Here is a 65,335-nt window from a genome sequence, read left to right as displayed (position 1 = left end):
CTTGCCACTTACAGCCATATAGGGATCGCGCGGAAACGGCCCTGGCCTTCTGAGTAGTGGCGATTACACGCGGCAGGAGCCCCAGTGCATTTTGGTTCGTCCTCTCACGGGCCAGGCCCAGAGAGCCACCCTGTCCGGGTGGGGGTGGTAAATCTCCCCGTTGGCTTGGGACAGTATGTCCGTGCGAGGGGGGAGGCGCCATGGCTCGGCGTATAACAGAGGGATTATCTCTGCCAGCCATGGGGCTTTGGGCCACCTGGGTGCTATTAGAGTGAGAGACAGGCCGTGCTCTCTCACCCTGGCCAGAGTGAAAATTATCAGGCACAGGGGAGGAAAAGCATACAACAGCACTTTGGGCCATGGGTGGGCCAGTGCGTCTGCCCCGAGGGGCGCGTCCATGTCCTTTACCGAGAAGAACATAGGACAATGGTGATTTTCGCGCGAGGCGAAAAGATCTACGGCTGCCTGTCCCATCTCATCCATAACCTCTCCACTATCTGCGGGTGAAGATGCCAATCCCCGTGGATTGGGTTTCCCCTCGATAGCAGATCCGCGCCTCTGTTCCGAATGCCCGGGACATGAGTCACGCGTAATGACAGAAAAACCTGTCTGCTCCACACCAAAAGCCTGTAAGCTAGAGCGTGGAGTTTTGACGAGCGCATGCCACCCTGACGGTTGATATAAGCCACTACCGTGGTATTATCGCACCGTACTAGAACAGGATGTCCCTGCAAGCAAGGCAGAAAATGATTCAGAGCTTTCCAAATAGTAAAAGCTCTAAATAGTTAATGTGCGCTGAACGTAGTCTGCTCAGCCACAGACCGTTCACCGTTCTGCCTTCCTGGGTGGTTCCCCAGCCTGTTAAGGACGCATCTGTCGTCAAAACTTTTCGCATCGTACCGTCCCGAGGGGGGGTTCCCCGTGCGTAAAAGTTCTCGCTCACCCAATGGCGCAAGGCCGCCGAGCAGGCGCGCGTCATCGTTACCGAGCGGCAGAGATCGCAAATCGGGCTGAAATGTAGTGTACAAAACCCATTTCGTGAACGTTCTCATTCTCAGGAGACCAATGGCACAACTTGGATAGATGAAGCCATGAGATCCTGCAGCCTGAGGCATGTGCGATATTGTACTCTCGCCCCTTCACTGAACTGAGGCAGACAGTCCATCAGCGAGCGAACGCGCTCTTGAGAGAGACGCGCTCGCATGGAGACTGAGTTCAATTCCAAGCCCAGGAAAATGACATTCTGACTGGGAGTCAGATTGTTTTCGCTCGCATTCACCTTGAACCCGAGGGATGTGATGTGCGCGAGCACCCGGCCGGTGTCCAGCGACACCTTCTCCTTTGATTTGGCTATGATGAGCCAGTAAGTCAGAATTCTCAGCCCTGATAGTCTCAGGGGCGCCACGCCCACCTCCACACACAGACAGAAAGTTCGGGGACTCAAATTGCATCCGAACGGAAGAACTGTGAATTCGTAACAAACGCCTTGGTAGGCGAAACGAAGATATTTCCTGTGTGGAGGGTAGATGCTTATGTGAAAGAAAGCATCTTTCAGATCGACTGATGTGAACCAGTCGTTCTGCTTTATGGCACAGGCGAGAGAGGCTTGTGTCACATTCTGAAATTGAATTTCCTCAAATGTTTGTTCAACACTCGAAGGTCCAATATAGGGCGGGGGGGCGCCACGCCTTTTGGAACATGAAAATACCAGGAATAAAAACCATGGTTTATCAGATTGGGTGGCACCATCTGAATCGCTCCCTTGTCAGGAGGGAGGAAATTTCCTATTTCAGAATGTGTGAGGCGTTTTCTTCTGTGTGAGAAGAGAGAACGCCGTTGAAATGCGGAGGTTTTATTGCAAACTGCAGCTTGTAACCCTGGGTTACAGTACGCAAAAACCCACTCGGGCGCTGAAACGGCTTGCCAAGCCGCTTTGTGACTCGCGAGCGCCCCCGCTCGGGCCGGAGCGGAGCTGTATGGGCCCAGCTGGTTCATTTGTGATCCAAAGGCGCCATCTAGTGGGAACACTAGAGGCGACATGCAGGGGTTTGGAGGGATTTCCTCTCTCTGCAGTGAGAAGTTTTCTTTGCGGAGAGAGGTCTTCTCTCCAAAACGAATTCATTTGATTCGTAGCTTTGTGTGTTTTGTGTTGGGCAAACACTGGGGCCAAAGCCTTTATTGACAGAGTGAGGGAAACATAGTGTGGTGTCCACTGTACTGAACTTTCCCTCACAAGGTGTCCCCAAAAGTGGGAAAAACACATATCTCCTGAACACGTGAACTGGGCAGTCTCAAGTGCAGGCAGAAAAATAATATCCGCGGAGAGAGATACTCTCTCTGTAACGGATTTATTTAATGCGTATTTTTTTTTTTTTTTTAAGTGTTATTTAGTTATGTGTGTGTTTTGTGTTGGGGAACACAGGGGCCTTACACACACAACGTCCACTAAAAACACATCGGCTGGACAGCCGCAACTGAGCTGTGTGAGCCCAGTTGGTTGATTTATGAGGCAATGGCGACCTCTTGTGGACGGACTCAGGGCGACATGCATGGGATCAGAGAGATTTGCTCTCTATGTTGCCGCTGGCAGATATATAAATCTGCACGAATTCATTTGATTCGTTTATTAAATGTGTTGTTTAGTAATGTGTGTGTTTGTGTTGGGAAACACTGGGGCCGAAGCCTTTAATAACTGGGTGAGGGGAACCAAGTGCGTGCGGTGTGGTAACACTGCTATGTACTTTTCCTCACGACAGCCCCCTCCCCCGTAACTTGTTGTTGTGGGGGGGAGGGGGACACACACACACAACGTCCACTAACATACGGGCTGGGCAGCCACGCGAGGGGATTAACCGACCGTAGGTGGGAGACCCTGTTAGTTAACGTTACTCCCAATGGTCGAACAACAGGCAGGCCGCTTGCGTTCGGGACCGCCTTCCTAGGAAGGCATAAATTGAAAACCTCAACACGTAATCGTAACAAATCAAGGCCCGTGAGACCGTGTTAACAGTCTAGCGGGACGCTCCGGCCGTTCAGACTGGGCGGTGGTCCCAGCGTTTACCCGTCGTACATATTCCTATCCTGGTCGGTGGCGCTCTGTGGAGCTGGCCACACAATGTTGAAACGAACGGCCGCTCGCTCACAAACTTCCAGGAGGATGGACGGAGGCAAAGCCGCGTGAACGCTAGCCTAGGGAACGCTAAAAGGACCGCGTCATCCCCGTCGCCGGAACCGACCGGTTCGTCAACGAGAGTGAGGTTTTCCCGCGAAGATGTCCTCTTCAGGGAATGCGGATTGGGCTGATGTCAGCTCAAATATTTTAGAGAGGTGGCGCTCCGGGAGTCCCCCGGTAGCGCGTCATCATCACCGTGTCTCTCCTCCGAGTCAGAAAGGCCGAGCACGGCGCGCTGTGTCGTGCAACTAAAAGCCGGCTTAGTAAAAGCTACATGGGCAGCAATTACAATGACCGCAATTCCCCGGGTTCTCCAAAGCTTGAGCGTGTTAAGCCCAAGCAGACCGCGCAGAACGAGAGGGTCCTTATAGCGGCGATGAGAGCACCACACGCGGCCGGGCAGGCTCGTCGTGCTAGGCTGTTCCCCGGGGGAAGCGGCTGTTTAGACGGTCACATAGCCATGGGCGGGCCAGCGGTGAAGAACTCGGAAAAATCCGTGGCGGGCAGCCATGTAAAGGAGGAGCAGGTGAAGGACAGCGAGAGCTCGGGCGGCTCCGGATGCAAAAAACACAGCGGATAGGCTGAAGAAACGACTGTCACTCACGTCTGGCGGAGGCTGATCTGGCGATATGTCCTCCTGAAGACTCGAAAGTGAGCAGCGTAACGTTAATCCAACCGAACTGTGTCAATGCAGAGATCGCGAGAAGCGAATGTCAACTGAGGAATAGCAGCGCGCCCAGCTGTGATATGCCCGTAGGTAAGGGGGTGTGGCCTCACCTGGCATTGGCTGCGCGCTTCTGTCTGTTAGCCAGACTTGGTGCAATTGGATGCTTCTGCAGAGGTCAGGTACGGATGCCCTTCCCATAGGTGGATCTCGAAACGAGATGATGAAAGAGAACATGTTCAGTGCTAAATAAGTCTGTGTATCGTAGCAACAAGCACAAGACTGTCCTGTTATGAATCCAGTGGGAAAATAGATCTCGTGTATTGTTTATATATTTCGTGTGTGTATGTCTCTATGTGATAGAATTATTATTTGATGCAAATAATTCTAGCCGGCTCAGCCAAACTTTATCAGATGGCGGCCGTCGTCATTTCTTCGATTCTCCTGGAGAAGCAGGCAAATTCAACGCGACCTTGCCAGAGGATGTTCGGGAAGCGGAGCAGCCAACGTCTGAGTAACTAATTTGTTCTTTTTGACACTTTGCATTAAAGTTTAATCGTCCACTTTAGTACTGAACTTTCATTAAAAATGTTGTTGGACGCTTAGTCTGAAAATGCCCTATAAAACGTAAGGTTGGGCTTTTTTGGTTTTCATATTTCGTAAATGGTTGGCTTTGATTTGAATACTGGAATCATTAAGTAAGCTGATTTTCTTTTGGTTAATAGACCATAATACTTGGCCTGTGAGAGCGTGCGTTTATTATTTTTGTTTTGGACACTATTCTTTTGTCTTTTTTTCCTCTTAATTCAGCAACCTAATAGCGTTCCTATTAGAGGACCGCAAGAGTATGTAACTACAGTTCTAGTCGAAGAAAAAGGGAGGTTCGCCGTCCATCTGTGTGTTCTATCTAGTGCATGTGCTGGGGATTGTGTTGTTGTTGTTTTTTTTTTTTTTTTTTACTACTATACATTTATACTTGCATTTCAGTTTTCTGGTACATCTTTGTACTTTACAAAAAGGTTACAGGGTGTTTATTGGAACAGATCATTAATGTTTGGACTACCAAGAATAATTAGAATATTCAACTTTGTTGCAAATGTCAAGGGATTCTAGTCTTACATTGACATCTTGGAATGTGCGGGGGCTTTGTAACCTTACTAAATTGAAACAAGTGATGAACAGAGTTAACTACCTCCATCCTAAAATAGTATTCCTGCAAGAAACACATTTATTGTCCGGCGAAGTCATTAAACTGCGTAGAAGATGGCCGGGGCAGGTTATAGCAGCATCAAATAGCTCGCACTCAAGAGGGGTAGCTGTGCTGATACATAAATCAGTCCCATTTTATATATTAAAAACTATTCGTGATCCATTAGGTAGATATGTTATAATCAGTGGTAGGATGCTCAACGAATATTTTAATCTTGTAAGTGTTTATGGCCCTAATACAGATTAACCAAATTTCTTTCATAATCTTTTCTTAAAGCTCCAGTCCGTAACTTTTTTAAGTTAAAAATAATCCAAAATAATTATATAAAAAAAAACTTATTCTGCCAGTGGTCAAAACTATCTGCTTGCCATAGCTAGTTTCAAAACGGTTAGCTTGTAATAATGATTTTAATTCCAGTGGTACTGGTGGGTTTCCGCAGGAAATTCGAGCATGTCTTTGCGTCATGACGTCACACCCGTACACATAAAGAAGGAGTTTCGGCTAGCCGGCTATACTGCGCGTGACGAGATGTTTAGATGTATATAGGCTTTTCTCGCAGCACTTTACATAATTAAACTTATGGCATCCAGAAAGATCCAAACAACACTCATTAGTGTCAACTGGAGATTCAGCAGTTATAAAACCCAAACGACTTCGTACTTCGGATTTAAGGTGGCTAGAGAAAGAGAAAGAAACCGTCTCATGCGAACACAAGGATTTAAACATCAGCGGGGCTTTTGAAAAGTGCGTGAACTCCGTGTTTTGAAGGGGTTCAAAACGGAAGAAGAGACGCTTTTTTCTGCTGAACAAGTAAGTTAAGACATTTCAATAGTTCAATCGTGTAACAGTACGTTTTCTTAATTCACACAGTTATGGAGTTTCCTTTGTTGTGCCTTTCTCGTTTTGCTATTATGGAGAATATGAATTCTGAACTACACAGGTAACCATAAAACACATTAAATTTAACATTAGTCACGCAATGCTGATGTTGTTAACATGAACAATATGAGAACAAAGTAGGCTATAATTTGCACGGTTGCTGTAAATCGCGCTGATTAAATCTAACGAAGCTTATCATGTCGAATGCTTTTTCCCCCTTAGTTGGTCAGAACAAAAATGGATTTTACTTACTTGTTCAGAAGACATTTTCTTATGAAAATTCTTATGTTGGTCAAACTTTCTGTGATATCCTTTGGTGCATACCTATACATGAGGAGGCATGTAGATAAATTAATGTGAATCTTTATTAACAGATGCAGAGCGGAACGTGCCTCTTAACACCGGCTCAGCAGATAACAGAACACCCCCACTTCTCTCTATGCCCGTGCATCCCCAGAAGTGAACCCTATACAAACCCATGCTGCCCTCTACTGGACAACCTTGACTATAGCATCCCATTTACTACACTTTCAAAAAGTGAATCTGTGATTCTGTATGACAGTATCCACACAGCGCGGTGACTGACAGCAGCACTCGCCTCAAAGCACTGTGTTCATCCGCGCTGTTTCATGCCGATTTACAACCCACGTAAAGATGATAATTCCGAGGAATCACTGCAGTTACAGATTTCGAACAGAGAGATGGCGACAAAGAGGAAAAGATACGAACTGCAGCTTTAATTTAGTCTTCCCTTCAAGGTATCTTAATAGTCGCTGGTGACTTTAATTGTACATTAGATCCTAAATTGGACCGTTCCACAGGTATTGACACTTCACATTCGCAAAGTAGGAACATAATTAATCAATACATTAAAGACCTTAATTTAAGCGATGTCTGGAGGCTTCAAAACCCAACAAAGAAAGAATTTTCTTGCTATTCCTCATCTTTCCATACCTACTCTAGAATAGACTATTTTCTTATTTCAAAGGATTTGATTGATTATATATCTAACTGTAAATATAGTAGTATTGTTTTATCGGATCATGCAGCATTATCACTGAAATATACTCTCAGAACCATAATCAAAAGCCCATCTAGATGGCGTCTAAATATAAAGTGGCTACATAACCCTGATTTTCTGGATTTTGTTGGAAATCAAATTGACATATTTTTTTAGTTTAATACAAACCAGACGTCCGCTTCAATACGATTGGAGGCATTTAAGGCCTATATTAGGGGGCAAATTATCAGCTTTACTAGTTCTAAGACAAACAGATCTGCCCTTAAAATGATTGAATTGGAACAGAGTATAAAGGACTTAGAAGAAGACATTTTCAAACAAGATACTCCTGAACTGAGCAATAAACTTTTGCTACTTAAAGCAGAATTTAATGACATCTCTACTAATAAAGCTGCGGCTAATATAACTAGGCTAAAACAAACATATTATGACCAAGGAGAAAAGGCTGGGAGGTTATTGGCATGGTGAATTAAGACTCAACAAAATGAAGGGAGGATTAAGAGAGAAACTATAGATGGACAGAACACCACGATCCCAACTGAAATTAATAATGATTTTAGAAAATATTATGAAGATCTTTATAAATCGACACCCCTGCAGAATACCCATCATTATAAAACATTTATGGACGAGATTCAGATACAGTCATTGTCTGAGGAAGACTCCAAAGTATTGGATCAACCAATTGAAGTAACAGATCTGAATGCAGCCATTAATTGTATGAATAGTGGGAAAGCACCAGGTCCCGATGGTCTACCTATAGACATCTATAAGATCTTTCGTGACAAATTGATAACCCCAATCATTGACATGATAAATGAATCATTCAATATTGGAGAACTTCCCTCTTCCTTGCGTTCAGCCTTCATAACTTTAATTCCTAAGCCAGGGAAAGATCCTACGAAATGTGGCTCTTACAGGCCCATTAGTCTTTTAAATTCTGACACAAAGATAATTGCTAAAGTTTTAGCCAGTAGACTTGATAAGTATTTACCTTTACTGATTGATCCTGATCAAAGTGGCTTTGTAAAAGGTAGACAAGCTTTTCATAATATACGGCGTGTGTTAAATGTCATACACTCAACAAAAGGAGTCTCGGATACAGCTTTACTTTCTTTAGATGCCGAGAAGGCTTTTGTGGAGTGGGACTATCTTTTTGATACACTCTCTTATTTTGGTATCGGCCCGTATTTTATAAAATGGATAACATTTTATATTCAAAACCCACAGCAGAGATATTAACTAATAATATAATTTCTAAATCTTTTCCACTTTCTCGAGGCACACGTCAGGGATGCCCCCTTTCGTCGCTCCTTTTTACATTGGCTATTGAGCCTTTGGCTATTGCAGTACGAAGAAGTGGAGACATATCAGGGATTACAATTGGCAGTCTTGAAAATAAAACAGCTTTATATGCTGATGACATTATATTATTTCTATCCAATTTAAGTTCATCTGTGCCTTCTTTATTGTGCCTAATTAAATCATTTGGATCCTTTTCAGGTTATAAAGTGAATGAGTCAAAATCTATGATCCTATTTCTAAAAGAAATGGAACGTCTCACACCTCCCTTCCAGACCCCCTTTTAAACATGCTCATGAAGATTTTAAATATCTTGGTATTAATATCACCGCAGACATAAATAATTTGGTTACCAGTAATTATAATTATACAACTAAATTTATCACTGAATCAATTAATAAATGGTCATCCCTACCAATTTCTCAGATTGGACGTATTAATATATTAAAAATGAATGTTCTCCCAAAATTCTTATATTTATTTCAATCAATCCCTCTGCCCCCACCATATAATTTTTTCTGTAATATGAAGAAGCTGTTTACCAATTTTATTTGGGCAAATCGACGTCCCAGGCTGAGGCTCTCTCTTTTGTATTTACCATATGAAAGGGGAGGGTTGCAGTTGCCTAATCTTACGTGGTACTACTGGGCAGCTCAGCTGAGAGCAGCAATGTTTTGGTTTGCAAATGATAATTCTATCCCTTGGATACGGATTGAGGCGAGTATAACTCAAAAATTGCCTTTGAACCTGTATCTGTATTCAGCACCCCTGCCCAAACTGAAAAAAGCCACTTCCAACCCCTTTGTTAAAAATACTATTGTGGTATGGTATGAAGTTTTGAAACATATTGGACAGATTCCACAATTATCACAATTTACCCCTATTTGGGGAAACACTATGTTTACACCGGGGACACATGATGGTGGTTTTAAAATCTGGGCATCAAAAGGTTTGAACAAGGTGGCAGTTTTATTTAGCAATGAAACTATGCTCAGTTTTCAGGATTTAAGACACATGTTTGATTTGCCTAAAACCCATTTTTTTTTTTAAATATCTTCAAATTAGGAATTTTATCAATAAAACACAGCATCTTTCTCTTCTCTTACCAGAGCTGTCCCCTTTAGAAAGAATTACTTTAAACCATCTTAATGGTGCTAGGCAAGTTTCCTTGTTTTATAAACTAATCTCCACTAACTGTAAAGAAAATACGGAGAAAAAGCGTTTGGCTTGGTGTCAAGATATAAGTGAGAATATAACAGAAGATGAATGGCAGAGTATCTGCTTAAAGGCCCAAACCCAGACAATTAATACCAGGTTTAAACTTCTGCAGTACAAGTGGATAATGAGAGTATACATAACTCCATAATTGCTTCATAAATTTTAATCCCAACATCCCCAATCAATGTATAAAATGCAACTTAGAGATAGGAACTTTACATTGCTTATGGAAGTGCCCTCAAGTTCAACTTTATTGGGAAAAGGTTTTGGACTTTTTGTCACTGGTGGTGAAACAGAATGTCCCCAAATGTCCTAAACTTTGTATATTTAATATTTTCCCTGTAACTTGCACTGTAACTAACTCTAGTAAGGAAATGTTGACCTTCTGTTTATTACAAGCAAAACTTGTAGTTGCTCGTCATTGGAAAAACACAGAAACCCCTAATTTTAAACAATGGTTACAAGAATTGTCAGGTTGTTTGGCTTTGGAGAAACTCACATATATTGTTAAAGGATAATCTGGAAAGTTTTTCAAAGTATGGAACCCCTTTATAGAATTTTCGAAGGAAGCTGAACCAAATAGTTTATTTTCGGTGTAACCAGGAATAACATTTGCCATGTTATGATATTAATGTACCATTGTCTTGACATTTGTATAGTATAGATGTTGTATTTTTTTTTTGTGCTTTTTTTTTTTTTCTGTAAATGTTTCAAAAATCAATAAATACAATGTTGAAAAAAAAAAAGATATCTGATTGAGGAAAGTAAAAATGTTGTTTTCAACAATCTTCTATCTGTGGTCCACTCTCGTCCCCCTCTGTCGCCAGACCCCTGACAGAGCAGGCCCCCGTGGAAGGCTGGTCCTTCCCTGGCCTTCCTCTGTCAGGATGCGGCATATGACCGTGCCCCCACATCGGGACGCTCCGCCTCCCACGTCTGGGCCGGTCATTCTGCCTCGCTGCCCCATCGTGGGTACGTCTGTGGTTCACTTGACCCCGCTCGTTCAGTTTTGGAGCTTCCAATCTGTCCCACTGGCTCACGAGAATCATCAGGCTCGGCTTTGCAATTCAGTTCGCACGGTCTCTTCCCTGCTCCGGGGAATCCGCTATACCGTGATGGGTGGCAATGCCCCTGTCATGCGTATGGAGGTCGTCACCCTACTGGCGAAGGGTACGATCGAGACCACCCCTCCAGCCGAAATGAAGTCCAGCTTCTTCAGCCCCGACCTCATTGTACCCAAGAAAAATGGTGGGTTTAACCAATCCTGGTCCTGCGCATCTTGAACCCTTCCCTTCTAAATAGCCTTCCGTTCAAGATGCTCACGGCCAAACGCAGTTTCGAATGTGTGCGGCCACAGGATTGGTTTGCAGCGATCGACCTGAAGGACGTCTACTTCCATGTCTCCTTTCTTCCTCGGCACAGACCGTTCCTTCGGTTTGTTTTCGAGATGCGGACATACAAGTACGCGGTTTTCCCATTCGGGCTAGCCCTGTCTCCTCACGCCTTCTCGGCAGCTCTGCCTTCGCGATCGAGTCCCGAGGTGGGCATGGCAACAAGGCACGCTCCAAGTACCAGTAACTCCGACCTGCCATCAGACCTTCACCCCGTGGACGAACCTCAGCTTTCTACGGGCCGGAGTGCCCTTAGAACGAGTTTCCAGGCATGTTGTGTTCTCAACAGTTGCCTCCTCCACGGGTGCCATGTGCAATGGACATGCTGCCGTGGGCTCCTAGACAGGACCCCAGCGCCTTTTGGCATGTCGATTGCCTCGAGTTGCTGGAAGTACGTCTCGCTCTGCACCGCTTTCATGCGTTGCTCAAGAACCAGCACGTACTAGTCCGATCAGACAATACCGCGACAGTGGCGTACATCTTCCGACAAGGTGGTCTACACTCTCGCCGTTTGATGCAACTCGCCCGCCACCTCCTATTATGGAGTCAGAAGCATCTGAGGTCATTATATTCCGGGAACCCTGAATTGTGCAGCCGACGAGCTTTTCATGTCTCAGCCTCTACCTGGAGAATGGTGACTCCATCCCTAGTCGGTTCAACTGATTTGGGATCAGTTCGGGGACGCAGAGGTAGAGCTGTTTGCCTCCCACGACTCGTTCCATTGCTTCCTGTTTTACTCCTTGTCTGAGGGCACCCTCAGCACGGACGCACTGGCACACAGCTAGCCGCGGGGCCTCCGCAGTATTGGTTTCCAAGATGCGTATTGCAGACCCTGTGCAAGATCAGGGAGGACGAGGAGCAGGTCATATTGGTTGCGCCTCACTGGCCCAGCCGGACCTGGTTCTCCGAACTTGTACTCACGACAGCACCTCCCTGGCCAATCCCTCCACCTACCTATGGCACCCTCGTCCCGATCTCTGGAACCTCCACGTATGGCTCCTGGATGGGACGAGGTAGGTTTGAGTACCCTACCACCAGCGGTGGTGGCTACCATCACTTCCGCTAGAGCGTCGTCCACTAGACATGCCTATGCGTTGAAGTGGAACCTCTTCGTCTCCTGGTGCTCTTCTCGCCAAGAAGACCCCAGAAATGCCTGACCTGTGTCGTCCTTTCCTTCCTGCAAGATGGGTTAGAGCGAAGGCTTTCTCCCTCCACCCTGAAAGTGTATGTTTCCGCTATCACCACACATCACGACGCAGTCGAAGGTAAGTCTCTGGGAAAGCACGACCTGGTCATCAGGTTCCTGAGAGAAGCGAGGAGACTGAATCCTCCTCGCCCTCCTCTCATTCCCTCTTGGGACCTCTCAGTGGTTCTAACTGCCCTGCAGAGTGCTCCCTTTGAGACTCTGCAATCAGTGGAGCTTAAGTTCCTGTCAATGAAGACAGCGCTCCTGGTTGCATTGGCCTCCATTAAGAGGGTAGGGGACCTGCATGCATTTTCTGTAGAAAAAGCGTGCCTGGAATTTGGGCCGGCCTAGTCTCACGTGATCCTGAGACCCCGGCCTGGATATGTGCCCAAGGTTCCCACCACTCCCTTTCAAGATCAGATGGTGATCCTGCAAGCGCTGCCCCTGGAGGAGGCAAACACAGCCTTGGCACTGCTCTGTCCAGTACGAGCCCTCTAAAAGACCCACATTTCTAAATTTCATTCATGAGGATCTTTTGGAAAATGCAGTTTAAAAAAATTATCACTTTAACCAGTAGGTGGCTGCAGAGCTCCACTATTTGCTATTTGTCTAGCTAAAAGACATCTTTTTACAAGTTTTTCGAGTTACATATTATGAAATCACAATTATTACAATAAAAGTTACTTTTACTGTAATTTACTTTTAGCAGTTTTTGTACTGAAAAAAAGGGTTGTGTTTGCATATTCAAGAGATTATTAGCTAGATGCAGCTTTTTTGGGTTTGCATCGTATGTTCTTCAACTTTTACATAATACATTTGTTTATGAATAAAGATTGATCTGTTGAAAGCAGTTATTTTGAGTTAGATGCCAAATGTTCTCCTCCTATTCAAATTTGACATTGAGTGGGTGCATACAACACATAAACCCCATCGGCAACTAGTTGCCGCACGTTCAAATACGATTTTTAAGAAAAAAAAATAAAACCTGGGGAAAATAAATGCAGAACATGTTCACATAGGACACTATAAACACGACTATATGCATGAAATCATTCAGAAAAATTTGGGCACAAATGGGTTAAAACAAAGACTCATAAATCCTCCCAGCAGAGGAAACTCCCGCTTAGAAATCCCTTCTTTCGTATTGGTTGAGCCAACCCTGAAAGGTGGGACCTTTCTCAGCCTTTAAATGGCCAATACACAAGCCCTTCCCTCTCCTGGCCTTCTCTCCTATGTTCGGGTTGCTGTCCTGCGGAGCCGCACCAGGCCCCAGACCCCAGGGCAGCAGGCCTTGACTCACAACCAGCCATGTGCTCATTCAGGAGAGACTCTCTCAACCACAACAGAATCAAGAACAACCTCAGGAGTTTGGCACGACGTCTTCATTCAATGCAGAAGAAGTCCATCGCAACTCCCACCATTTGCTCTGCATGTCCTCTCCAGCCCAGGGTCGGCAGGCCACAATCTGCACTCCAGCCATGAGAACAGAGTCGAACTACCCATGCAAGTTCATCATATCTTCTTCATCCAACTGAGAAGAAAACGATGGCAACTTCAACATTTGACACTCAAGGAACCAACAACTTCAATTTTTAACAAGAATTGTGAATCGCTGCACAGGCCATGCAAGTATCAATTTAATGAGTTGCTCTGAAAATGATAGGCTGATGGTTCTTTTCATAGTTAAATGTATCTTTTCCATAGTTTAATTTCCTGCTTCCGGTTCCATTCTGTCACTTTAACCATCCACCCATGTACAGTATGCGTAATTGTTTGTATGTTAGTTATGTGTTTGTGACTAATAAAACTTGTGCACAATATGTATTTGGTTCTGATTCTCTGCTTGCAAGCAAAGCTTATTTTATGATCTTGATCTTGTTACATGCTCTAGGTAGTAGGTAGGTAGTAGGTAGTTTTATTTCATACCCGCAGGTAAAATTGTATTACAGATAAAAAAGTATTCGGTCATTCACATAAAAAACATAGGAATATACAAGTATTTCACGTACAAATTTACAAATAGACTTCATGACAGACTGCGCCATAACACATACGTATCCTCTATCCATATTAACTGTCAAGTGCTAAAACTTCTCTCTTATTATTTAGGAATTCAATTGCAGCTGGAACAAAAGTATTCTTATATTGTCTTGTTTTCCATCTCAAAACCGCAAACCGACGACAAGACTGAAGTAACTTAAGAGCTGTATGTAAGATTGTGGCCAAAACTAGTACTGCAATCACTTTCAAATTACCGTAATTCCTCAAATAAAGGCCGGGGCCTTTATTTACCTGAACTGCAGATGGTAGCCGGCTTTTATTTGAAGCAGGCTTTTATTATAGGCAGGCCTTTATTTCTAATTCGCGATCCCCGCCCGCCAAGTTTCCATGGTGACGCGGCATGCTTGGCACGTGTTCACCACAGCCAAAATAGCGCTGTATGACAGATGTAGCGCTTTTATTTCTAAATATTAACAAACTTGCTTACCATGTCATCAACTATCTTCTATTCTGACTCTCAAATCCGTGTAAGTGAGTTTGTTTTGTCGTTTAAAACCCTTTATAAATTATCTTGATCTGTAACGTGAGATGGGCACCGCAGTTCGGAGATTCCTGTTGTATTTGTTAAGTTACAGCGCGTGAATTCTTCAGTTTCTCCCGAAATACATGAAAGTAAGTGGCCGGTGAACTGGGAGAAGAATAGAGTAAACTTTATAGTTACTTACACTGTGTATCTGATATGAATAAAACACGTCGCCAAATATATTTGAATGGATTGTTATTGCTGCTTCCATAGACACCATTGTGTATTTTACAAACTATAAATTTATTGTTTTGCTATAAATCATATCTATTTAAATGTCTGAAACCTAAAATAAACATGTGGTTAAAAACACTGAATAGTTGTGATATATGACAAGCGCTGAGCGCGTCCGTCTTTGAGTGTACACTCATTTAAAGTGTACCTATTCACACTATTTTTTCCCCGGCCTTAATTTGAGACCGGCCTTTATTTGTCCGCGTTGACCACGCCCCCGGCCACTATCAGAGGCCCGGCGTTTATTTGAATACCGGTCTTTATTTGAGGAATTACGGTACTGTAGAGTGGTGTATCCCCTCCCCCTCCTCCCTGACTCGAGGTTGCCAGATTGGCTGCAGGATCCAGCAGGAACGTGACGAGCTGCAGCTGTGGTAACTAGAGCAGAGCTGGCAACCCGGATGCCGCAACACTACTGACCTCGTGATTGGTAGATAGGTGGAGGGTGGAGCATCAGACCAAAACACAACATGACAACATCAACATCAGTTGAGGGCTGCAACTGCACTTTTTAAATGACAATATCCTGGCCAGACTACTGTTGTCAGTGATATAAGTATTTGAAATGTACATGATTTCTTAATGTCTAGTGACATTTCAGGGCCATTTTATGATTAATTGAAATAAATTTCTTACATACAGCTCCTTTAAGGGATGCGACCGATCACTCAAGACAGCACTTGCTTTCCGATACAGCTGATTTGTGTATAGGTTCCTTTGGTTTAAGGAGTTTCTGTTCTTCACTGACAGACTTCCATACCACACCACTATGGAAAAAAACATAAAAGATTCAATAAAAGCGAAATAAAACAAAGTCAACATACATCTGTCGATGTGAAATTTAGCAAGTTTCCTAAGGCATCTCAAACGTTGATGACCCTTTTTACAGACCATATCACAATTAGATTCAAATGAAAGTTTTGAATCTATAACTGTACCAAGATATTTATAACTCTCCACCTGTTCCACAGTCTGTCCTTTAATAATCGTAGTGACGTGATCAACGGTGCCCGTTCTAAAATCAATTATCATGTCGCTGTACATGTTAAGAAAGAATTATTTTTCTGTGGCCATGAAAGATACCCTTTTTTAGAATAAATGAATAATCAAAAGAGTTTGTAGGGCGAACTGATTAATTGATTGTAATATTAATTTAGCTACATCAAGATAATCCAATTAACTGACCCAAATATTCATAATCAATCATAACAAGTTATGATAGATTATTAATATTTCCCCTTTCAGCGAACTTAAAAAAAAAAAAAAAAAAAACGGTCAGTAACGTTACGGGTGTTATGTCCGTTAAGCTCAGTCAAGGAGCATTGCTAAACAGACAGAATTAACAGATTTTTTATTATTAGTAAAACATGTTTTACTTTTATAAACGGAGTGAGTGTTGCATCGTTTTTTTTTACAGAGCTTTGGATTTTTGCTTTTAAGTATAGCGTCTCATCAATGTTTATTACATGTATATTTCAGGTTCCCGCGGCTCTCGGCCCCGCCCTGCTTGCCACAATATTATAAGCTGTATTCCTTATGGGGACATAGACATAATTATTTTTATACTCTACAAACTGTATATTCTATCCCCTAACCCAAAACCTACTTATCACAGAAAACGTTGCATTTTTACATTTGCACAAAAAGAAAAACTCAATTAATATGATTTATATGTGATTTTCCTCATTGGGACCAGAAAATGTCCTGGTATTATCTATATTGCGGGGACATTTGGTCCCCATTACATACCAGAAAAGGACACACACACACACACACACACACACACACACACACACAGAGAGAGAGAGAGAGGTTACTAGTGATAATCTTTAACTAAGAACACTAAAGCTAAACCGTTGTGTTGATTAGTGACATTAAATGTTTTCACAGCTGTTAAATAAAAAAAAATAGTAACAAACACCCATTGTTATTTGACATCATGACACTTGAATCTGACCTTTAAACAACATCAGCTATTTGGAACAGCTACGTGTATTTCTGACTGAAACAGTTTGTTCTCAGTGACAGTAAAAAGTGTTCAAATTCAGTCAATTCAACGCTAAAGATGGGAATTTCACTGTTTATATGCTCTATATCCTAGGAATGTAAAGCAGAGCGAAGAGCAATTCAACATCTTTCTCCAGCACTACAGCCCCGTCCACCTGCATGTCCCTCAGTCTCAAGGAGAACATTACACAATACTGAGAGCTATAAATAACACACATATATCTCAAACAGACATTCAAAAGGACATCAGTTTATATCACAATAATTGCTGAACCTTTAATTACGACATTGAATTGCAATAAAAAGAGTAAGCAAACGTGAGTGTTTTCCTCTAAATAAGAAGTTAACACTTTTTTTTCAAATAACAAAAAGAACATTGAACATTTAAAAACAATAAAACAATTCACAATAGAAATGAAAAGATTCACGATGCAAAGTAAATAGCAAAAGAACACAACTAATAATAATAAATAAGCACATTTTCAACCAATATCCTGATATCTTTTATTGGCTGCCATGTTTTAGTCCAGATTAAAATGTGATAATAGACTAGTCTAATCATAAACAAATGTTGTAGTATGTAGGGCTGTTGTAAATACTTGAAAAAAGAGTGTCCGAACAGAAGAAAGATGCTTGTGTTCAGGGGTCACTTCTGCTTTGCCATGAGCGCCACCTGCTGTCAGAGACTGAATCTGCATTTCATTTCAGCTTCTAATATAGATGAAGTGTGAGAGAGTGGATATCTTTTAGTTCCTCAGTGATAATGCTGGATGTAGAAGGTTAAGCTCTGAACGCTGTCTGGACCCAGTGTCATGAAGACATTTGGTTCTGATGCCTGGACAGAAATAGAGGAGAGAAACCAAGAAGGAAATGAATTAGGCTAGATGGATTTGCAAGGTGGCTAAACTTGGTCTCCTCATAGAATTATGTCACTGTGTCATTCCCAAACATCTATGCATATGATCAAATCAAGTGCAAAACATTGTCTGTACTGCAGGATAGCTGGACTTTTCTGAGGTTTCTTTAAAAACCTGCTGACACCTGATCTCTTCTAGTCTTTTTTGTTTGAAACAAACAAAATAAATCTTACAAAAATCATAAAGGGCCTAAAAACAGTATGTAAAACATGTATTTTCCATTTTTATATATATATATATATATATATATATTAACCGAAAATAAGGGCTTGGTTCATAAATTTGCTCCAATGAATGTGAAACTTGTCCAACATAATAATGACAATGGTATTTTCAGTACATAATTATACAAACCAAACATATAAGCAAATTAGCAATTTGTAAAATGATAAACTAATAATAATTGTTTTATCGCAGAGAACAATAACACTAGCGTAAGGTGGTATAACCATAAATAACAATAAAAAACATGACGTAAAAATTATAATAATAAAAAACAAGAAAGGGACAATATATTAAAATTTTACATGAAGAGCCCAATTTATACAATTTATAATAAACAGATATTTTTTTTTTTTTTTTTATAAAATACCCAAATATAATGTTTGTCAGATGCATTGAGAGGCCTGGCAGAATGTAATAATAATAATAAAATAATAATAATGATATAGAAGTAATGAAAATGTTACATGATGTAATGACTACGAAAGATTGTGGTTTCTGGTTTGACCTTCAGGATTGCAGCTTTTAATGCCCACATATGTGCCTTGTGTGTTTTGCCATTTAATAATTATTCAATCATATTTTTAGCTCAGATTTATATAATTTCGGACAACAACAGCATATAACACACACTGGATAATTACATTAAACAACAGTGCTATGTCAGTTTAAAACAGAATGTCGTATTCTGTTCAGGCGCTCCGTGGGCTCCTATGAGGTCCTTCTGATTGCCATGTGGTGTTGGATAATTCTAGAAGAACGTCAGTGAGACTTCATCACAAGCGTTACCGGAGCACAGGGCCTGAGAGTGACCCGCCAGAGCTAATTTATTTGACATTCAGTGGCTGTTGCTCAACGTCCATTTATATTAGCTATTAAGTACTCAAAGATGTTGTCTGCGGCGAGAACAGCAGCGATAAACATGTCGTGCTCTCAGAAAACCTCCAGCAGTGTGTCTGGTCTCATCAAGAAGGTGAGTGAGTTCTTCACTACTACTGAGTGCCCTTAAAGTGTGCTGTCAGTCAGAATGATTTCTCAGTGGGTATTTGATTCAGTCTCTTTATATCGAGCCGACATGATTTTGATCCGGATCAGATGAAGTTTGCAGTGATGATGGTTTGGTAACAGGATCCGTTGACATTTGCCTGAAGTGATTAACGTGTGTGTGTGTGTGTGTTTGTAGCCATACTCATCGTATAAAATCTGTTAAAGACACAAAACAGTGGAAGACAAGCTTTAAACTAATCAGTTCCCCCTTGCATTAAGAAAACAACCCCCAAATGTTCATGTGATTTAACCACGTTCCAGCGTTATGTAAGTGACTTGTTTTAGAGACATGATAATTTACTATCCGGTAAATCATCTGGACAGTTAAAAGTGTGTAAACATCAGTGGAGGTCATTCATTTGGTGTCTGTGGAGTTGAGGAAGAGTGTGTTTGAATGACCTTCATGAAGTGTCCCTGAAGCATCCCACCTCGGGTTATGACATGAGCTTTCCTTCATCTGGCTGTTTCACCGATTAATGACTTGTTGTTCATTTATAACATATACTGACTGAGTGTTTGAAGTAATATTGCCATTATGTAAAGGTACTGTAATCCACTTGATTCTCTTTGCTTCAACGTGACCACATGGTAAGACCTGTGAAATTGAGTAATTCTGTATATGCCTGTGTTTTGGCACTAACTGCACTCTGTACAGCATCTCATATAGTCATTTTCCTTCTATTTTGTGTTATAGTTTTTATATTCTACTAGTGAAACTTCCATTTTTGTGTCTCCTATTTGTCAGGCTTGTTGGAATGGATTGACTCAACAAACTCTCCAGACTTCAGCCAGACGTCATTATGCGTGAGTATGATATTAGCTGCTCTATGATAGATGATGAAGGTCCATGAACGCGTGTCTGAGCTGCCGGGTGGTTTTTCAGTTCGGAGGCGATCCGAGGCGCTGTCATCGGTATTGATCTGGGAACCACAAACTCCTGCGTGGCTGTGATGGAGGGAAAACAAGCAAAGGTAAGCTAGAACTAATGCTCCCGGTTTCACAGACGAGGCTTAAAGGGTTAGTTCACCCCAAAAATGAAAATGCTGTTAGTAATTACTCGCCCTCATGTCGCTCCAACCCCGTAAGACTTTCGTTCATCTTCGGAGCACAAATTAAGATATTTTTGATTAAATCTGAGAGCTGGATCACTCCTCCATAGGCTTCTTAAGGGATTGAAACTGGCCGGCCGAGAAAAGTAAAAGACATCGTTAAAATAGTCCAAGTGACTACAGTGGCTCAACCTTAAGTTTATCAAGGACTACTTTAATAACTTTTGGGCCGGCCAGTTTCAATCCCTTAAGAAGCCTATGGAGGTGTGATCCAGCTCTCAGATTTAATTAAAAATATCTTAATTTGTGTTCTGAAGATGAACGAAAGTCTTACGGGGTTGGAACAGCATGAGAGTAATTACTGACAGAATATTCATTTTGGGGTGAACTAACCCTTTAATACGAGTTTCAGACTAAAATGCATGTTTGAGCTGTTTTTAACTGAAAGAAACACATCTTAAAATATGTCAGTGCCATTTGTTTTGTCTCAAGATGCACACCATTTTTTTCAAAGGCACTTTTATAAAAGCTACTTAAATGCCCTTTGTGAACTAAGGTCTAATCCTGGTTTAATCTAAGCCCTGCTTGTGGAACTGGGCCATGAAGTGAAAACAATACAAAACCGCTAAGGAGCTGAGTGCAGGAATAACTTTTGTGACAACATTTTAAATGGTTTTGTCCCAAGAATCAGTGATCTATATCAGTGATCTATACTGTTATGTACTTGCATGTCATTGTTTAAAATGCACAAAATATGCAAAAAGCTTATAAAATACACTGTCCCAAGAGTTTACATTGGGCAAAAAAATTATCTTCCTCAATATTTTTGTGCTGTTTTCCAATACAGATATCTAAACCTCTTTGAGATGCAAATGTAAAACAAAGTCTTGATAAATTAAACAAATGAAGTGAACCTTTAACATGATCAAATATATGTCAATGAGTTATGAAAACTTCCCTTTGAGTTTATTAGATTTTTCTGAGCCCTTTGGCAGATATATATATATATATATATCAATTTCACGAACAAAACTTAATATTTTATGTCGTTTTGTATCTCTTGTAAATGCATCTTGATTTAAGAATATTTAGACGATTGCACTGGAAAACCAGACCGAGGAAGATCACTTTTTTTGCTGTGATCAGAAGGTACAGTAGAAGAGGTTCCCTTCAGTTTATTCCTTTTATTTTTCTTTGCATTACAATTTTACCAGAAACCATGTGAATTACAATGAAATGCACATTTGAAATGATGTAAAGCCCCTATTGAGAACAAGAACAAATCTGAATGAAGGATGAATCAAGTCACCTCTACTACTGTCTGCCTGAAATTGATTATTTGAATCAAAATGCTGTTGAACTAAAGCGCATCGCCGTAACAGGTCCTGGAAAACGCAGAGGGTGCGAGGACGACCCCGTCAGTAGTGGCCTTCACATCTGATGGAGAGCGGCTCGTGGGAATGCCGGCCAAACGTCAAGCGGTCACCAACCCCAACAACACTCTCTACGCCACTAAACGTCTGATTGGACGGCGCTATGATGACGCTGAAGTCCAGAAAGATTTGTAAGCCATTTAATTTCAAACTTGATGTCCATACATACTCACTCACTCTACATATGCATACATTTTTACATACTAGCAAACTTGTAATTAGGGCCGTCACGATTCCTCGAAGTTTGAGTGCTCGATTTAAAAAAAAAAAAAAGAAAAGAAAATAAATATAGATGTTGATCAATTGCCAAAATTTCAGAAGTGTTGCTTTCCAACGACGAGAATCCATGAACCGCATTACTACACCGTTTTCTAACTGCTGCACGATATATTAAAACTAAATGTTAGAGGCTTAGTTGACCAATTTTATTAGTCGGTTAGTCGCAGAAACAAAAGAGAAAGCTTGAAATGTCTACTTTGAATGAACCAGTCCAAGGTGAAAAAGAAATACTCTTTGCTTATGTACTCTGTCGCGTCAGCGTCACTGACTCGGAAAACACTAGTTTATTAATAAATAATTCAAATGTCTCCTTGCTATTTTTCCGACTTATTCATAATCATTACTTTTGCCGGTGCTTTGCGGCAAGCTTTGTGCGCTCGAGTGCGGAATAGGCTATATTTTAAACGCTCATTATGGTTTAGTATTCTCCTCAGTATATATTTAAGTAATTTAATTAATATAAACCTACGATTAGTCAACTAATGGCTTAAATGAACGACGACTAGTCGACTAGAAAAATCTTTAGTCGGACGCAGCCATAATTCAGTCAATGCTGCTCTGCACCAACTCAGTTTCTGTGTGTTTGGGTTTCCAATAACGCGCATTTTTGGGAAGGTGTTTCATGGTGAGGTGTTGCACTGTCATCCAATTAATCGTCAAAATAATCGACAGATTACTCGATTACCAAAATATTGGAAATATAATGTACTAGGGATGCAAATTTTCAGGAATATTAATAATGGATTTTACTTAAATATTAAAGGTGCATTGCGCAACATTTCATGTTAAAAATACCGTTTTTCTAACCCATACATGCTTAAACAATTGCCTGATGGGCTGAATGAGCCCTTCTCTGATCACTGCGATTGCCTCTATAATCCTGTTCAGTAAAATAAATAAGAGTGATTCGGGCCGGAACGTGAGACTGGGCGTGACGTCATGCGCGTTCACGCTCACCTGGCTATGTCTGGCAGGTTTGTGTATTCGCCGCCATTCTCCGTATTAGCGAAGACAACTCGAGCGACAAAACTTCAGTCAACTTTCGACAAAAGTAGAAGATGGATTCAAAGAGACTGGCTTGTAGTTCATAAACCCCAACGCAAACTCCACGCAAGACAAAGACAGTAAGGCAGTTTCGCTTGTCGCCAGAGGGGGGCATAGTTCTGCAAAAACTCAGAGAGGTGCGCAATGCACCTTAAACAATCAATTTATCGATTAATCGTTAACATGAATGATTGCATATATTGGCATGAATGGTACGAAAAATATTTGGGAAAGACCTGTGGAAGAGTAAGAGCTTATTAGAAATAACATCACCACTGCAAATAAAGACGATGTCTTGTTCTAATGTCTAATCGACAATCATGTGTTTGTGGTGTTCATAATATTTACTCGCAAGGAAACGCTCCAGCACTCATGCCGTTGAGCCCGCATTTGACCGTTTTCGAGTGAGCCAAGGTTGTGCGTTTGTGCAGCACACATGAAATGCACTGTAGCGTCGGATGACTTTATAGTCAGTGTCTTTACCTTCTGCCCGGATGATCACTGAACGCTTCTGTGCTGAGATTAATCGATCAAATCATTAACTGGAATTAATCGTTAACATCCTTATAATGTAGTTTTTCTTGCAAATAAGTGATGAACTTTGCTGTGATTGACAGGAAAAATGTGCCGTTTAAGATCGTGCGTGCCTCTAATGGAGACGCCTGGCTGGAAGCCCACGGCAAACTGTACTCGCCCAGTCAGGCCGGAGCCTTTATCCTCATGAAGATGAAGGAGACTGCAGGTGAGTCCTGCCCGAAGAACAGCAGCTTCAGACCCAAATAACCCAAAGCTCCGGCAAACCCCTGTTCCTCCTTTTCTTTCTCAGAGAGCTACTTGGGCCATGCGGCGAAGAACGCTGTTATTACAGTGCCGGCTTACTTCAACGACTCCCAGAGACAGGTGAACCTCACCTTCTGCTTTTCACTTTCTACTAGATTGACTTTAAGGGATAGTTCACCCAGAAATGGGAATTATGTCATCGTTTGTTCACCTTTATGTTGTTCCAAACCTGTATGAGTTTCTTTCTTCTGTTGAACACAAAAGAAGATATTCTGAATGATGTCAGTAACCAAACAGTTTATGGGCCATATTGATTTCCACAGTGTTGGGGAAGCTACTCTGAAACTGTAGTTTGACAAGCTACAAGCTACTCGCAAGGTAAAGTAGTTAAACTACAAGTCAAGCTACACTTTTGGAAAAGTAGTTAGCTACACTACAAGTTACTATCAAAAAGTAGCTAGCTACATTGAAACTACTTTTGCTTTTTTTGAACAACGTATATTATAAATAAGTGTCTGAGGAATGTTTTAAGTAAAATATTTAAAACAATTCGCTCTGAAACCACAGTAAAAAACTTTGTCTTTGTCTGAAACCTTTGTCGTGCGATAAACAAACTAAGATTACATTTTTTGTTCAACTGACAAATACGATGGCGCAAACGTTAGTGGTCTTTTATGTTCATTACCAAACTGGCGGACAGATCATGGCGGGTCATGGTAATTAAATCAGAAATAGAAATTTGATGTAACAATAAAGCAGGATAATTAATACATTTAAAATGGCCATTACTGTATGTGCGTCCTTAAATTTGTGCTTGAGGTCTTCGACGTAGACAGCGTTTTAAACTTTGGTTTGCAAAGATTGCATACAAAAGTGTAACCTTTACTTGTCGTTTCTTTGAGAGACATGAACTTGGACAAATAAGGCCATGGGTAATTAACGTTAGTTGTTTCTCCATCCTCCAAATCTGCCGCCACGTCTTGCTCCATCATGGGCTGTGTCAACCCACTTCTGTACGTCAGTGAACCGTTAGCCGCAAGATGCATGATTAAACAACAGGTGGCGGTAATGGCAAAAAATAAGTTTGTAATCTAACAAGAAGAATATCCTTGCATCACGCTGATTCACGCAGGCTCGACAAAACGCAATGTAGCTTTTGCTCGCGCTACACCGCTACTTGCTGCAAAAAGTAGTTAGCTACTGTAGTTAGTTAAAAAGCAACTGAGCTACTGCCAAGCTATTGAAAAATGTAGTTAAGTTAGTAGCGTCGCTACTTGTAGTTAACTACCCCCCAACACTGGATTTCCATAATATTTTCTGGATTTCCAATGGGGCCCATTAACTGTACGATTACTGACGTTCTTCAAAATATCTTCCTTTATGTTCAGCAGAAGAAAGAAACTCATATGGGTTTGGAACAACTTGAGGTTGAGTAAATGAGTTGATGATTCACAATGCATATTGTTTCAAAGCATTTTACTGAAAATGCTCGTTTCAGTCTCTCATTTTAGGAAGCACTCTGTTATCGGCCACTGACGCGAGTGCTCATGTTGTGAACCGCTTTGGTTTATCAGATGCATTACTGTCTGTAAAATGTGTTGTGTTTGTTACAGGCGACCAAAGATGCAGGACAGATTGCAGGTCTGAATGTGCTGCGTGTCATCAATGAGCCGACCGCTGCTGCTTTAGCCTATGGACTGGATAAGACTCAAGACAAAGTGTAAGTATCAGCTCTTACTACAATATTTCATTTTATCTTTATATACCAACGTTGCTAGGGATTATGCCATACCACATATTCATGTCCAATACTGATGCCAATCCAAACCCCCCCCCCCCCCCCCCCCCAAAAAACTGTGCTTTAATTTTTTAGGTACAGCTAGCTGGTCTATTAACCCTCTGGGGACCAGAAACGCGCCGGCGCGTTTTGCTCGTTTTTTTTCACATAGCAGAAAAATAGACTTAAAGTACTACCATCATTTCTGTTCATATAGAGTTAAGAAATATGAGAAAATAATCTGTTAAATGTCTACTTTTTTATGTGCCCACATACAATCGAAATAAAATATTGTGCTTTTGTAAAATAAAGAAAATAAACAGGGTGTGCGTTCTGCCTCTCGGTCACCGTGAACTTTTTTTCTGGAGCACGTCTCTAATCTTCAACACAACTCAGCTAATACTATTCACCCAGCCATAAGCAATATATCTTTTAAATCATTTGAGTTTGTACTTTTAAATGATCCGATTCAAAACTAAAATTATTATTCTCCGTTTATGTCATCTATATAAAAAGAGAGACGTGTCAGCCCATCTCATTATCGTTCTCTCAGCTGATTATCTGTGGTAATGTGACACGCCCACGGAGAGCACGCGCTATTCAAACGCAAATATGTGAAGCAACACATTGAGACGCGTTAACGCCCATGAACTCTGAAAACACACATTATTTTTTAGTCAGATTAATCTACTGTCGTCTTGCGCGGCTATATGTGGAACAATCCTGGGACATTTACCACTGGGTTATTTTCACTTCGAGGATGAACAGATTCAGCTGAGAAGTAAGTGTTTTTTGCAAGTGCTTTGTTCTAATCGCGATATAGAATAACGTAGTGTCTGTAAACGGAAAAATAGCATACTGTTAAATGTGAATCATGTTTGTGTCACACAGTTTGTGTGTGTGTGTGTGAATGAATGAATGAACGCACAGATACGCACTGTTACAGACTAAATAACAGACAACATTTCGTTGACTCGTTTTGGATAAAGTTTTTACTCTAAAATAGACATCAAATAAGCTTTTTTAGGAGTTTCTGCTCATATGTTAAATATATAGTATGTTTTGTCAATAAACTAATCAACTAAGATGTTATAGTGTTTGTTCAAGCTATATCAAAATAATGAATCCTCAACTTTGAAATATGTATGATCAAACTAAGACATTTATGGAGAAAGACAATTTTCTTTTCAAGATGTTTCCAACTCTAACTTTGAACTGAAATAAAACCATGTCTATATGGTGAAGGGTGTGTGATAGAAGTGTCCAGACGTATGCACCCTGTATTTTCCTTATAATATCCAAACAATCTAAAAGCCATTCTTTTTTAAATCTCCTCATTCTTTGTGCAAGGCTCCTGTAATGATATGGCCTGATAGCACCTAATAGGGCCATTATGGGAGGGTCTTTGTCTTTCTCAGGTGTGGAATGCCATACATATTAATGAGAGATCAAGCCTCCTGCATAAAGCTTTCTCAAACAAAACACGTCATTAAAAATGTAAAAGACTTTATTGACTTATCTGAATGAGTAGTCAGGATGATTCTCACATAGTTTTGGAGCAAATATTCTAGGCTATGTGATACAATTTTCAAAAGTCTTGTGAAGAAATAATCAATATGTGTTTTGTGGTCTTATTTCAGCAACTTTCATTTTTATTTTTTTCAATAACCACGCATAAACATTATTCTATTAAAAATACAAACATGTACATACATGTTGCTCAGATCTCATGGTAGCCAAGTTTGTGCTATATAGAGTGAATTTACACCTTTGCCATTAACATGTTTATAAATAACTGAAAAAAGCACAAATGTCAGTGCATGTCAAAACATCCCAAGGGCCCCAAAAACACTCTGGTCCCCAGAGGGTTAAACAGTAGCAAGTAAGAAATATAGAAATTGAATCAATTCAAGGCTCGAAAATAAGGACTGCCAGTGCTGTAGGTGGTCTGCGATATAGATCGTCTATGACATCGTAAATGTTGATTTAACAATCTGATATTATCGAGTATGTCCCTCACTTTACAAAAACACACCCATTACACTACGTGATGTAGTCTAGTAAATTAGACAAGCGCGCATGCACATTTAGAGTACACACTTTTACTGCGTTATTTAGTCTATTAAAATGCATTTAGAGTTATATGTATATAATTTAATATAGTTAACCAATATTACACGAAGAGCGCCATTTTTACTCCAAATATTAGCATGACTACAAATGTGACATTTGTTTTTATATAAAGTACACTTTAATAAACAAGTTAATGTTAAGTGACTTACATTTTAGACATCAAATCCCCTGTTTCGCTCTGTTCCACCAATGAAAATAGTTCCAAACAAAGTCCACAGGACTGTTTAGCATCTCTGAGCAACACTAGTCGACACGATGGTTCATCTTTACTGAACGAATCAGCTTTTTGAACGAATCAATGATTCAATGACTCACTCATTAAGACTGTAAAATGCTTCGTTCCTGAACGAATCAGCCGTTTGAATGAATCGGTTGAATCTCAATGACTCACTCATTACCTGTGACTTGATGCCACATCCTGGTGGGTTTCATTTCACATTTAAAGTATCTTCAGTTTTATAAATTATTTCATATAACAGTATTTAACGCTGTATATTTTCAACATTTCAAAACATTATTTATGCATCTTTAACTGCTCTTCACTGATTAACTTTAATAAAGGTTGATCTATAGTTACCGTAATTTCCGCACTATAAGGCGCACTTAAAAGCCTTTAATTTTCTCAAAAAACGACAGTGCGCCTTCTAATCCGGAGCGCCTTATATATGGATGGTGAACACACGTTCACCAAGACGGGGAGACAGCGCCGGGCGACTTACGCCACTATCTCCCAATGGATCGTGGATGCCTGGGCTGATGTATCAGTCTCAACTGTGATCCGAGCTTTCACGAAGGCAGGAAAAATCTCTTTATTCAGCCAGCTCACATACCCGTATTTACTTCCTGTTTTCGGCCGAAGTCCACAGTAGTCGATTGTCGAGTTCGCGCGCGCGATCAAACCTCCTCCGTGTGTTCAACATCTGATCCGGATGAACTATCCATTTGAGCTGATATTCTCAGAACACCACACAGCACCGTCATCGGCTGACAGCTGACAGTCTGAGTCTCCACTGTTGCTCAGTTACCAATGATCGCGCGCGCGCACTCGACAATCGCCTACTGTGGACTTCGACCGAAAACAGGAAGAAAATACGGGTATGTGAGCTGGCTGAATAAACATAATTTTTATTCAAATCTTTCACATTTACTGCAGTCAGATTCACCGTGTTCACTCACATGGCTGTGCACTTGTAATGACACATTAAGGTTGTTAAGAGGCTAAAAGCAGGTTTAAAACTTGTCCCGTTTAAGTCAACAGGGTGCAAATTTTAAAAAGAGGATAACACGGTGTAGGCAACACCGGTTTTTGTCGTTATCTGTACTGACAGCACTCCAAATTTACAAAAAATGAGCTCAATGTTAAAATTGACCGGAGTTTTCCTTTAACTCTCTGGGGTCGGTGGTCTCGCCGGCGATACCAGCTCACTTTTTTCCTTATCAGTGCAAAAGAGACTCAAATTACTCTGTTAATTTTGATCTTACATATAAGTGTTGTACATCATTCGATCCTGTTAAGTTTGTATTTTTTTTGTGGAACCTCATAATAAAAACAAAGTGTTGTGCTTTTCGCCTAATAAAGAAAAATAAACATGATGCGCGTTCTGCGTTCTCTCAGTCAGTGAAGTCCATTCTGAAACGCGTCCGAAAAATCATCTGTAACTCTGCAAATATTCAGTCAAACAGGTATACAGGCACACAGGCATGAAGCCTGAATTATCTTCTTTTAAATGAAGTAATTTATATAAAAAATTTTTTCTCATTTTATGTAATCTGTACGAAAAGAGAGAGATGATAGTCGTTCTCGTCTCAGCTCATTAAAGTTAATTTGACCACGCCCACGGAGCGCGCGCTCTATTCAAACACAAATGCTCTGAGGCGATCCACGCCCACACCAGCTGGATAACCCACCGAAAGAGACTCAGATTTACGACGCTGTGAGGAATAATAGTACTATTTTAATAATAATCCTGGAAAAAATTACCTCAGAAGTAGGCTACAGGTAGTTTCATTTGGAGGAGCAACGGATCCAGCCGAGGAAATAGGTACATTCTTTATTTTCAAGTGCTTTGTGCTAATCGCGATATGGAATAGTGTCTGTAAACAAAAAGACTGTTTGAATCGCGTTTTTGTGTGTGAATGAATGAACAGCTTTTACCTAACTATATTCCAATACTGAGATGAGTAAAAATCGACTGAAATATGTTGAAATAAAATATTTTTGTATAAGCAACGTATTAAACTGCAAATTAACATTTATATGTCCTAATCATAAAAACGATATGTTACATATGAAAGACAAGATGTCGTTTTTACTGTAAAATACTGCCACATCAAATAAGCTTGTTTGCTAAGATGTTATTATAGTGTTTGTTCGATTGTAAGCTATATTCAAACTAATTAATCCGCAACTGTGAAATATGTATGATAAAATGTATACTTTAGTATATAATACAAAGAAAGATTACATTTGAAATATAGTTAAAATTTTAATTGTTGTTGTAATTGTAACCTTTTTATTAAAATAGCAAAAATATATGTAGGCTACATATAAATAAATCTTAGGTAAATCTTAGGTAAATCTTAAAAGCTCAATATAAGCCTCCTCTTTAAATTATTTGTATTGTGTTTTATTAGTGACACATTTGGGATACATTCCCAAACTTTCTGTAAAAACAGTATGATAATTAACTGCACAATTACTAGAAATTTTTACATTTGATATTATACAATTTGCAAGCACAATTTGAAAAATAAATAAATAATTGGAACTGTGAACCAATTTTGTATTATATAGGCATATATATATATATATATATATATATATATATATATATATATATATATATATATATATATATATATATATATATATATATATATATATATATATATATATATATATTCAGATCATTTTGAAGAAAAAACTCTAGGCGACAACATCCATTAGTCAAGTCTTGTGGACAGATATTTAGTATGTGTTTTGTGGCCTTATTTCAGAAACTTTAAGTTTTAGTTTTTTCAATAACCACGCATAAACAATATTCTCTCAAAAATACAAAAATGTACATACATGTTGATAACACATTATGGTAGCCCTGTGTGTGCTAAAAAGAGTGTAATTACACCTTTGCCAGTAATATGTTTATAAGCAACTGAAAAAAGCACAAATGTCAGAGTATGTCAAAACATCTCAAGGACCCCAAAAACACCTTGGACCCCAGAGGGTTAACGTTTGAACAACGTTACCATGGGAGTGAACGGAGTTGTCAGAACGCTTAATAAAGTTTGACTTTATCTAGTGGATGCATAACGCAAACCCAGTCAAACGTTTGACTGCAGTATCTTATGCGCCTTATAATCCGGTGCGCCCTATATATGAAAAATGTTCTAAAATAGGTCATTCATTGAAGGTGCGCCTTATAATCCGGTGCGCCGTAGGGCTGTCAAAATTGCTCAAAAATGACGTTCGAATATTCCCTCTAAAAAAAACACATATATTCGAACTATTCGAATATCTGGTTGCATTTTGTCAATGACGCGCATTACGTCAATAACAGGACAAATAATACAAAGACACAACTACTTGTATAGGTAGTTTATTTAAGTTTAAACATATTTGACAACGTATTAACTTACACAAAACCAAGTAAATCAACTAATGGCCAAGACCTTACTCTCGCTCGCACTCGCAGGCACTCTCTCTCTCTCGCCCTCACGCTCTCTGCGCATAACGGTTTAAATGAACAACAATAAACAAATGTTGAGTGCTGATCAAGAGTTTTGTGCAAGCAATTTAAGGTCACGACTCTTGTCCTAAATATAGCAGGCTTCATTCGGTGATTGAAACAAATATTATTAACATTAATTGAAGTTTTACAGTATATAGAACCGACATTGAACGCTCCGAGCGAGCTGTGCTGTGGTAAACTGCTGCTAGCCTGCTACTATGGCTATTTCGAGGGCTCTGGCCACGCCCCCTTGGCGGGCTCTGACGTGTCTGATGTAATGCTAGCTCATTGGCGCACACGTTGGAGGCGCCCGTGCCATTGGATGTGCAGTTGCCGCAGCACAGCCAATAAGTGAGCCAGACACTCACTGTGTCTGTACAGCTGGAAAATGCGTTTTACATTTTAAGCTTCAGAATTTTGCCACTCGCAAAGCAGACAGCCGCTCCTCTGCTGCCGTGGGCGTGTTTTTCCACATGATTCGAATATTAATTTTCACCTTCGAATTTCTGTTTTTTAAAACTATTCGAATATATATTCGAATTTAGAATATTCGTTGACAGCCCTAGTGCGCCGTATAATGCGGAAAATACGGTATATATTTATTAGTGCTGTCAAACGATTAAAGGTGAACTAAGTAACTTTTTTACCTTAACCGAATAGCTTTGGAGTCATTTTAATGTTTATATTACTGATTTCGTGTTGAATGGGGGGCGTCTCGCACCCCCCTGGTGCCTGTGAGCCGCAAAACCACCCTTGCAACTTTGGGCCGGCGGGCCGCCGTCCTCGCGTGTTAGGAAGTATCGTGTGATATCAGGTCTCGCGAGGTAATGAATTGCTTTATGGCAAAAAAACAGATCTGATAAAATGAGCATCAGACAGAAATAACCCGCCGCCGTATACATGTGGTGTTCGAGGCGCACATACAATACAGACTGCCGACAGTTAAACAGGGCGCGTGCAGCTCTTAAAGGGGCCATACCTTATTTCCACTCGTTACAGCGTCCATCCTACTGAACAGGTACCGGTGTACAGGGGGAGGGGATCAGGCCGTGAGTGCGAGCCATCTGTGCGTGAGTGCTATTCACGACAGTAGAGCGACTCTAGGGGTCACCACACCACAGCGACTCTAGGGGTCACTGTTTGACAAAAATGGAATTCCTACTTAGTGCTGCTTTAAAATATTTCATCACATTAATGTCATAGTTAACTCGCAATTAATCGCACATGTTTATCTATTCTAAATGTCTCTTGATTTCTTTTTGTCCCATTATTTTTTTTTCTTCTCATTTTAATGCCCTTATCAACATGGAAAAGTGGATCGGCTTGCTTTGTGCAAATGTTTTTTTATTGAAAACAACATTGACACATACTGTGTTCAATTTCACACTAACATTCTCACTTGGAGCAAATAATCTCTCACACAATGTAACACTGACTACGTTTACATGCAGCCAATAACCCGTTCAAAACCGGGATATTAACAATAACCCGGTCGCGAACGGCCATGTAAACACCGGCAAAAACCCGAATATGCTCATATCCCGGATTTTAAAAACCGGGATATTATACCTGGGGTACCCCTTTTCCAACCCGAATTTTTGGTCATGTAAACGCGCATCGGCATATCCCCATAGTGATGTGTGTTCTGCGCATGTTCTATTCGCAAGGAATCTTGGTCTTTTGAGTAGAGAAACTTCTCGGCGCATACAAAACCCCGCGTGCAGTATACCGGAAGTAAACATGGCGAGACGCAGCACAGCATACTTTTGGAGCGAGGTCAGTAACGTTACCAGCACCAAAGCGCAAACAAAGGCGATCGCTATCTGCCCCGAACTATTCATTATCCGCGTGCTGCTGTTGTTGTTGTCTTTGGATACAGGAAGAAGAATCGGAAATGACGTATATTGCGTCTTAAGGTTGTCCGTACGTCCAGACGCTAACCGCGCGTCGCGTTTACATCGGGATATTGCAATTCCATGTATACAGGAGTAACTCTCTCTGCTCACGCATGTAAACGGGTTATTCCTAATGTTTCAGAAACCCGAATAGTGACCTTAACCCGACCATAACCCGAAATTTGGCTGCATGTAAACGTAGTCACTGTCCATCAATAAAAGGGTGAAAGAAATACTGACGAGGTCCTGATATTGACGAGGGGGTGGAGAATTCGCATCAGCTGTGTGTGTGTGTGTGTGCTTGGCCATCATCAAATGGTATTTCAGACTGGACGTGCTGCGATGACGATAGCTCAGTTCACAACGACAAAACACAACTGGCAACTTTTTAAAAGTAAACTTTCAATTCAGAATCTTATTGGCATCCATTTCGGCGTCTCGCACTCGTCATCCACTCAAAACGTAACGTTAACCTACTATTTGGCCGGCTCGCAAGGCTAAACAACTGTGTGCGGCGGCGTGCCTGTTGTTTGTTTCCGGTCTAGCTAGATCCGCTTGCGCTTTGCAATGAAGCAACAAAACGTCCTCGCGTGCCGCAAACTATTGAAATGAATGGGTTTCATAGCGCATGCCGCGTCCTGTTGCAAAAGCATGGAGAAAAAACCACAAAGTTTGCTAGGCCAAAAAGACCTTATCGCGTTAATTGCGCGATAACGGAGTTAAAATGGGTTTGCGTTAACGCCGTTAATAACGCGTTTAACTGACAGCCGTAATATTTATACATTAGATTACAATTTCTGTACCTGAACATCTCTCCTGTTTAAACCTACACGAAAAACCTGAAAAGCACCGTTTATTTCATTTACGTGTTTGTTGTATTTATTTGTGCTATTGCTCGTTTTTGGTCCTATTTTATTACTTACTGTTTAAATGAGTTAATCTAGTAGTTAAAGGTGTCATAACCTTATTTATTATGGTTACATGTATCAAAAATAACGAAAACAAAACTAGACTTTTTCTTTTATAGGCCCATTTTCTTTTCTTTAACTTTATTAGTTTTTTGTTGTGGGCCAGTGAAAATTGTTGCAGGGCAAGTACAACCTTGAACCACTCACTGGCCAGACCGGGCCAGTAGAAAAAGTCCTGCAATTGTATAAAAAAAGCACTGTATAGTCTTTACTGTATGAATTAAATGTACAGCAGTTCTTATTAAAGCTACTAAAGTTCAGGGCTGGGTTGAAAATATATATATATATATATATTTTTTTTTCAATTTTAATCTTCACATTTTGATGAACTGATTTTGATTCTTAAATTTCAAGAATGGATTGTGTAGTCTGTGCTGGTTTCAGTTGATGTGTGAACAGAATGTCATTACACGTTTTTCGTAGCGCGCCTAACATCCAGTAATTGCAAAAAGCTTTGTTTTGTTACTTTTGGTTTGATAGATGTGAATGAAAATGATGTAAGACATTTTTATGAAATTAAATACCGTTTTGTCACTTCATGTGTCGAGAGAGATCAGTTAAAGCACCACGTAAACCCATCCTCTCTTCCTCTTTACTAGAGAGAGGGACATTTTATATTCATTACATATTACATATTATATATTCATTGGAACTTACTTGACATGTTCTTCAATATTTAATGTATATTTGAATAAATCTGTCATGAAAACAAGGTGACGCCTTCCATATTAATGTTTTACAAAAACGAATTGGATTACCATTTAATATTTAACTTTATACATGGAACCCTAGTTGGTACTAGTTTACAGCATTATTATTTTTTTCTGTGAGAAAAATTGTAAAACATTTGAATTTTGTGTCAGTGCCCAGTCCAACTAAAGTTATTCAGTCAAGAGCAGAAACATGAGTGATTTTCTCTTTGTCTTTTGTTGTTTGATTTATCACTATTGCTACAGACAGCAGCAGGATTATTAGGATTATTAATCAAATCTTTTATTGAGGTAGTTACTATAGCTGTATGTGTGGGTGTATTTATGCAGATATATATTGTATTCATTTGTTTTATGCATGTTTCTGATAGGGACAAATGTGTGTCCATGTGTTTTATTGTGTGGTATATAATGTGGATGTCCAGTGTTGTCTGATGTATTTTTTATGCCAGTGTTAAGATATTTGTCTGTCTGAAGTCAAACAAACAAAGACCGAATGCACAGATCCAATATCTGGAGTCTTGTTACGAATGACTTCATTCAAAAGCAAACTATATCTGTCTTTATTCCAGAATTGCTGTGTATGATCTTGGTGGCGGGACGTTTGATATCTCTGTCTTGGAGATCCAGAAGGGAGTTTTTGAGGTGAAATCCACCAATGGAGACACGTTCCTGGGTGGAGAAGATTTTGATCAGCACCTTCTCAGACATATAGTGAAGGAGTTCAAGAGAGAGGTTTGTATCTGTGTGTATCGGGACATTTAAAGGCTGATAACAATCACCGGTATTTATTTTGAAAGGGTCATAAAAACCCTCATTTTCAGCAGCATTTGCCCATATATTTACAAGTTCATATGCTATATTAAAATGTACCACACTTAATTTTTTTTTTTTACAATTTACATTGTGTAAAATACTCAAATTAACTTAAAAACCGCTATGAATACTGCTGTTTTTACGATCTAAGATCCTTGTGATGTACTGGCAATCAGTAAATGACAGAAATAGGAGAAATATATTAACTGCAAGTTACAAAACCTGCTCCCTACAGTGAGAAATCATCAGTAGATGACGTCTTGGTGTTTTGTTGTAATGCAAACCACCAATTATTAAGCAACAGAATGAAGATGCAGTGCAATTGAAGAGTTTGGTTCCAAAACGCAATAAATCCATTTAGATTAATTTGAGTAAAAATGTGTTTTCTTTATCAAGAAAGTGGAAAGATGAAAACCACTATTTTCTGTTTCAAACTTTCACATAGCATTTGTAGGTCATAATAACAATAAAAAATAAAATCCAGGTTTTGATTTTCAAAGATTTATTATAAAAACAGATTATTTTTTCCCCCAAAATGCAATTAATCCATTGAATCAATATAAAAGTTTTTTTTTTCATATTGAAACTGTTGAAAATACACAACAGTGTAAGTTTATTAGTATAATATTTTTATTAAGAACTGTAAAGAAGATTGAAAACATTTTTCCTCCTCCCGAGTGCCTCATCTTCTTAATCTCCTCACATAAATGATTCGATTTCGATGCCTTACGTTTTTTACCCACCGCAGAAACAACCACAGGTTCATCAATGCCGTCAAAATTATTGTTTGTTTGTTGATCAAAGTACAAAACAGATAAGAAAAACTTGGAAGCCGGGTGTATTTAAGGCGCTGCCGTTACTGTTTACATTGCGTGGAATGGTGCGTTGTGATTGGTTGAGAGCGGATATATCGCATTCTGCAGAGAAGGGAGACTGGCGTTTGTCGCGGTTTGGAAAGAAAGGGAGAAAACATGACAGAATAACACGGCGGATATCGCATTTTACTTAAAATTGAACATTGACTTTTCAATACCAACCAGATACCATACTGATTTTTGCAGTAACTAATTTTTTATTTTAGAAATGGCGTTTATCGCGTTTTGGAAACAAACTCTTCAATTATAGAAGGTCAAACTGTAAATCTGTATATAAACATGTCTCTATTTACACACACTGTATCTCTGTGGATCTAAAAGAGCTGAATGAGGCGGAGAGCACACATAAGCACTCAAACATTCTCTTATCTCTCCAATCTGATTGACTGCTGTAACACACATCAAATATAGTCATTTGTATAATTTGTTTCCGTTTAATTCAGTTTTACATTAATTTGCAGTATGTTTGTCTTCTCCATCTCTAGTCAGAAGAATTACCATACTAACTCTTGAAAACGGACACACCTTATTATTCGTATAATTTATTTTTCTCGATATTAATCGATTCTTAAATCTCAGGAAGTGTTGAGAACAGAGTTTGTGCTGCTTGTTAATGTGTGTGTGTGTGGTCTCGTTGCAGTCTGGAGTGGATCTGACAAAAGACAACATGGCTCTGCAGAGGGTGAGAGAGGCTGCGGAGAAAGCCAAGTGTGAACTGTCTTCCTCTCTGCAGGTGAGTGTGTGTGTGCTAAGAGCGGTCATGTGACCAGACAAAGACATGATTAACCCAATAATCATACAGTGATTTATTATTATTATTCAAATTATAACCCACAAATAAATTTGCCATAATTGTACTGTAAAATCCAAAATTAAGTGTATAAAATAAGAGTTTATTTTATAGTTCTATAGAACAACAGTTATAAATATTTCCTTTTTTCCTTAATTTTTTTTGTCTTCATCTTTCTTTCAAATGATATGCCATTGAGCTTTTATTTTGGCGTAAAACTTCAGGGAGAATTTTTGTTTGATTTATAAATCAGTCTCGATTAAAATGTGTAAAGCTGTTTTGCGCCACAGTTCTCTGTAAGCTGCGCGTGTGTCGGCCACACATGCTTCTGATGTCACACAGAAGGAAGACACAAAAAGTGTGGGGAAAGCTATCAGATTGAATTCTAGCAGTGTTTCCCCTACCATTGTTTTAAATACGACCCCCGCCCTCTGATTAAGGCGATTTTGCCTTACGAGTCATACTTGTCAGGTCAGAAAATACAGGGAAAATTATAAATGTGGAAAAATCACATCACTGATGGGGAACAGACTGGAATTGAAAGGGACAGTTCGCCCAAAAATGAAAATTGTTTATTGACCCTCATGTCGTTCCAAACCTGTCTGGCTTTCATTTGAGTGAACTGTCCCTTTAAGACTGTAATCACCAATAATCTTCCCTTCCACTGAAGCCCTTAAATCAAAGTGTGTGTTTGTGTGGTTGTTGAACATGTCAAACCTGACACGACACATCTAAAGGTGCCAAATATAATTTGAGTGCTGAAGGGAAGATTATAGTGAATAGTCTGTATTTTTAGGGAATCGATTATTATTTGATTTTGAAATTGGGAGAAGAGGAACAGCTATTTCTGTTATTTCACCAAGCTTGCACTGGTGAGTTTAAGTAACTGTATCTTAATGTTTCCGCACACAGACTGACATCAACCTGCCCTACCTGACGATGGACGCCTCTGGGCCGAAACACTTGAACATGAAGCTCACGCGCTCTCAGTTCGAAAGCATCGTGGCAGATCTCATCCGCAGGACGGTGTCTCCCTGCCAGAAGGCCATGCAAGATGCCGAAGTCTCCAAGAGTGACATCGGAGAAGTGCTGCTGGTCGGGGGAATGAGCCGAATGCCAAAGGTCAGAACTGAACCGCTCTCCAAGAAAAGCCTCACATGAAGCGGCTTCATTGCTATTACCTCTGTACAGATAAAACGTTGTCAAAGTGATTCCGGTTCACATGGCTACTCGGAAGCGATAAACTCTGTATTATACATTTTTAAGGCCAGACAAGTAATTTGTAAAGAAAGGCTACACGCCTGCGCACATATATATTCAAACGTGCATACCCATAGACCAGGGGTCTCAAACTCAACTTCTGGGTCAGGCTGGGCCGCATCAAGTATTCCACAAAAAAATAGTATTTAAGCATTCCAAAAAAGGAATGATTCAATCTTCTCAATCTTTATTATTAACGTTTCTTCTGAACTGTTCCTCTGAATTTGAACATTCCTTTCTGTACATGATTGGTTCTTCATGAGCTGTACGTCTGACAGTTGAAGTTCATTTTACAAACTTTCTTTGTCTTTTCCTTATACACAACATCTTTGTGATACTTCATTTTACAAACATCCTTTTTCTTTTCTTTATAACACATATTTGTGATACTTACAGGGCTTAAAGTATTCCGGCCGGATTTCCGGCTTGAGGGCAGGTCCGGCCTCCGGCGCAGGCAAAATTTATTAATCAGGCTGCAAATTACAGTCGGAGGCACTTTCGGCGCGGACGCGTTTGGAAAAAACTAGTGCACCGCTTCCATTATGAGCGCGCATACCGCGCGGCTACATTTGAAACTGGGAACTTGAATGCGGTTTAATATTTTCGAGTCAATTGATTTCACCTACCAATCATATGAGAGGAGCGCAGCTCTAACTAACGTCACAAGCCTATCAGAAGCAGAGCAGGGCGGGTCCTGGCAACAGTGTGATTGAGATCCATACCTCACGTTAGCGTCGTCGGTGAAAGCATGGAGCGCAGAACTCCAGAAACAACATCAGGTGACTTTAATGTCATCATGGATGAAAAGAAAGAAAGGAGATGTGAGTTGGTTGATTTCGTAAATTAGCTCAGGTCAGCATAATCATATTTTCTGTCTACACCTTTTGATGTTAGCCTTATGTTGACTGAGCTAACATTAACATACACTGCTGCTAGGTAACTTCAGACTGTTAGTTAAATATTTAATGTAGAACATTCTGTGTAGCTTACTAAAAAAAACCCATTATGTGTAGGCCTACCATGAAAACGAGTCCACTTTAAACCGCTTCATTTTCTGTCAGCAATGTATGACAAGTAAAGTAAGTGCAGTCAACGTTAACGTATGCGATTTAAAAAAAAAAAAAAAAACAGCTTTAATGTTTTAAAATATTTAACACAATTAACGCTGCATCCGTTCTTTGTCATTCTTTAGCTAGGGTTATGATCATGCTCTTATTAGTTATTAGTTTGTCCACCAAATGCTTTAAACCATTAATGTGCGACAAGACAAACGAGAACACACTTCAGTAAATGTCCTCCTCACACACACACACACACGAGGCACAAAAAGTCGCGAACCAGTATCGAATTCTTTCGCGCTTGAACGAACAATGGCACACACATTTATGCCAAAATGTCCGTTTTGTCGAGTATCCTCACAAGAATCAATCATTATTAACCTTAAATGAGTTAAATAAAATCTTAAATGGAAGTAAAGAGTAGTGAGAGAGTAAGACGCGTGAGATCCTGTCACCAGCTGTAGATCTTAAAGTGACAGTAGCCACTAATTCTGCCTGTGAGTAAAGTTAACCAAACAACAAAGGGAACAGAGAAAACTACTAACTACACTTTGACTAAAGAACGCTTGTAGCTTTAATAAGGATTAATCTAATTTAATTTATAATTTATGCAGTGCGGACTATTTTATAACCCTGAAATTGTGGGGGAAAGAATTTTCATCGAGAAATCATTAGCTATATTAATATCAGTGATACTGGCCCTTCATTAATAAAGATGCCATAAATGGTTCCATTTGAAGATAAGTCAGTCTGTGCAGTCCCCCCCCCCCCCCCCCCCCCAAAAAAAGTTCAGGCTCAGGAATTTTTTTCACTTTAAGCTCTGTACGTTATTTCAAATGTAGGCGCGTGGCAACTATTGACAACAAACCCACCGTAAGCTGTCACGAGACTATCTATGGTAGCCCGTAAGGGATATAAAAAAAAATAAAAAGCGGCACACATAACGACGGGCCGCACTAACATTAAACTTTAATGTCAAGTTGGGGTCCACAAAATATCACCCCGCAGGCCAGGCCGGCGAGTTTGAGACCACTGCCATAAACTAAACACGTAATACGCATGTGCATATCGGCGCGCGTTATTCGTCAGCGTTTTTCGACGCGTTTTTTGTGTTCACACCCAAGCGATTTTCGCTGGCGATGAGACGAGTGAACATGACAATTCATTCCCTGACATTAGATGGCGCTTAATGTAAAACAGAAATAGTCCTATTTTGTAGTCGCTGTCGCGTTGTCATATAGTTCTTTGTTCCGACACCAACGAGACCAGCAGCTCTACATTCATCTTGCCTCGCATCTTCCTCGTCTTATTTCTCCTCGGCAGTGTAGACCATAGATATCCATAATAAAGGCCATTGGGCAGCAGCGCGGACGAGACATCTAGCCTTTATTATGGATAGCTATGGTGTGTAGACGCTACTTGGCGTATATCTTCTTCGCTGTTACGTATGTGTGCTCGACAAGACCGTTTTGTGTTTGAGCGCCCCCAAGTTGTGTTTTACTGTAACTTCAGAAGCTCCAGACACGTGAGCAAAAGCGCCAATCTCATTGGTCGGATAGTTTGACGCGGTGCGTCAAACCAAAAAAACAACGCTTTTACGCGTGGCGTTTTTCGCGTCAGTGTGCACACTCACATTGGCGCCCTTTGTTTAGTCACGAGGCGTTAAACGTCGGCGAATAACGCGCGCGAAATTCGTCCCGGTGTGAACAGGCCTTAAAGCTGCTTTGAAACAGTCCATGCTGTAGAAAGCGCTGTATAACTGAAGGTGACTCGACTCTTCCCTCTGTTCTCAGGTCCAGCAGACGGTGCAGGATCTGTTTGGTCGGGCTCCCAGTAAGTCCGTGAACCCGGATGAAGCCGTGGCTATCGGCGCTGCCATCCAGGGAGGAGTTCTGGCCGGGGACGTGACGGACGTGCTCTTGTTGGACGTCACTCCTCTGTCCCTCGGGATCGAGACTCTGGGAGGCGTCTTCACCAAACTCATCAACAGAAACACAACCATTCCTACCAAGAAAAGCCAGGTCAGTTCATAAACAGGGGATGCAAGAAGCACTGGTGTTTTGGGATTGTGGAGACCTTTGCAGAGCTTGTGTGTTTCATCGATTTGTGACTGAGATCATGTTGTGTAGTCGCTGGTGTTTTTCCACTAGAGATACAAGTACATGCATGTGCTTTACACCTGTGTGTTTGTGTGGAGCAGGGATAAAGCACTTAAATATTCACAATGTTGGTTAATTTTATACATTATTATTTGGCTGTAAAATTTTTGTACGTTTTTCTCAATCTTGTAACTTGCAAGTATGCATTGTGGGAAGAAGGATGTTTTCACAGCGTCACTAAAGTTCAGTATCAGACGTGGCTTTCATTATCATTTTATTGAAACTGTCTCTGTCAATATAAAGATTCAAAGCTCTGATTCAGCAGTATTTCTTTCCGTGGCATATCAAAATGAAGGTTTCACACCAAAAAGAAAAATATGAAAATTACAAACTGTCATGTCGTTCCAAATTCATAATTTTAATGAAACCTGGGAGATTTCTGTTCCTTCATTGGAAGCCTGTTCCAGCAAAATTTAAAGACATTGTAAAAGAAGTCCATATGAAAGTGGATTAATTAAATTAGTGGTTTAAATTAATTCTGATTTAATTTAGGCTTTTATTCATGTAAATACATTGCTCAACTTCAGAAAACCTGGACTAAAAATTTTTTTTTTTTTTTTTTTACAATCTCCTATTTGAAGCATCACAAGTTTTGGTGGAATAGACTTAATGGGGGGACAAAAAGATAGCAGGTTTCATTAAATATATCTTCATTTGTGTTTTGAAGATGAACAAAAGTTTAATGGTTTTGGAACGGTATTATTGACAATTTTCATTTTTGGGTGAAATTTAATAACCAACACTACCAGTCAAAAGTTTGGAAACATTAATGGTTTTGAAAATAGTCGCTTAATCTCATCAGGGCTGCATTTATTTGATCAAAAATACAGTAAAAGCGGTAATACTGTGAAGTAGCATTATTACAATTTAAATGAACTGGTTTCTAATATATTTTATATTTGTAATATATTTTAAAATGTTATTTATTCCTGTGATCAAAGCAGAATTTTCAGCATCATCACTCCAGTCTTCAGTGTCACATGATCGGTTTCCACAAAAATAGGAAGCAGCACAACTGTTTAACATTATTATTAATAATAATAATAATAATTTCTTGAGCAGCAATCGGCATATTAGAATAATTTCTGAAGGATTATGTGACACTTAAGACAGGAGTAACGATGCTGAAAATTCAGCTTTGATCACAGAAATGAAATAGTTGAAAATATATTAACTTTAATGCTCCCAAATTTTTGACCGGTAGTGTATGTAGGCAAAAAATGTAGTTAAGTATGATCATATTGGTTAAAAGTAATTTTGTGAGAAAAAAAACTGTGAAAAACCTTTCTAGACTATTCAGTTCGGGGGAGAATTTTTTTATTTATTATTATTTATTTATTTTTTACGTTTTCACTTTTTTTTTGTGTGCATCTTTTGTACATTTTCGAAGTTGCGATGGTCAGTAGTGGAAATGATTTAAATCATCTATATCATTATAAAAAAATCATTATAAAAAAGATTCATCATAAATCTCGTTTAAGGCCCTGAAATGGCTAAGCCCTATAGAATGTATGAATATTAGCATGGGCTGACGTTGGTGATCTGTCTCCTCTCAGGTGTTCTCCACCGCTGCTGATGGACAGACTCAAGTGGAGATCAAGGTTTGTCAGGGAGAGCGAGAGATGGCTGCAGACAACAAGATTCTGGGACAGTTCACCCTGGTACGTGCTCTGGGGCGAAACATCGAGATGCAGATTTACATTTCACATCCATTTACGGCTCAAATGTTGTATTTCTGTGTTCTGAACAGGTCGGCATCCCTCCTGCTCCTCGTGGCGTCCCACAGATTGAAGTCACCTTCGATATCGATGCTAACGGGATTGTGCACGTCTCCGCTAAAGACAAGGGCACCGGCCGAGAACAGCAGAGTAAGTCTAGACTAAACCATTCTCAATTGTTCATCAATTTTAAAGACTTGCTCCATTACTTTCTTATGGAGACTATTGGTTCATGTTAGCCAGTCAAACAGCTGGTATTTACACATTGTGTTACGCCACTGTTGTAGGTAATGCGACCTGTGGTAATGCAGTTCAAGTTAATGTAGGAAAGATCACAGAAATAAGAGTATCTTTGATTTTTTTTATTTTATTTATGTATGAAAGTCATTGGCGGTTCACTGCAACCTCACATTCAGCAACTTTCAATCCAGTTCGCTCAGTTTGAAAATCCTGTTTAACTCGAACACATCACATTACAGGAGTAAAATACGAATTTGAGTCTTAATGAAAAACATTCATCTTGCTTCTGCTTATTTTTCTGCATGCGCTTCATTCAGTTGTCATCCAGTCGTCTGGAGGCCTCAGCAAAGACGACATAGAAAACATGGTCAAGAATGCAGAGAAGTACGCAGAGGAGGACAGGAGACGGAAGGTAGCGTCTGACTTTCACAGGACATGTTCAAATGCTTTAAAATCAGTTCGTTTTCTACATGTTTGTCACTATTTGAAACCGTTTTGAACGTGGTCTTATTTGTGGCACCTTAAAAGCCTTTGCAACATCTTTTGATTTGGGTTCAAAGGATCGTGTGGAAGCGGTGAACATGGCCGAGGGTATCGTCCACGACACCGAGTCGAAGATGGAGGAGTTTAAGGATCAGCTGCCAGCCGATGAGGTCCGACTCTTCTTCTTCTGCTGCTTTATCATCAGTCTGAAGTGCTGAAACTCCAGTAATGTTCACAGGCCTTGTAAAAACGTTTTGTGATCCGTTTCTGTAGTGTACCAAACTGAAGGAGGAGATCGTTAAAGTACAGGAGCTTCTGTCACGGAAGGACGCGGAGACGGGAGAGAACATCAAGCAAGCAGCCACAAACCTGCAGCAAGCGTCACTCAAACTCTTTGAGATGGCATATAAGAAGGTACAGTCAATCATGTTACGCTTTACACATTATATTTTCTGATAAACTCATTTTGACTCGTTTAAACAGACAGTGCCAATTCAGACACTCAAAACAATAAAGGGCTGACAGGCTCAAAACTAAGGACTGCCCAATGGCCCGGGGTCAGCATGAAGACGACGCTCGGGACAGTTGACGGAGCGGTCGCTGTCCCGATCAGGCCCGTGCTGCAGCGTCCTTATCCATTTAAATATTCAGGCACAAGAACACTCGAAGTTGCGAAGTTTTCAATGCGCACACATCCGACGCACACACACAGAAAGCCTGGTCTCAGACAGGGTGCAATGCTAAATTTAGTTCTCTTTCAGCTTTCCTTCGCTTAAATGAACAAATTCACACAAAATTGTCAACATGCCACAACCAAACAGAAACCTAGATACTAACCGAACCATGAATAATTTGAACCGTTACACCACTACTAAATATGGGTTCACACTCTATATACTATGTACTTGCATCAAAATATAAGATCAGTGTACTTACTGTGCTGATGTTGTATTGTAAGGCACTTTTGCTGGTGTTGAGGAGGGATACGGGGTAGGTACGGGACAGCCTTGATGGTATGGGTAGGTTTAACAGTGGGTTAAAAACAAGGGCAGGGTCAACGATGTAGCTATACATGTAATTACAGAAATTAGTTGCACATGTAATTACATGCATGTAATTTTTCGCATGTACACAAGTGCATTGTATCAAATTATTAATTTAAATGTTTGTACGGTTAGTAGTCGTCTTAGGTTAAAGACACCTATATAAAGGGTGACCAAACATATAGTTATGTTTTATAGTTCTTGTTCTTTGTGTGAATGGGCCTTTACAGTTGTTATAATAATGAAGTACAGGGCTCCAGACTGCGACCGCCTCGTGGTCCAACTGATAAGAGCATTTGTAATCGAAGGAAACCGCGCTACTCGTTTGAGCCTGCACTCGTTCATCGGCTCGGAGCAAGGACAGGCCGCGCGAGCGCCGATCTCTACACAGCGCTGCGAGATCCAGTGAGAAGCGTTCACATTCAGCGCACATTTCTGTTATAAACCAGATCTGATCAAACGGCGCTGGTGTGGAAACCAGGAGAACCGTTGTGCCATGAACAAAATAGTTCTAGAAGGCTTTTCCGTCCACACATCACCAACATTCACCACGGATTTACTGTAGCAACGCGAACTGAAATGGAAATGGTCAAATGTCTTTACATTTAATAGTGAAGTGCTTCACACTTTTCCCAGCACTTCAAAGCTCTAAATATTGTCCAATTTACATGTTATTTTTAATGTGATGACCCAAAAAAATATTTTTTTCTCTATAAAAATGAGGTTTTTACATGTTAAGTTAATTTGATCTGCATCTCAACTCAAGCTCAGTGCTTTACTGTCAAATACACATTTCCAAGAAATAAACATGTAACGTTATTAGTTACTGCACTTGCAAACGATCAAAACAATAGTCATTTTATGATTAAATTACCTTAACAATTAAAAATCCCCGCCTGTGATTAAGCTGGTAAAAACAGTTTCCCACATGACCTTTCCCTGAAGTTTATTTTTCATCTTTTACACCTGAGGTGTTTTTTCGGGCCTGTCTGTGAAGTGTTCCCTCACCTCCTGAATGTGTGTGTGTGTGTGTGTGTGTGTGTGTGTGTGTGTCAGATGGCGTCAGAGAGAGAAGGCGGCAGCGGCTCGAGCTCAGGAGGAGACAGCGGAGAGAAGAAGGAGGGCCAGCAGTAAAGCCTGTGAGCCTGGAGTTACTGTGGGACTGAATGTTTCTCTGAGCAGCGTACGCAAGATCTTCTCACATATACTGTGTTTTTGACAGTAAACTCTACAAAACAATATTACCATGTCTTCTCATCCACCTCCCTTAATGTCTAGAAGCTCCGATTCATTTGTGTCTGCTGAAAATAATCTGCATCAATCTTGAAGCAAAATGTGCAATGAAGTGCTTGATTTGCCATGTTGGATTTAAAGGTCAGCCTGAGGATAGATACACATGCTCATCATAGACACGAGCCTTCAGCCATTTAGACATGCATTCCAGCCACTGGCCGCAGTGTTTTGTGTTGTGACGTCTTTAAAGATATATATCTGTGTTTAGAATAATGTTTCAAAAACATCGGTGTGTGTTGGGGATAAATGAGGCTGAATGTGTGTCTGAACGGCTTTAGGATGTCTATGTCAGCAATGAGCATTTCTAAAATCAGGACTTCAAGACATCCATGTTTTCTATTTAAATACAAGAATATCTGTTCTGTCCATCAGTTCTGTTTGGAAATTGCTGATTTGTATATTTCAAGCGTGAGCTGGTTAGTTTGGAGAGTAACCGTCATATTATTTCCTGTTAAATTTGCTGATCATACCAGCAGGTCTATATAGAGCGCACATCTACGACAATATGACTCTGTCCTTCCGTAACGGATGCTATTCACGAGGGATTGATGGACAGACGTGTGCTGATTTGTCAAGTGCACAGTAAACGGGTAGTGGAGGTGAAGTTAATATCGAATCCACCTTTACCCGTGATCTGAGCTGGGTTTTTTTTATTATTTAAATCAGTGTTGTGTTGCTGTTATGGACGATTGTGATGTACATGAGGGAAGCCGAGCTCTGAACTGAGGGCTTGCGTTCTTCCTTTTCTGTTTGTTGGTCTCATAACAGCACGATGTAACACACACAAGCCCATCTACTCTGTGCTGTTCTACACGTGACTTTCTGGTTCATTAAAGAAGAATCTGTAACCATAGAAGCTCTGTTCAAAGGCTGATGTCTGTTGAAAATGTTAAATGTTTAAAATGATGATTTAATGGGTTTAAAAAAAAGTAATATTCCAATGCAGTCTTTTATAATAAAAATTTGTTTGAACTCGTATTTGTGTATTTTTCAGGGAAATTGTGGGCAGTCAATCAAAATGAATTTCCCCTTCCAAAGAAGGGTTCCCACGTGTCCTGGACGAGTGTATCACTCCCTGAAACAACACGAGTAGCTGGAGTTTGGACACATCATGAGAAGCGTTTTGAAAGCTCATGTTGGCCCCTGCAGTAGTTAACTTGTGTTATTAACGGCTCAAATCTTTCCAGAGAATGGCAACTGGAAAGCTGCTACCTAACCTTGTTCACATTAATTAATTTACTTGCTAACTGGTCATTTTTGAAGCGGTATAAGCTAGGCTCACTCAGCCTGCTGTATTTACTTCTGATTGTTGTCAAGAGTGCTTTGGAACCAAGTCGATACTGAAAATTTTAAATGGTTTATAGGTGATTAAAAAAATATATATCATATTTTATTGAAAATTGACAAAGTGATACACAAATACTTAAATGAGGTGCATAAGCTCAATCAGTCAGTTTAAAAAATAAATACAAAACCTGTCCTAATTAAAAGACAGCATTTTTGCATGCAATATAATCATTTTGAACTAAAAAAATAGACAAAACAATATATAGTACTTTCATAAGGATAAAATTATATGTATACCATGTTTTAAGTACTTATGGAACATTTGTTTTCATTGTACAGATCATTTAAGGGGTGACACGAGTATGCATAAGCAAACTAAATAGTTCATCTTATTTACAGTTAAATAAAGTGTACATTATTACTTGGCTTTCTTTAGTTCTTCAATGTGAGTAGTACTTCAATGTGATTGGTCAATGCCTTTAGCCTATGATTGTGTGGCATATTTTTTATTTTTCTCTATGAGTGCGTATCAAAATATTTGACTGTATCGCTTTTTTTGTCTGTGAATGATACATAGTTTTTCAACAACTCAATTAAAACCTTGTTGAAACTGTTGTGTAAGAAACTTCATGGCAGTGAGTTGTGGCCGCATCACAGTCGTGCTGATATTCACAACTCCGGCACTCTTGTTTGTGATGTCGATTAATATGAACATACTGCAGAACTCATGTTTCAATCTCCCATCCATTTAAACGAGCCTCAACATTCCATGATCCATGTGACCAATGATGCATTTTTCCAAGTCATGTGATTGGCTGATCAGTGTTCTAAAGTAGCAGCTTGACATCAGCTGTGGCAACTAAACTAAAATCAAAATTCAGACTCAGTTTTAAGAATTATAATTCGCTCACATTAATTACTTTATAGATTCTCTGCTGCTTCGATGTGTCAAAACTGACTATGTGCTGATATTTCGAACACTGGTACTCTTTCTTTAGTGGTATTTCTTAATTTATAATAAATGTAGGCTACTATTATTTCGACCAAAGGTCTAAAACAGTCCCTCAATTATTGTTTGATCTAAAACTAGTTTTGTGATAAAATGTAAGGATCAAGTTAAACCAAAGCTAGGGTTAGAAAACCCTGAACTGAAGTTCAGCTTTTGTTGTCATTAATTAAAAATGTATTCAATTCAAATGCACATTTATGTCAAATTACATAAATATTATTTTAATCCCAGAGGACCTTTTCCTGAAAATAGTTTGAAGACTGATTTAAATCCGTAATTCTAATATTGACTTACAAATATTTTACCCATTAAGCTTCAAGTACATAAATTAAATGTGAGGTAGTTTTCATAACAGGGGTTCAAGCGAATTAAATGAGTTCTTTGCTTTTATTTTGACACGGTGTTTTTCTGCAGCTTCCGTAAGATCACAGTGTGCGAGTTCACGCGAACGCGAGTTTGAACGCTAGTCGGACAGGCGCGCGAGGATCTCTGAGGCGGTGAGAACTTCTCGAAAGTCATTTAATAAGTTGTATTATCGTGTTAGTGCTTAAATGAAGACTCGTGTTTGTTCTGGTGTTTAGTTGCTGTGTAAAACATATGCTATTGATGTGAGAAAAATACAGGAAATACATGTTGTCATTGGGCGCGCGCAGGAACTCCCATGTCAAATCTGATAGTGAAGTGATTGAACTGCGTTCATGCGCGTCAAAACTGCAACAGCATTCTTTACTTTTTATTTTTTATTAATATTATTATAATTTTACATTGAAAAGTGCGTTCGGGCCGTGATTGTTTTACATATGTTGTCAAAGCGTCATTACACTAAAGTTAACGTACAGCAGTAAAACTAAAATAATAATAAAAAAAATTAAGATTCCCGTAATAATGATAAGAACAGTTATTACTATGTACAGTAAACTAATCATCATTATAAATAATATTATAGCGGGATAGTTGTACTTTATCGTCGTGTGAAGTGTGGATGTGTGTTGAGACCATAGGTTGAGACAGTCACTGCTAATAGCAGCTAAGCAATGTTACAGTCTGTAGAAACTGTTTTCAAAATGAAGGAAGGGTTCACTTCTCTAGCATTAACACATCGTTAACAACATCTGCTGGTGTGTTAGTTAAAAAAACTTGAATATGAATATGAGACTTTTTAATTGACTTATTCACTTTTCGATAGCTATTCTAACGGTTAGCATTAGCCGCTTCCGCAATAACAGTCTGTCAGTTCTAGAGACCTGATCATGCCACTTTACTAACCTAAGAGTTGAGTCAATTAATTAAGTTTGCTGGTTTCAAGGAAATTAAATGAAATGTGACAGGATTTCTATTGGATTCATAGTGTATTGTTTTGATTCAGTCGAGATGCTTTGGCATCCGTTTCAAATTATGATAGCAGTGGAGATCCTGTAAACTGTCTTCAGGATGTTTTGACTGTGATATGAAACACAAGGTCGATTTGATTTTCTCAATTCCTTGATTTCTATCAATTCTTTATGATAAAGCATAAGTAGGCCTACATGCGCAAAAGTTAAAACTGAATTACAGTTCTTAGAAAAAATCTAATTTTGTTGTTTCCAGGTGATACCACAGTTAGCTGGTTTATTGATATTGTAAAATAATAATAATTTAATGTGTTTTTTAATCCTTGTGCTGTACTAAAAATCCTTCACCTAATTTGGTTTTCAAAAAAGGCTCTTTGTTTAATCGCTAATTTTTGAGAGCCTGATGATAAAAACAAAAGTCTCACCATTAAAAGCCAAGATACAAACACAATTATGATGTTCTCATTATAATGTTATGTAGCCGATATGACAGACTTGCGGCACTTTAACTGGATTTTCCTTTTTTAAAGTGATTTCAATCATATTTCAAGCAGTTTAAAAGCATCATGTTGAACAGTGCGCATCTGAAGCGTCTCAGCTGAAGAATATAATACATTATTTATTGGCTTTAATATTTCGGCTAAATTTTATTTGTCGGGCCGATAACGATAACATTAAAAATGATCATATATCGGCCGATACCGATAATGTGGCCGATATATCGTGCATCCCTACTGTAAATATGCTAATAAGGGACAGTCCATCAGCTGTCGTGGGCGGAGCATGAGCAATATGACATCATATTTCTTAGAAAATCCAAACGGCTTATTATTGAGAGTGTTTAGACCTTTTTGATTATAAAAAAAAAAAGGAGCGAATGGATTTTCTTCATTGTATGGTGGTTGTGTCCACACACTGCAAAGACACATTTATATGCAGATTTTCTGCATCCGATGACCCCTTTAAAGCCTCCTTGACTTGCTTGCAGGTGCCGCTCCCCGTGTGGACGCAGAATGCAGACCATTAAGTGTGTTGTGGTGGGAGACGGGGCGGTAGGCAAGACGTGCCTCCTCATTTCCTACACGACAAACGCCTTTCCCGAGGAGTACATCCCCACTGTGTTCGACAACTACAGCGCTCAGATGAGCGTGGACGGGCGTACGGTCAGCCTCAACCTCTGGGACACGGCGGGGCAGGAGGAGTACGACCGCCTGCGCACGCTCTCATACCCGCAAACCAACGTCTTCATCATTTGCTTCTCCATCGGAAGCCCTTCATCGTTCGCCAACGTTCGCCACAAGTGGCACCCGGAGGTGTCTCACCACTGTCCCAGCGTGCCCATCCTTCTGGTGGGCACCAAGAGGGATCTGCGCTCAGATACGGAAACGGTTAAGAAGCTGAAGGAGCAAGGGCTCGCTCCCACCACCAACCAGCAGGGCGGCGCTCTGGCCAAGCAGATCGGGGCCGTGAAGTACATGGAGTGCTCTGCGCTCCTGCAGGAGGGCGTGCGGGAGGTGTTCGTGGAGGCCGTTCGCGCAGTGCTCTACCCCGCCACCAAAAAGAATAACAAGAGGTGCGTGCTCTTATAGTCGGACATGAACTCATAAACACGCTGTGATCCTGGTGTTTGTATCCTTCTCTTCTAGCTCTTAAAGGACTTCCTCCGACTCACTGATTTCGAATTTCGCTGACATGTTCACTTCACATTCCTTGTAAATGCAGTCGCTTGCCTATTGTTCTGATGATTAATAACCATTATTGCCATGTCCACTTAATGAAAGATACATTAGCACGTGTCCGTCAGGGGTGTGTAGAGCGGGATCGTGGCTTTATTACTCTCTTGACCTGCGCTGTCCTGTGCCTTCCGATAAATGTGCAATATGATGAAGACTGAATCAGGTCGACACATCAGACTTTACGTTTAGAGTCCCTTTGCGGGAGGTTTCCCAGCCAAATATTTGATGTGCCTTAGTAATTATTATTTTTTTCTATTCGTGCCTGTTCAGTCATCACAAAAGCAATATTTGGACAGGTTGAAAAAAAGAAGTTTGGGTTGCGCTGACGCGATGATGATTTTCATGTAGAAAACTGCAGGATAGCCTATATTTCACTCCAAAATCAAAAGAAAAAAATACTATACTTTCCATAATGAAATGAAACCTTTTTTTTTATAGCATTCAGATTTTTATGAGATATCCTGACGTCCTTTTTAAGATGGTACAACAAATACTGTAATGCTGTACATTTCCAGTTATATTTAACAAATGCAAAGCTTCTTAGTGGTCCCAAAAATTTGAATGCAAAATTTTTTTACTTGTGATTTTGGGATTACATATGACCCTTAATGGTGTTTTTGAGATTAACCCATGATCCTGAGAATTGTGCCTTATGTGCTTCTGTAAAGGGCTTCTTCCTGCTGCTAAACAAGTATTATATTAGTACTGGTGTCAAGATAGCAGCCCATATTCTCTCTGTAATTCACCACAAAGCCTTGAGTTCGACTCGCCTGATTCTTAGTCTCGCTGTCTGACGCTTCACAGGAGTCGTCGACGCCTCATTCCTCAGACCCAGCGAACGGCTCGCTCTCGCTGCACTGTGTGACAAAAACACTGATTTATCTTTCAAGCCCAAAGACTGAGCAGCAGGCATGCGGGTCCACAGTACAAGCAAAAGCAGCACGCGGACCTGTGTATGACTTCTGCGCATGCTTATAAATGTTTCAATCAAAGATGTTTGTTTGGGGTTAGGCATTTTATTGTTATTATCAGCCAAGGAGTTATTTTTATTTGAGGTCGCACGTTTAAAAGAGGGCGAATGTTGTCTGTCATGTTACCGAACAACACTGGCCACTGCATTTCAATATCCTCATCTCACATGCAGACTGTTTTCAAGTGTTATTGTCATAAAAGTGTCTTTTCGTTCATCTCAGCACAGTTTAAATAATGGTAGCAGGCAGTCGGCGAACTGCAGGCGTTATAATGTGTGTAAGACCTTTGCACGCGCTCGGCTCATATGTGATTTGCTTTAATGACTGGAAGCCGTGGTTAAACATTTTGCAAAACTGACATCATTGAATGACCGACTTTGTGGAAACCTGTGACTCACTTTAAAAAGTTAGACAGCCAATGTTTTATAACTGATTTTTAAATTTTGAACTTTTTGCTTTTTCTTACTTGTCCGCCCAACATGGCCAAAGAGTGCCTTCGGATACAAAGATTTTAAGTGGAATAACTGGACTCGTGTATGTTAACGTTTGAGTCGCACCTGACATGATTCTCTCATTAAATCCAGGAGAGCATCTCGACTAATCATTCCTTGGTTTGATTTAAAGTGAGTGTTGCCGAACTCGATGAAATGCGTACGGGAAACGCAAACCTTGCTCTCACTATTAGGCGTGACTGCGTGTGCAGTGGCGAATGACCAGGGATTGTGACTGAACTGGTTTGTGTTTCATCATTTCAGCGTAGCATGCTGTCATAAGCTTCACACACTGCACACTGTCTGTGTGTCTCTGGTATGTGGTACTACATTTATACACTGGGAACTCAATTTTGTCAAAATTGCCTTTTTGTAACCAAACTAAATTTGTGTAAATGAACTAACCGTGAAATTATTTTAAATTATGCTGAATAAATTTTTACGTACAATTGACTCGCCTTTCTTTGAGATTCGTTGACTTGCCTGCTGTGATTCGTGTGCTCAGTGTTTCGGGTAATAGCGAAGCACATTTGCACTGCACACCCTTCCTGAGTTCAGGGGTGCGTTGCTGCTGACATGATAAAGTGCAGCACATGTTCTTACTTAAGACGGTTTCCGCTGCTGTGCACAAGCCACAACAAAGAGCTGACAGATATCAAGACATGCTGCAAGCAACACACATGCACACTTTATTATGTGGCAGGCCAGAGTCAGTGGCATTGCTTTGTGGTTGCAACCTAAATGCTTCATATTTCAGCATGGTATCATTTATCAGGTGATATTTTCACTCTTCAGCTGCAAAAAAAGGGTGCAGTGTGTTTTTATTCATGTTTATTTTAATTCAAGTAATTTAAATGCAAAATTATTACTTTTACGTAGTATGTACTCGTACAATGGAATTGCAATATTTATTAACTCTAATGCCGTTTTTAAATGCTGCACGTTTTATATTTTTACCAAGTATTTTAATGGCATGGTTTCCACTAGATGGCACTAAAGCCATTATGTATTTTCAGAATGGAAAATTGGCTCACTACTGAATCATAACTCATACTATTTTCTCTTCAATAAATAAATAAGACCTAAATAAGAATTTAATGCAGATTTAGCCTATACACAAAGCGTCCGTGTTCATGGTGTTGCTCCCGTTAAAGCACCATTTCTCTGTAGTTCAAAGGTGCACTATATTCATTTTATTAAATTGTATTTAAAATGATTTGATCACTTTTGTAATATTGTAGGAATAGGGGCATTACCTCTCAAACATCAATCATCTTTAGTTTTGTAATTTTGTCTAATATTTGTTTTTCTTGATTACACATTAATTTGATATTGTTTTATTTTGTTACGTGGCAAGTTATAAGTTATTCGTTTTGTTCTGAAGAAAAAAATAATTTAAAAAGTGTTCATGCTGCCTTAAATTGTTACGTTTAGTCAACTTAAAATGTGAAGTAAGAGACAACTTGAATATTTGAGTTAGCCTACCTCAAGGTAAATCTGGGAAAGTTATTCTAATGCAAATATTTTAAGTTGTGAATTGTGATAGCTAATTGCAACAATATTTTTTACAGTGTATAAATTCGGAATAGTTGTTTTTCACATTTTAAAAGGACTATAGGCCAATTATTCCTTTCCATCTAAAGTTATTTAATTGGTTGGGGAATTCTACAGCCCTTCATCAAACATCTGAACACACAGCAGCTCAACAGATCAACAGCACTGACAACCGTATTATGTTGCTTTGTGAACATCTAATAACTCTAGGTGTGTTCCAATGTGTGTACTTGTGCACTACTGTTATATGCGATTACTGTTTTCACATTAAAATTCCAAAAAGAAAAAGTGCCCTTTGAATTCCCGGATGACGCACTTAATTACTCGAAAAAACAAAGTGTGTAATGTTGGACACTGTCACAGCTTTAATGACACACTGGAGGGGGAGGGGCTATCAGACTGCCCTCATGACCGTCCTATCTGTAATGTCATTTCCTGTTCTATCCTCCTGAGACCCAGAAAAAAAAAGTTTTTTGAATTTAGTTTTTTCCCATGTCATCACACTGTTTAGAGCACAATAAACAAATGGTAAAAAAACATATATATAAAATAATATTTTATTCATACGTTATGCTATGTCCTCTGTAGTGGACGCCAGGACTAAGTTGTTTAAAAAATAAAATGACATGAAATTATATGTATAGGCAAAAACAATGGGATTTTTTTTTTCAATCACCAATACATTTTGGGGTTTCAGGATTTTTTCAACCAAAATTTGTATAAAGATTATTCTCAACTATGTTATGAAAGAAATAATGGAATGAATTGATACACCATTTTACTTTTTGCAATATGTGGGTAAAATGGCCATAAGTTAATATTCCCATTCAATGCAATGTATCTATACACTGTATCTAATTTGCACATTAATGTGTTCTTGGAGCAACATTTAATGAAAGAATAAGGGTAATAATTGGAGTAATAATTGGCAACATTTTAATAATAATATCTAACATTTCATAGGAATATTGATGTATAATTTATTTCCATATTCACTTGTTGTGTCTCCCAGAATGCCTGATAAACATGATTTTAGTCCTGATGTCCTCCACAGTGGACACGTTTGAAATCAATGCCCTGTTCTGTAACAGAAAGTTTTTTTTTTATTTGAAACCCCGTAACATTTTCCTGAGATGTTGTTTTATGAAATACAATTTGAAAAGTAGTCCAATTTATATTATAATTACACTATATTATCATATTTCCATAAGAATGCTACATTTGATCACTAAATTAATCTCAGACATTTTTAAAGACCAAGGAGAAGTTGTTTTCATGGTGAAACCTCCAAACATTTGGTATCTCTGAAAAGTCCTGGATGTGCTCTTTACAGGACACCCAGGTTGTGTCATGTGACATGTATGATGTCAGAGAAATTCACTAAAATATAATGTCCACTACAGTGGACAAAAGTCTATTCTTGGGTCCCAGGAGGATATGATTTTCTTGTCACACGGCAAAGCATTGTGCTAATAAACAATATAGGCAGGCATACATATCTATTTGCATATTTTTATAGAAATAATAATAAAGAATTGGCAAAAATCTTTTTTTTTATTCAACCTTTTCTTCACTATGATCATAGAATGCTTAAGGTAGCCTATACTACCTTAACTTTCTTTTTTAATTCAAGCCCTAAAACTTGATTTTTTTATGAGTGAACCTTATTTCCAAACTTTGACCCTTTAACATCATTCTTTTATTAAGGTGAGGTCACATGTACTGTAGCTCTGCGAATTTTAATTTCGCTATGTGACGCACCTTTAAAATAAGTTATGCTAATATATCAAACAGTATGTGATGGTCATTGCCGTGTGCGTATAACAGATATCCTGGCTTTGACACGCAGTGATACTTAAGTGTCTGAACCAAATAAACCAGCCGAGTTCATGACAGAAAGGTGACACACTGCATGAGTGAGAGATGATTCTTCTTGAACACATCCACAGCATTTAGCCAGACATCTGTGAAGGCTGGGAATGGTTCCACAAGATTTCACCTCAAAGTTGTTTTCTCATTAATATTTTGCAGTTGTCTGTTGTTTTCACATTGCAGTCCAGACTGAAGGGTTGAGTCTCATCAGTGAATTTGTTTAGCCTGTGATCTAGTTGTGACTCAGATTTCTCAGGACAGCTGTCTGTCTGGTCTGAGTATCTGAATAAACTGTTTTCTCTTCCTTTCTGTAGCACTGTACACTGCAAGTGTGACACAACAAACAAAAAATTAAAAACAACAACAAACTAGAGCAATTCCCATTATTATTAACTAATGTTTAACCTTGAATGTTCCCACTACAGTCTGTCAACAGCAAATTACCGTACAACATTCCAGTTATAAGTGTGTAAAATTAAAAGTGAATGTGTTGCCAGTGTAACAGGAATGGACAGTTAACTGCATTATTGTCTCTTGAAGTTTCTGTTTCAGTTTCGTTTTCACACTGTCTGCCTAGTTACATGTTTCCTGTGTTCCTTTGTTCCTGCCAGTCTTTTGTGACCACAAATATTCATTAGCAATCACACCTATTAGTCTTTGAGTTCATTATAATTGTGTATTTAAGTTCCTCTTCCCCTTCTGTTCATTGTCTGGTATTGTTGTGTTTTAAACGCTGTGTCGTTTGTGTTTCTTCACTCTTGGATTACCTCTTGGAGTCACATTGATTGATAAACAACGTTTCGATTTGAATTACGTCATCTATATTCTTCACCCTGGGGCAAAACTTAACAGAATACCAGACTACTAAAAGAAAATCAGTGGAGCAACTCTAGGCCTTATAACAAGGAGGACGGCCACTGGAGGATTTCCTGGATCTGTGCATTCAGGTTTTTTGGGACGAGTGCACATTAAAGGTGCCCTTTTGGACCAGGCTTAATGATTGGGAACGACAACTGCTCATTATTTGAATACATTGAGTACGCACTGTGTGTGGCTGGTTCTCCACTAGTTATTAAGGAGGAAGCCACTAGTTGTATACTCGTCCCAACCCTGCATGCCTAAAATCCTCCAGTGGACCTCATGGAGCTGAATCCAGCCATCACCCCAATGCACGGACATTAAAGGTGCTGTATGTGTGTTGTTGACTGTACTAAAGCATAAAAATACCATAATATGTGTGCAGATATTTAGGAAACATACTGAGTTCGTTTCTCTGAAAAACACTTGTACAGCCAGTTATTTCACTTTGAAATGTGTTTTCCGTGTTGGAATGTCTGTTTTGTTTTGCTCTGTGTGATCTCGCATGTTGCCAATGTACCCAATGTTCGCCACCACAGGTCGCCAGTTGGCGGAATTCACAGCACATTGCAGCCATGGAAGCTAGCGAACAAACTGGGTTAGAGATCACAGATTCTACCCGACCTAAAAAGCCTCCTCACCCATCTTAAAATCTCTATGAACGGGAGCATATTAAAACCAGATATCAACTTATCATAAATCAACTCATGAACTTACAAGTCCTCGCATTGCACTGTCAATTGGCTTTATGCCACAGCTTCATACTTCCTGAACTTCAGCCAGCCCTTTGTTTCCTGTCTGTCATTATTGGACAAACTGATTAATCCAGGTGTGCCTGATTATTGTTACTGAGGCCAGGCACACCTGGATTAATCAGTTTGTCCAATAATGACACAGGAAACAAAGGGCTGGCTTAAGTTCAGGAAGTATGAAGCTGTGGCATAAAGCCTATTGCGCTCATTCCTGTTGTGTGTCCTCAATCTGGCAACCCACGTGAGCATTGAGGAGGAGGAGGAGGAGGAGGAGGAGGAGGAGGAGGAGGAGGAGGAGGAGGAGGAAACAACGATCTCCGATATTTTGAATTTGGACTGCAGTACCCAATTCAACCGCTAGCTGTCAATCTCACATACTGCACCTTTAAGTCAGAGCCCACCACAGACTGGGAGCTCATGCCTGCCACAATGAACAAGCCAGAGCCTGAGACACGGACATAGCCTACCATCGCCCCGGAGCCCGAGCCCCAATATGAGTCTGACCAGGTATGTGAGCCAGCACCGTGGGACTTTTGGAGGAATACGAGGGAATGAAGGGAAACCCCGAACACAATTTTACACACTGTGTTTGTGTTTCTTTACTTTGATTAATAAACAATGTGTTATTTGAATTACGTTGTCTATTTTCTTCTTCCTGGGGCAAAACATACCAATAATAGCCTAAACGAATCATATTTAGAATTATACAAATTGTTTCAAATGTATACCTGATGTGCTTGTTTGTGTGTGCATCTTCCCCTTTAATATTCCGACTGCACAAGTTCTGATAATTTCCTGTGCTTGCGGCTCCTCTTCCCTTACTGCATTGTGTCTGTATGGGACAGGTAGGTTTATATTAAGCTCTGATTAATCTATTTTATGCCGTGGTGCGTAGTTGCATGATGGTTGGCTTGCTTCGCCGGTCTTCTCTCTTGTTCTTCATCATTGCCATCACTCGTTTCAGCTCTGTGCTCATGCATATGGATGGCGTGTGTATGAGATGAACAGCTAGTGTGTATTTAACGGAGACATCCGTTATGCATCTTAAAGAAACTGTAAAGATTTTCATTGATTTCTTGATTTGGCTTTTTCTTCCAGAGTACTTTCGTTCCTCGTTGGTGCATACTATAACCATCCCTATATTTTTTTACTTAGAAAGCATCCTCCCTTATTGAAGTTTATATAATAAGGGATGATGCTTTCTAAGTAAATAAGCACTATGAATTTTATTTGCACATAAAAACAGAGCAAAAAAATTTCATACAGAAAATAATTACATTACATTACATTAAACAAAGCAATGTAGTGAATAGCCCATTATATGAATTATGCATCAGGTTGTCACGGTTATGCTCTGTTTAGTTTTATTTTCATAGACTCTTAGTTTCTCTTTCTTCAGTTACCCGTTTCCTTTGTTCTAGTTTCCTGCCAGTCATTAGTCCGTCGACCTGTCGGCTCCACCTTGGGTCCTCCCTCCCTCGGCTCCACCATTGTCCTGAGAGCTCCACCAGGCTCCCTTGTCCCTCTAGCTCCACCTTGGTGAGTCATCACCCTACCTGCCCCATGGACTTACGAGCCATTTCTATCTGTCATTTCTATGCAGTGGTTTCTATCTGTCTATCCACCTCTTCGGCTTCAGTTGGCTCCACCTTCCCTCCGGCTCCGTCCTGGTCCTCAGTCACACTGGCTTCACCTCAGTCACACTGGCTTCATCTCAGTCCTCAGTCACACTGGCTTCATCTCAGTCCTCAGTCACACTGGCTTCACCTCAGTCCTCAGTAACACTGGCTTCACCTCAGTCCTTAGTAACACTGGCTTCACCTCAGTCCTCAGTCACACCGGCTTCACCTCAGTCACACTGGCTTCATCTCAGTCCTCAGTCACTCTGGCTTCACCTCAGTCCTCAGTCACACTGGCTTCACCTCAGTCCTCAGTAACACTGGCTTCACCTCAGTCCTCAGTCACACCGGCTTCACCTCAGTCACACTGGCTTCATCTCAGTCCTCAGTCACACTGGCTTCACCTCAGTCCTCAGTAACACTGGCTTCACCTCAGTCCTCAGTCACACTGGCTTCACCTCAGTCCTCAGTCACACTGGCTTCACCTCAGTCCTCAGTAACACTGGCTTCACCTCAGTCCTCAGTCACACCGGCTTCACCTCAGTTACACTGGCTTCATCTCAGTCCTCAATCACTCTGGCTTCACCTCAGTCCTCAGTCACACTGGCTTCACCTCAGTCCTCAGTAACACTGGCTTCACCTCAGTCCTCAGTCACACCGGCTTCACCTCAGTCACACTGGCTTCATCTCAGTCCTCAGTCACACTGGCTTCACCTCAGTCCTCAGTAACACTGGCTTCACCTCAGTCCTCAGTCACACCGGCTTCACCTCAGGCACTCTGGCTTCATCTCAGTCCTCAGTCACACCGGCTTCACCTCAGTCACACTGGCTTCATCTCAGTCCTCAGTCACACTGGCTTCATCTCAGTCCTCAGTCACACCGGCTTCACCTCAGTCCTCAGTCACACTGGCTTCACCTCAGTCCTCAGTCACACTGGCTTCACCTCAGTCCTCAGTCACACTGGCTTCATCTCAGTACTCAGTCACACTGGCTTCACCTCAGTCCTCAGTCACACTGGCTTCACCTCAGTCCTCAGTCACACTGGCTTCATCTCAGTCCTCAGTCACACTGGCTTCACCTCAGTCCTCAGTAACACTGGCTTCACCTCAGTCCTCAGTCACACCGGCTTCACCTCAGGCACTCTGGCTTCATCTCAGTCCTCAGTCACACCGGCTTCACCTCAGTCACACTGGCTTCATCTCAGTCCTCAGTCACACTGGCTTCATCTCAGTCCTCAGTCACACTGGCTTCATCTCAGTCCTCAGTCACACTGGCTTCATCTCAGTCCTCAGTCACACTGGCTTCACCTCAGTCCTCAGTCACACTGGCTTCATCTCAGTCCTCAGTCACACTGGCTTCACCTCAGTCCTCAGTCACACCGGCTTCACCTCAGTCACACTGGCTTCATCTCAGTCCTCAGTCACACCGGCTTCACCTCAGGCACTCTGGCTCCACCTCAGATGCTTGTCACTGCAGCTCCGCCTTGGTCTCCAGAACCATCGGTGTCACTCAGTTCCATCTGCTCACCATCTGCACCCAGAACTCCACTTCCAATGGCTTCATCTACATCAGTTGTCCCCCAGGTGTCATCAGCCACCATGTCTCCACCATGGCTCCTCCCTCTGACGACTCCACTGTGGGCTATCGTCCTGGCAGTGCTCTGGGTCACCACCTGGCTATCTCTGCTCCTGGTTCCTCCCTGTCTCCTCCCACCATCATCGCTACCTTGGTTTGTTCTGCCACCATCACCTCTAGTCTCCAGCCCTTCACCAGTCCCTCGTCCGCCTCCTGAACCACCTCATCGGTCACTTTACTGTGCAAGTGAGGCGGGTTCAAACATGGGGGCTGTAGGCGGAGCGCTGGAGGAGTCGAACAGGGATGTTTTTGTTTAAGCTCATCTCTCACTGCTACTGATTATTTTGATTATTATAATTCTGAAGAATTAGACGCAGAATAAAGGTTGAAGCTACCTCCCCTTGAGTACGGGTCCTTTAAGCAGACAGCTCCCTTATGTTCTCTGAGGTTGCAGCTGCCTCTCCCAGAGGATGGGGTTTAAGCAAGCAGCTCCTTTATGAGCCTTTAAATTAGAGCATTTTGCTGAGCCCTCCGCTCTCATGAGCTCTACCTAGACAGTGACATCAAGTGTGTTGGCTCTTTGTGGACCGCTATGTTTAGGGGTGCTCCGATCAGGATTTTTGGGGCTGATCACCGATTACTGGAAGCTGTATCACCCGATACCGATCACCGATTACAGGGTCTATTTGAAGACTTCTTTTTATCATGTAGCATTACTTATTAAACTATTTTTAACAACAATGTACATTAATTATTACATTTAAGAGAAGACAATGCATAATGAATTGACACCTGTGTATTTATTTGCAAGCAACATGTATTAACATAGCAGCTTGGTTATTGGGAGCAGCTTAGGGCTTGACATACAACTTTCCTGTTGAATATAAAATAAAATTAATAAAAGACAGAACATCTGAGTCTTTAAATTTAGCTTTAGACTACTTTAAACTAAAAACAGCAACAAAAAAGGCTATAGCCAAAATAATGTTTTGAGTCAGTCAGCCATCAGTTTTTCTAATACACTTAAAGGACCACAGGTAGTAAAGTGCACAGCAACAAAAAGCAAAACAAAAACTAACAACTTCCATATCTGTATCTATAACTTTGCTTTTTTCAGGATACATTTTTGTCATTGGTTGTTGCGTTAAATCTTACCCAGATACAATAGTGCTATTTTCTGATTGGCTATTGTGTAGCTCGACGAACAACACCAGAGGAAACGCGCTTGATTCATGCCGGTTCCACAGTGAGAGCGGCGCGGCCAGAGTTTTGGCCGCTGCGGCATATTAAATATATTACAAATAGTTTTTCAGCGTGAGAAATACAATGTGTGGCGGGAGAGCGTGACAAAAGACCGAAATGAGTCACTGTCAAGCTCAATGCTTGACACTTGAGAGCCCTGTTGTAGAATTGCCAGACCGGTGAAGCCATTTTTACCAGGGCGTAAAAAAATTGTCTCGCGAGTTTTGCGTACATCTGATCGGCTTTTCTGGATCGGCCTTTATAGAGACCGCCGATCACACATCCCAAAGCAATTATCGGCCGATCATGATCGGCGACCGATCAATCGGAGCACCCTTAGCTGTGATAAGCTGTCTTTTAGGTTCAGTATGGTTTGTACCTCTCATTCTAGAGTTTTTCTGTTGAGGCCTCTGCTCACCTGAGCTCCGTCTAGAAAGTAACACCAAGTTTGTCTGCCCTCTGTGAGGCTACCTTGGTAAACTGTCTTTGAGGTTGTGTATGGTTAGCCTCCTCTCACTATAGAGAGTCGTTCTGCTGAGGCCTCCACTCACTTGAGTAACTTGACAGTAACATCAAGTGTGTCGGCCCTCTGTGAGGATACCTTGGTAAACTCTCACTATAGAGAGTTGTTCTGCTGAGGCCTTTGCCTACATGAGCTCTGTCTTGACAGTGACATCAAGTGTACCGGCACTCTGTGAGCCACTGGGCTGTCTTTAATTTTGAGCGTAGTTTGATCTCCTCTCGCTATACGCTGATTTCACGCAGCCGCCATTTTGAAATGGCTCCGGTGGAAAGAAAACCGGAAGTGTTGCCTTTAATCATAGGAGAGTCGCGAATGCGATGGCGTATTGTTGTGTTTAATGTAGAAATTAGTTATTCTAAAAATGTACATACACTTCCGGGGTTCTTCCCACTGGAGCCTCACTTTCGATTTCAAAATGGCGGCTGCGTGAAATCAGCGAATAGAGAGTCGTTCTGCTGATTCCTCCACTCTTCTGAGCTCCATTTAGACAGCGACATCGATCTCCAAGGTAAGGTAAGCTCGCTGCCTTCCACTTCTATGCTCCTTTAAGAAACAGGTAGCTCCACTATAAAAACCTAGGGGCAGCCACCTCCTTTTAAGGGGCTTTAGTAGGCAGCTCCCTTTTTGATATGCTGAAGTTTCAAGGTCACATGTGCCTTTGAAACCCCCTCCCCTTCACGGTCGTCCAGACTTTTATGACATAATGCTGCTTTAAGGCCGAGACACACCAACCCGGACGCTGGGCAATGTCGGGCTGGTTTTGAGCATCGGTCGGCTTAGTTTTTCCGGTGTGTACTGCACCGTTGGCTCTATTTTTTTTGGGCTCAGGGTTTTTTGGGCCGATTCAGAATCGGCATCTGGCCATATGTGAGAGAGAGAACTCTGATTGGCTGTTAAGCTTAGCGAATGAGTCAGTGCACAAGAATAAAAGCGAAAGTGTTGAAAGCGAGCAAAGAAGTCAAGATTGTACAGACAGAAGGCTGTTATAATTTTACGTCATCGTACCTGAGCATTAGAAAGCACGAATATTTTCATAATAACATAAGCCGACTGGAATGAAGAAAGTGATCAGCGTGAATGATATTCAAAATGGTAAGAAAGCGCTGCTTTGTTTACGGTTTGTATATTTGCTCCCTTTTTGAATGACAAAAATAGACTATTGATGCCTGCTGATATAGACAGATATTAACTTACACACAGGCGCAGAACGCACATACTTGTTGACCATTTGGTGTGTTCAAGTACAGCTTTTTGTCAGATATGCAGCCAACGCGAGGCGACAACACAGTCAGCTTTCGTTACCACTAGTTCAGTCTGCTGAGGAGCTCGCCTCAGTGCGGGCTTATCAAAAGTGTGCATTAGCTGCAAAGGGGGCACTCACGAGCACCCTTCTGAAACCTAAAATGACAAATGGGACACCCTACGGTCTTGTGGACTTAACAGACATGCGCACGCAGCTGCCATTGAAAGTCCAAGACCACAAGTGCACATGAAGTGTGCCATTTCGGACAGGGCCCTATTACCGCTGTATCATTAACTTACTGTACTTATACACCTTTACTTACCTTTACTTATGGTACAGTTAGGCACCCTAGCACCCCTAGCGGTGAGGTAGAAAATTGCAGCCAAAGACACTGCAAAGTAACAGGTTTGTGTCTATTACATATCCCCCCTCATTGGAAAGCTTGATATATCCGTAAAAAGGTTTCAAATTTTGTATATAAGAATCAAACGAGTCAGGGTTATCAAGCAATGAAATGGCATAATTAACTGGGCCTAGGTATAACTTTGGCAGGACCTTTCAATCTTGGAAACAGTTTTGCCGTGACTGCATCCTCATCTTTTGACAAGGGCTGAGCACAAAATCCCCTTCTTGGAAGACATTCTCCTTAACTAGGTGGAACATACCTTGTTGTCTCTCCACAGTGTC

The 65,335-nt window shown here is 40.4% G+C and overlaps 2 protein-coding genes across 2 annotated transcripts; both read left to right on the top strand.

The window, feature by feature from the left end:
* Positions 1-18,858: 18,858 nt before the first annotated feature.
* hspa9 (heat shock protein 9) lies at positions 18,859-46,536 on the top strand. Its single transcript, XM_056235200.1, has 17 exons — positions 18,859-18,980; positions 19,800-19,858; positions 19,938-20,025; positions 21,486-21,667; positions 23,477-23,601; positions 23,686-23,759; positions 25,253-25,359; positions 35,423-35,585; positions 37,182-37,274; positions 38,244-38,453; positions 41,443-41,670; positions 43,365-43,469; positions 43,559-43,676; positions 44,084-44,178; positions 44,327-44,419; positions 44,523-44,663; positions 46,349-46,536. Exons 1-17 carry the CDS (start codon positions 18,897-18,899, stop codon positions 46,424-46,426), a joined length of 2,043 nt encoding a protein of 680 aa, XP_056091175.1. The 5' UTR covers positions 18,859-18,896; the 3' UTR covers positions 46,427-46,536.
* Positions 46,537-49,310: 2,774 nt separating this feature from the next.
* rhogd (ras homolog gene family, member Gd) lies at positions 49,311-51,887 on the top strand. Its single transcript, XM_056235201.1, has 2 exons — positions 49,311-49,378; positions 51,201-51,887. The coding sequence occupies exon 2, from the start codon at positions 51,226-51,228 to the stop codon at positions 51,799-51,801; it is 576 nt and encodes a 191-aa protein (XP_056091176.1). The 5' UTR covers positions 49,311-49,378; positions 51,201-51,225; the 3' UTR covers positions 51,802-51,887.
* Positions 51,888-65,335: the final 13,448 nt, after the last annotated feature.

This window comes from Rhinichthys klamathensis, unplaced genomic scaffold (genome assembly GCF_029890125.1).
Source record: "Rhinichthys klamathensis goyatoka isolate OS25496 unplaced genomic scaffold, OSU_Roscu_1.1 h1tg000414l_1, whole genome shotgun sequence".
NCBI lineage: Eukaryota > Metazoa > Chordata > Actinopteri > Cypriniformes > Leuciscidae > Rhinichthys > Rhinichthys klamathensis.
The sequence above is the reverse complement of the archived record's forward strand: the minus strand, read 5'-3'. Positions and strand labels throughout refer to the sequence as shown.

Coding starts and splice junctions, on each gene's coding strand:
- hspa9 (XM_056235200.1), top strand. CDS start 18,897: ATGTTGTCTGCGGCGAGAACAGCAGCGATAAACATGTCGTGCTCTCAG. Junction 35,586..37,181: donor TGAAGGAGTTCAAGAGAGAG/GTTTGTATCTGT, acceptor GTCTCGTTGCAG/TCTGGAGTGGATCTGACAAA. Junction 44,420..44,522: donor ATCAGCTGCCAGCCGATGAG/GTCCGACTCTTC, acceptor CCGTTTCTGTAG/TGTACCAAACTGAAGGAGGA.
- rhogd (XM_056235201.1), top strand. CDS start 51,226: ATGCAGACCATTAAGTGTGTTGTGGTGGGAGACGGGGCGGTAGGCAAG.